This window comes from Erpetoichthys calabaricus, chromosome 17 (assembly GCF_900747795.2).
Source record: "Erpetoichthys calabaricus chromosome 17, fErpCal1.3, whole genome shotgun sequence".
Lineage (NCBI taxonomy): Eukaryota > Metazoa > Chordata > Cladistia > Polypteriformes > Polypteridae > Erpetoichthys > Erpetoichthys calabaricus.
This window is the reverse complement of record NC_041410.2, coordinates 4,285,558-4,357,646: the sequence shown is the minus strand read 5'-3', so window position 1 is coordinate 4,357,646 and position 72,089 is coordinate 4,285,558. Positions and strand designations below refer to the sequence as shown.

Genomic DNA, 72,089 nt, shown 5'->3' with positions numbered 1-72,089 from the left:
TTAATATAATTTTTTATTTTTTTTTAATAATTTAATTTTTTGCATTTATATAGCGCTTTTCTCACTACTCAAAGCGCTCAGCAATTGCAGGTTAAGGGCCTTGCTGAAGGGCCCAACAGAGCAGAGTCCCTTTTGGCATTTACGGGATTCGAACCGGCAACCTTCTGATTGCCAGTGCAGATCCCTAGCCTCAGAGCCACCACGCCGCCTTAAATATAATAATATATAATAATATATCGCCTTTTAAAGCAAAATGTCCCTAAATTAATGTTCATACATTTATTATTATTTAATATAGCGCCTTTTAAAGCAAAATGTCCCTAATGTTCATACATTTAATATTTTTTAATATAGCGCCTTTTAAAGCAAAATGTCCCTAAATTAATGTTCATACATTTAATATTATTTAATATAGCGCCTTGTAAAGCAAAATGCCCCTAAATTAATGTTCATGCATTTAATATTATTTAATATAGTGCCTTTCACGGTAACATTTCTCGAAATACACTGTGCATGCATTCAATTTGATTTATTTAATACAGCGCATTTCATGGTGACAGTTCCCAAAATAAACCGTGTACTGCATTTATTAGTTTATTTAATATAGCGCCTTTCATAGTAACCTGTCACTGTGCACTACATTTGAGTACTTATTTTATATAGCGCCTATTACAGCAAAATTTTGCTAAATATTTATTTAATATTGTGTATTTCACAGTATAAATTCCCTAGTTGCACTGTGCCTTACTGTTAATGTCATTTATTCAATATAGCGCCTTTCCATTGCAAGTCCCATTCCCAAGGTCCTTTACACATACAGAGTATGGAGGCCACCCCAACTGGGAGTAAAGGAGCCCCCAGGGTGAAGTTTCCACAAATCCTCGTGAAGAAAGCAGCGACCAGCAGTCCACTGTAAGAAAACAGCGGACGTCCATGTTGTCAGACCACATATGGTCATCTGGCACGAGATCAGGGTGGCAGACTGAACAGCCAGCCTTGCAGTGTCTTAGGCAACAAGCCACTAGAGTGAGACCCTCAGGAGACCTGACCCTTTGTAACTAAGCCTCAAAGGTGCAGTACCAACAGCAGCCACTAGATGTGCCCCAATAGCCCTAAGTCACAATTATCCCAAAAGTGACAAGAGTGTAAAGACCACAGCGCCACCCTGCCTTCAGAAGATCTTCAGACCCTTCATCTTGTCGTATGTTGTTAAGTTGTGGCCTTGTACTAAAATCTTTCCATTCATTCAAAGTCCACACCCAGAATGACAAAGTGGATACGGGGCATTTATTAATTATGAAATCTCATATTGAGACATTTGGACCCTTCACTCAGTACTTGTTGAAGCCCCTTTGGCAGCCATTCCATCCTGGAGTCTTCATGAGTCTGACATGACCAGCATCACACCCCTGGATTTGGGGATTTCCTGCTGCTCTCCTCCGCAGATCTTCTCCAGCTCTGCCAGGTTGCATGGAGGCCACCAGTGGACGGCTACGGTCAGGGTGTGTCCCGAGTGGTTGGATTGGGTTCAAGTCTGCGCTCTGCCTGGACCCCTTGAGGACGTTCCCAAAGTTGTCCTTAAGCCAACCGTGTGTTGTCTTTGCTCTGTGACCCCCGAGGTCCGGACCCCTCTGAGCGGGTTCTCTCACTAAGGGTATCCCTGAGCTTTGCTCCATGGAGCTCGTCTCTAAACCTGACTTACCTCCCAGTCCCTGAAGGGGCTTCACCATTGGAGCGGCGGCCGCTCTCCTCCAGTCGTCACGCTGATCTTGGCTTCTCACTTAAACTCCAGGTGGACTTCCCTGTGTCTCTTATTGAGGAGGGGCTTCTGTCAGGTCACTCTGTCATAAAGCCCAGATGGGTGGTTGTCCTTCTGGAAGCTTCTCCCATCTCCACCTTGGTTCTCTGGAGGTCAGTCAGAGTGAACATTGGGGTCCTGGTCACTTCACTCACTGTGACTCTTATTCCAAGATTGCTCAGTTTGGCCGTGTGGTCAGCTCTAGGAAGAGTTGTGGTTCTGTTTAAAAATTATGGAGGTCTCTGCGCTCTTGTGAACCTTCAGTGCTGCTGCCTTCCTCAGATGGTCTCCTCGACCCACTCCTGTCTCAAAGCCCTGCAGGGCGACTCCTTTAAACCAAAGGCTGGGGACTTTCTCTGGACATTGGAGCCCACCGGTGGTCTGGGCCTGGACTGGACTGATTAGGGAAGGCACACCAAACATCTCAATGACAATCCATAGGATGGGCTGCACCCGAGTCAATGTGAGGGGTCTGAACACTCGTGCCAATGTGAGGGCTCAATGGTTTTATTTTAAATAAAGTGGCAACTAGAATTGGCTTCGTCATTCTGGGGTGTCGAGCGTCACTTGATGAAGGACGATTTTGGCACAACAAATGGTGACAAAGTGACGGAGCCTGCGGCCTTTCTGAATGCACAACTAGGGACCTTCCAGAGGGAGGGATTGCGCGGGCAGGAACAGGAGACGTAGAAGTCTGTGGTGGGAGTCTTCCGGCTGTGGTTACGGGGGGGCCGGGAAGGCAGCCAGAGCAACAGCCCCTTCCATGGAGGCCCAGTGGGCAGCGGGATTTGTCTGTCATTTCTCTCTGCTATTTTGGGCTCCCACCCGGTGCTGCTGCAGCAGGCTTCTGGCACTCTAGGAGTTAAAGGGATTGATGGACGGGACAGTTTGAATCCTTGTAATCCGACCAGGTTTGTGTTTGTAAGGAATACACGCGGAGTCCAGGACTGGAAAACCTTTGGGGTGCATTCTAATACCCAAAAGTATATGTTTGTATAATAAAAACTTATAAACACTTAGCTGTGCTACCCCTCTAAGACGAGTCAAATCAAAATAATCAAAGCAGACCTCCGTGTTAACGTGTGCATCTGCTGGAATGGATGTAGTAAGAAAATGCATTGGATTTGTCATTCCAACAGATGGTGTATCACAGACATTTGCAGTAATAAAATGCATCACTACAATTGTTTGTGATGCGCCATCTGTTGGAATGACAAATCCAATGCATATGTCCCTGTTAACTGTTATTTGGTGGGGTATTTGCTAAAGCAGTGTTAATGTTTGTGATGCACCATCTGTTGGAATGACAGAGACAGCAGCTGGACAGCCACACAGATACAAACACACAGACTCATCCTTTTACTAAGATGAACACACTGTATATATTAATCTTAATTATAAAAATGTGTGTGTGTCTGGTTGCTATGTCTCTGTCATTCCAACAGATGGCGTATCACAAACATTTGCAGTAATAAAATGCATCACAACAATTGTTTGTGATGCACCATCTGTTGGAATGACAAAGACAGCAGCCGGACAGACACACAGATACAAACACACAGACTCATCCTTTTACTAAGATGAACATACTGTATATATTAATCTTAATTATAAAAATGTGTGTGTGTCTGATTGCTATGTCAGGCATTGTATTTGTCATTCCAACAGATGGCACATCACAAACATTCGTAGTAATAAATGCATTGCATTTGTCATTCCAACAGATGGCGCTTCACAAACATTTGTAGTAATAAATGCATTGCATTTGTCATTCCAACAGATGGCGCATCACAAACATTCGTAGTAATAAATGCATTGCATTTGTCATTCCAACAGATGGCGCATCACAAACATTCGTAGTAATAAATGCATTGCATTTGTCATTCCAACAGATGGCGCATCACAAACATTTGTAGTAATAAATGCATTGCATTTGTCATTTCAACAGATGGCGCATCACAAACATTTGTAGTAATAAATGCATTGCATTTGTCTTTCCAACAGATGGCGCATCACAAACATTCGTAGTAATAAAGGCATTGCATTTGTCATTCCAACAGATGGCGCATTACGATTCCAACAGATGGCGCATCACAAACATTCATAGTAATAAATGTATTACATTTGCAATTTTAACATATTGTGCATCAAACATTTGAAGCAATAAAATGCATTGCTGCAAATGTTTAAGATGGGCCATCTGTTGGAATGACAAATGCAATGTACAGGTCTTTGTTATATGCCATTTAGTATGGAATTCAGAAAGAGCAGCGTTAGTGTTTGTAATGTGCCACCTGTTGGAATGATGGAGACACAGCAACAAGACAGACACACAGACTTAGAAAAAGGTGGAGAAAAAATGGTAGAGGATCAAGGAGGAAACCCAAGAGTTTCATCAGCGCACAGAAAACGCCAGGATGATCCCCAAGCCTTTTAGAATAACGCCAGACCTGTTAAAGGTACAATTGCAAGGACAACACAGGGTCCAGTATGTCAATAAGAACATCAGACTAACAATAAGAACTGGCGGTGCGGGGGCTTTGTGGTGGGGATGCTTCAGTAGATTTGCCGTTATTGAAGGAGCCAGCAATATTACCAGAATTTTCTTGAGGAGGTCCGTTCGTCTGTCTGTCACCTGAAACGTCATTGGGTTAAACAGAAGGACTAAAAGCCAAAAGCAAGGTGACAACTGAGTGGCCTCGTCAAAGTCTTGACCTGAACCCGTAGGACAGGAGCCGACATGAGCAGCTGGCCAGTGTGTCCGCATGAAAGCGCAGAACAATGGAGTAAGCTGCCTTCACAGTCAAAGTAATGGAGGCTTTGAGTTCTGTGACAGGTATTGACAATATGGGGACAATGACATCTTCACGTGGACTGTTGGATTACTTGAATGAAAGATGACTTAAAGCCTGCACTGGCCGCTCTCAGTCCACATCTCCCTAACATTGCATTGCGCCTGAAGGTCTGAGGCCATTCATTGTGCAAAACAGGAGAACACAGAGGGGCTCAGAAAAAAAAGGGGGGGCACAGACTTTTTCACAGCACTGTGCATGCAATGCTCTGACCACCCACTTCATGGCACGGTAGGCTTCAGATAGCGATGGCCCCCAGGCAGTGTTGGTGAATATAGCGCCTTGACCAAATCTCGACCTCGGCGACCCGCATTGCGAGCTCCGACTCTTCTTAATGTTCTTAAATGACAGAATTAAACAACAACTCACTTCTCGTTGCAGGAAAGTGAACGTCTGCCACCCCTCATCCCGAGCCCCCTCAACTCCTCGAGAAGCGCGCCATACACCGAAGCGGAGGAGGTCATGCACGTGGTGGCAGCTGTGGTCTACTCCCTCGTTTTCCTGCTGGGCACCATTGGCAATGGGCTGATCATCTGGCTGACGGGCTTCAGGATGATTCGAACGGTGAACACCATTTGGTTCCTCAACTTGGCCATCGCCGACTTCATCTTCGCAGCCTTGCGGCCCTTCGCCGTGGTCAGGGAGGCCTTGAGCTCAGACTGGCCCTTTGGGTCCACCATGTGCAAGATGAACGACTTTGTGAAGTACCTCAACATGTATGCCAGCGTCTTCATCCTCACCACCATCAGCATTGACCGCTGCATGCTGGTGGTCCACCCTGTCTGGTCACGCAACCACCGCTCCATTCGGATGGCGTCACTAGTGGCCCTGTTCACGTGGGTCATCGCCTTCTTCTTCAGCATGCCTTACCTCTTTCTGAGGGACACCACGACTGACATCCACAACAAGACGAAGTGCACCCTGAGCTTCACGGGGGACGCGGAGGAGAAGAGACGAGTGCGACTGGCAACCTACATCACCCGCTTCACTTGCGGCTTCCTGCTGCCCTTTGGCATCATCACCACTTGCTACGTGATCATCTACCTGAGGATCAAAGACAAGAAGTGGTCTCGGTCCAACCGCCCCTTTATCATCATCGTGGTGACCATCGCGGCGTTCTTTGTCTGCTGGATGCCCTATCACATCTTCAACTTTTTGAAGACCAGCAGCCTGCCAAAGGCCTTCGTCAAAGTGGGCTACCGAATTTCCTCAGGGTTGGCCTACCTGAACAGCTGCCTGAACCCCATCTTCTACTTTTTCGTGGGCTACAGCTTCAGGAAGGTGGGAGAAGGGTCCCTCCTGACATCCATGAAGAGCGTTTTCATGGACGATCCCAACCAGGCCAAGCTGAGCATCACCTCCAGTGAGAGCATCCAACTCCCGCTGCGCAAGATGACCATCACAGTGGCCAACAACAATGACAGGCACCCATCCGGCTCGGCCGCCAATTAACAAAGTGTTCAGACAGACGGACTCCGTCGCTCCGGTCACGTCCGACATTTCACCAGTAAGGGTAGCGGGCACAGGGCAGCTGCAGGAGGTTCATCGTGAAACGAAGTGACCAAACCTGTGATTTGTGATCCTTGTAGCATCTCGTCAAACGAACTTTAAATAGGCGGGTGAGCTGGCACTGCGGCCAATGCTGCAGCTGTGCCCCCCCCAATATATGCCTGTGTGGACTTCTGCATGTGCTCACCCATTGGCCTGATGCCCACATTCAGAAGATTTGCCACTTAGGACCAAAGGAGCTCCAGTGTGCACTAAATAGGACTTGTTAGAGACTGCTTTGTGTGCCCAATGCTGCCCTTCATGGATCACCATGGATGGAAAAAGTGTGCCCTGTGATAGACTGGCATCGTGCCCCGGGGTCCCTGCCTTTCACCTAATGCACAAGTGACAGGCTTTGGCCCACCTCACCCCATAAACAGATGAATACGTTTGTGTTTGTGTGCCCTGTGCCAGCCTGGCATGCCACCCAGGGCTCAGTTTTGCTGGACTTCCCCTGTAGGCTTAGAAAAAAACGATGGAGGGAGGGATCTGAAGTAACAGGAGCTGGGCTGCAAGACATGAAAGACGCCATCGCTAAACCCACCGTGGGCACATCTGAGCGGAGAAGGAGCCGCGGACCCGACAGCTGCAAATGCGACCGATGAGGCGGACTCTCAGCATCGGGCACAACTGTGGAAACGAGAAGAAGAAATAAATTAGAAAGGTTCCTAAAAATACGGAGACCCCTTCACTCTGCACACTTTATGGTGGTAGATTTCATTTTATTGGACATTTCTGCCCCTCAATCCACACTTGATACCCCAAAATGTGTGAAGACGTTTTCAGAAAGGTCTGCAAGTTTATAAAATATCAAAAAGTGAAATCCCTCCTTTCTAGAAGTCCTCAAGACCCTTTGCTGTGGCTCAGGTGTCTCCCGTTTCCTTGAAGTCTCCTTGAGATGTTTCTAGAATTTGACTGAAGCCCACCTGTGGCCCACTGAACTGATCAGAAACACCAACGTGGACCCAAGCGTGGAAGGGCGGACAATTCACACGACACGGCAGGACAAAAACCAAACCGTTAAGTCCAAGGAGCTCTCGGTGGACCTCCACGGTCAAACGTTGGTGAGGTGCAGATCAGGGCAAAGGGGGTCAAACCATTCCTGAAGCTTTGAGTGGTCTCCTGGATGGTGAAATGCAAGACGTCTGGCCCCAGCAGAACTCCTGTGATGGCACTTTGGTGGGTCGTGTGACTCCTCATGGAGACGTTTCTTAACAAAGGACCACTTTATTCTGTGATGGCCTCTTTGCTCTTTGAAAAGGCTCGGAATTTGTGGACAACGCAGAAATCTTTTAAATTACGTCAAGCGTCCAGTAGGCTGTCCAGCGGGATACGCAAGAAAACCCAAACATGGCCGGAGTTCTGATGCCAAGTTCTTTGGAAACCAGGAACCCGTTGGCGTTTCACAGATTGGTTATCATCCACAGGGAACCAAACAACAAGAGTGGCCTCCAGCCAAAACTAACGGGGGCCTTGGTCAGGGAGGTGCCTGAGAACCCAGTGGTCACTGGCCTAGAAGTCCTCTGCTGAGATGGAGGAGCCTGTCAGAAGGCCAAACATCAGTCGGGCTGGTCGGAGGCCACAGGCGAGTAAAAGGCAACGTGACGGCCCACCGGGGGTCCAATGAGACGAAAACTGAACTCTGTGGGCAGAACTCCACACCCGATGGTTGGTGAAGACCATGGACTGCTCTTCATCTGCCTATTAGTATCCCTATGGTAAAGCACGGTGGTGTAGGGACAGGGAGACTGGTGAGAATGGATGCCAGCAAACCTGCTCCAGAGTCAGGCCACCTCAGGCTATGGTGACGGGTCACCTTTCAGCATGACAATGACCTGAAGCATACAGCGAGGACAACACCGAGTGGCTTTGGCACAAGACTCCGATTGTCCTCAAGTATCCAGCTAAAGTCCACTGAACCTGCGTGGTGAGACCTGAAGATGGCGGCTCACACGCCACGTGTCCCATCCACTTGAAAGGAGCTTGAGAGGGAAGGATGTGATAGACGGCCCAAATCCAGGAGTGCAAAGCTCGTAGGGACTTACCAAGGCTTGAAGTGGGATTCGCTGGCAAAGTCCTGAATGAAGGGGTTGAAAACCTCTGGGAGGGGAGGGGGGGGGGGGGGGGGGGGGGATTTGACGTTTTGACTTTAAATAAATTAGCAGACCCTTCTGAAAACACGTTGTCACTATGGATATCTGAAGATTGGCGAGTAAGAACGTAACGTGCACCCTGAAGCAGCCATGCTGTGTGAATGCTCTCCAGGCACAGCGAGTTCAGCTCAAATCGCGGCCCCTTTTTTTGTATCGTTTTTTCCACGCCGTTGTGATTCTCCAAACACGAGACATCAGACAGACACACACACAAGCGCCTCTGTGCCGTCCGTGTTCCTCATTCCCCGCAGCTTCATTCTGTCCTTCGTACGTATGGTGAGCACTAACTGGTTGTCACCTCTCGCGTACACACAGAGACCACCCTTACGAATGAAGACAAACGGGGCGCGGCACAGACGGGTCTCACCAAGTCCCTGGGATGTCAAACTACACGACTGGTTTGCCCAACACGTCCACATCATGTAAATGAAGTCCGTGACTGCCAATTGCTGGACAAACCGTGTCACGTGACAGGGGCTTAAATCTCTCGTTTGCTGGAACTGAAAGGGTCCAACTCCGCCATCTCGTATACTCGGAGCTCTGACCTTTCAGGCCTGAAGCAGACCAGTTGGGCTCCTCTGGACTTTGTCTTTGCTGACCACAACTACACTCGGCACACGGGGGGAGGCCTCCCTAGTGCTTTACACAGCTTCCCTTGACCTGCGCTCCACACGCCAGGGCGCTATATAACCTATCATCCCATCAGCCTTCAGAATGCCTTGATGTTGACGACTCCAACTTCAATCCCCTGAGGTTTACTTTCAAATTCCAAACCTCCCATTGTGCATTCAAGTCGAACATTGGCATACGGAATACTTCAGATTTACTTGCGTTAAACGTCACCCCAAAGTCCCTCTGTGATCATTCGGCCGATTCTGCGTCATCTCCACTACCTTCTCGTTTGGTATCATCTGCAGACTTGACCCGATTGGTATTTATTTCCTACCCCTAATCCAGTTTAAGGAGGGCTGATGGGCCAGACAGACGCGCTCCCTTTGTGTTAACTTGCCAATGCTGCCCTCTAGTGGTTTCTGCTGTACTTTCATACACGTGAACAATGAAAGCAGAGCTTCAGACACAAAGGCGAGTCCCGTCTCAGCGCACCCGTCATCAGGACACTGAACAGCTGGAAATGTGCGACGAAGTGAACTGTGAGCAGCAGGGTGCCTGTCTAGTGGAGGAGACACTGACGGATACGCCGCAAATTCAAACGGGACGATTGGAGAGCAACTCAGTTTTCAAAATTAAATGTTATTCTTCTCCGGAGTTTTCATTGGACAGAGCATTTGGATTTGGGGGTGGCAGCCCCCCCCCCCCCCGTGGTCACGCCTCTGATAAGCACCAAGATAAACCGACACGTACCGGCGAACGAACAACACAGAGCAACGCCACTGGGCAGACTGGCACAGAATACAGTAAGTGTGCCACACCGAGCAGCGAGATTCACAACTAAAGTGAGATTGGACGCCAGGTACAGATTTTTGGGTACCCCAAGACTGACATAACATTCTCTAATCTCACAATCTAATTCAGGGCTGCTGGGGCTGACGTCTTTCTCAGTGGCATCGGCTTTAGTCAAGGTGCCACCACAAAACTTTCCCTCACACACACACACACACACACGGGCCTAATTTAAATAGGTCAGTTACACCAACCTGCACATGGTGATGTGGGGCAAAAAGAAGAGTAACTGGGCAAATAAAAGGCACATCTCAGCAGAATGCACAGTATACATCATTTGAAATGGATCATCAATCACAAACAATGGCGTTCAGGTCTTTAGCGTGGCCATCACACCTGCGTCAATAACGGGAAGAAAAAGCAAAGTAGACGTGAGGAGGCCACTGGGATCTCACAACAGGGACACAAATATGGGAGCAAAGGCGCTACACACCAGCTCAGTCTCTGACTGCATACTTGAAGACTGATCTACGTAAGAGCTTATTTCAAACGGAGTGGGATATCAACCTGCTGCAGACGTCCGTGAACTCTAAAGTCTGAAAATCAAGTCCCAGAGTTCTGAAAAACAGAAGTCACGTGGAATCGAATACAGCAGAGAGTTACGTTCAAGACGTAAGGGGCTTACATTGAGGCAGTAGAGGAAATGCCTGAAAACAACGGACTTACTGATATCACACACACACACAGTATTAGATGTTCACTGTGGTTTAGAAACCTGGTCATTTGCAGCTTTGAGGACTTGTGGGTGAAGTGCTGCCCCAAAACTGAAACATCACAGTATCCGCATTTCAAGTGAGTTGGGCAGTTGCCAACATTCATGCCAGTCACCAAGCAAACCCGCAGCCCCCCCCCCCCCCCCTTCTTATATCGCACGTGCTCTTTGTGGGGGCCGGACCGGCCATCTCTGAATTGCAGTAATTAAAATTCTGTCACCAAAACGGGCGCAGCTGTTTCCTCTTCTATTTCTGATTAGCTAGGACTGCAGCTCCAAGTCAGGAGATGGGGCACACAGGTGAGGTGATGCCCAACTCCGCTGCTTCACTTCAATAAGCTCGTGCAAATCTGCAGCTTGCCTCGAGTTTGACAAACTCGCTCTGACGTCAAGTCCACTTTAAAGCAGCAATGCGCCGAATTCTGCAAGAACTAAGACGGGTCTGCCCCATCACCAAGGTCACATAACAGAATAGTAATTAGAGTTATGTAAAATTCACCCCAAAAATAAAAGATTTTTTAAATGTTACTTCACTGTTTAGTTTATAGTGATGACCTGAAAAGAACTATTTCAGATTTTCATGCAGAACGGAGCTAACGAAGTTTCTGACAGAATAGGCGTCAATGGTGACCATCGCTGGACAAAAGCAAACATCAAAAAGGTCCATGAAAAAATGTCACATTACTCGTGTCATATAATGCACATGTCAAGTTGTCCAGTCACAACGCCTCAAACACATGTAGTATTATTATTAAAATACTGTAAACTACTACTGAAAAACTGCAATGTGAACTAAAATGCAACGCACTGAAACACAACCAACAGACAGCACTGAGCTGACCGGCCGCCAGCCCCTCACTTCCTGGTCACGAGTCCAGACTGACAGGTGCGCACTCATTGGCTGACACTTCATGTCACGTGACCTCAACAGTGCAATCAGCAGGAACAGAATATCCACCTGCAGTTCGACGGACCACCACCAAGATATCCCGAAGTAACTCCAGTTGTGTCTCACCGCAATGCAAAGTTTACTCATGAGACCGTTTTCCAAAAGCGGATTATTTAACAACTAGACAATAAGCCCGTTACAATAACGGGCGCTAGAATAGTAGTGCATAAACATTAGTAGGAACAGTCTATATTAAATGGCAAAGGACCGTCTGTTTTCTGTTACAGTAATACTGGCTTGTATGTGGCTGTAATATGCGTCACTGTACTGTGTGCCTTTAATTTTCTCTCACAGTAATACGTCTCTCCAGCAGGTATTTTAATCTGTGCTGGCGTGCAGCTGATTATTGTATGTATGGCGTCTCCCCAGCAACGGATTTTATGTGCGCGAAAATAAATCTTTTAAAAGTCATCCTATTGTAATATCATGAAAATTCGTATATTTAGGAAAACACTTTACCGGGCCAACTTTGTTAATCGCAAATCTGACATCCTCAGAGTGAACACTTGCACAACAATAAACACTAATCCCACCTCTTTGGGGAAGCTGGTCTCCGCGTCTCAGTACCCGATTGGATTTTTCGTGCGTTAGGTTTTAGGTCTTACCTCATTTACCGAAATCTGATTGGATCGGCCGCGCGATATTTTATAGGTCCCGCCCTCTCTGTCTTGTGTGACGCGTCAGGCGGCCTTTGAAGCATCGCACCGTGCCGTGCGCACTTCACCAAAACACACACACACGGACATGTGGGCGCACACAGGGTTTTTATTAAAGAGGATATTTCAAACAGAAGTCAAATCAAACTTCATTTGACACACACACACCCATCCACAGAGTGCCACGTGTAGTGAAATGCTTAGCTGTTTCACTCCACGCTGTGCATTAAAGAAGATGAAAGGACGATAAACAGCAACACCCGCCTTTAATAACGTAAAGAAATGACGGGGAATGAAAGCAACAGCATGCATTACACTGGAACTGCTAAACATCATTTAATCTTCGTGTGTCACAGAACTTAAAAACTAAATTCCATCTCTACACACCTACACTGTGTGCACAATTATTAGGCAAATGAGTATTTTGACCATATCATAATGTTCATGCACATCTTCCATCTCCAAGCTGTATAAACTATTTGATTTAATTGATTATTTGATTGAATCATATCAGGTGATGGGTATTTGTGTAATGAGGGAGGGCGTGGCCTAAGGAGACCAACGCCCCCTATCAGGGTGTTCATAATTATTAGGCAGCTTCTTTTTCCTCAGGCACAATGGGCCAAAAAAGAGATTTAAGTGACTCTGAAAAGTCAAAACTTGTAAAAAGTCTTTCAGAGGGATGCAGCACTCTCCAAATTGTTAAGATATTGAGATGTGATCATAGAACCATCAAGCGTTTTTGTTGCAAATAGTCAACAGGGTCGCAAGAAACGTGTTGAGAAAAAATGACACAAATTAACTGCCACAGATTTGAGAAGAATCAAACGTGAAGCAACCAGGAACCCGTTATCTTCTAGTGGTGTCATAGCCCAGAACTACAACCTGCCTGTAGTGTCCAGAAGTACAAGGTGTTCAGTGCTCAGAGACACGGCCAAGGTAAGGAAAGCTGAAACCCCACCGCCACTGAACAAGACACACAAACTGAAAACGTCAAGACTGGGCCGAGGAGTATCTGAAGACAGATTTTTCAAAGGCTTTATGGACTGATGAAATGAGAGTGACACTTGGATGGACCCGTGACTGGATCAGTTCGAACTCAAGACGCCAACAAGGTGAAGGTGGGGTACTGGCATTGGCTGGTATTATTAAAGATGAGCTAGTTGGACCTTTTCGGGTTGAAGATGGACTCAAATTCAACTCCTGAAAACTGGCAGTAGCTTTGGAAGACACTTCCTTCAAGCAGTGGTACAGGAAAAAGTCCGCATCTTTTCAAGAGGTCCATGATTTTTATACAGGACAATGCTCCATCACATGCATCAAAGTACTCCACTGCGTGGCTAGCCAGTAAAGGCCTTAAAGATGACAGAATAATGACATGGCCCCCCTTCCTCACCTGACATAAACCCTATTGAGAACTTGAGGGCCCTTCGTAAACAGGAGATTTACAGGGAAGGAAAACCGTCCACCTGTGTGAAGAGAGTCTGGGGGGCTGTGGTCGCTGCTGCACAGATCAAGAAACTAACAGACTCCATGAATGGAAGGCTTATTGCTGTTACTGAAAAGAAGGGGCGCTATATTGGTCACTGGGGTTTTTTTTTTCATACCAGAAATGTTTATTTGGAAATTATGGTGTTGTTTGTTTATTATTCTCACTTTAACAGATGAAAATAAACAAGGGAGATCGGGAAAATGTAAGTTTTTGATTTAGTTGCCTAATAATTGTGCACACACGTGTATTCCCCTGATAATGTTCACACTCACATTTCCATTGTATAACATTCAGGTTTATTAACATTTTGGATTAACTGATGGCACTGTATTTATTTCATATTAAAATGAATCCCAAAAATACAACTTGCCTAATAATTGTGCACACAGTGAATACAATTATTAAATGAATCTTTACTGTAATATATTCTCAAAAAACAAATATTCTTTAATTGACAAAAAGAAGTATGTTTTAAAATTCTGTTTATTACTGTAGCTGATTATTTAAAAAAAAAAATATTAACATGCTGTCGAGAAACAACTCGAGGAACGTTCAAGTACAATGACACCTGTGGGTTGTTTATTTGGGTGCTGGCATGGTGGTCACTCAACGGACAAGCGGGTTTAAAATCACCGTCATGTTTTTGTATTTTTGTAGGGGAGAAAACAAAAACACCAAAAATAATAAAAAATATGGGAGACACACCTTAAAGAACACAATATTCAGTGCTTTAATTACATTATACAGAGTCTGCAGCAGCACTTCAGATAGTGGTAGAGTCGGAGGGACGGCGGTAAAGTGGGGGCTTCTGACTGCACATATAGGAGATTATGGAGAAACATGGAGAGATAGTCCACTGGTTTTTGTAAAGAACAAGGATTATGGGGAAATCTCGAGGGACATGCAAGAACAGTGATGAAAGTGGGCCTTAAAGGGGGGGGGGGGGATTGGGGGGTGCTGCTGAAAGAAGGAGAAGGTAAGAGTTGGGCAGCAAAACATTTTACAAAAATCAACAGGGTGCCATCAACATCAGGATGACGCAGGTCCTCAGGCTAAAGCCAGAACTGGGGAAGGGAAAGAAAGAAAACAGAAAAATGAGGTTACTGCTTATCTGTGAATACATTTATTTAATAAAAATTAAAATAAGATACAAATTTAAAAATAAAATTAAAGTAAGCTGCAACATCCTACATTCTGGTGAGATGTATTTTTTTCCAACTAGAAATTCTTTTAGTTACAGCCTTTAAGAAGGCAACATGGCCTCGGTCAGCTGCATCTCTATTTAAAAGAGAAAGTGCAAAGTGTAGTTTATAGATACTTGTTACCAGAATCCATGAATCTTCATCATCTACACTGCTTTAACAGTCGTATTCCAGGTTTAGCCAGCTCCTCTAAATCTTCTTCCTCCACTGATCTCATTTTCTTTGATGTGGAGCCAACAGTAAATGTCTGTCTGTCTGTTTTTGTGTTTTGTTCAATCAAATGCAACTTATGTGCAGCAAATTTATATGAAAGACACAATGCAATACGCTTAAGTCTTCATAACTTCAATATGGATACTGGATTTAATTTTCATAAAGCTTGATCACTAAGTTAATAAACATTATTTTGCAACTACATGATAAACAAATTTTACTGAAATCAAATCATAATTCTGCCAATTATCTGTCACAAGCAGCAGGCACTATGATAGTCGCCCTCTTGTCCATTGTGATGCCAAAACATACAAAACTACTCTCATTATTAGGTAAGGCAAACAGGCAGGGAAAAGCAACATACAAAATAAACTGAAAGAAATGAAAATTCTACTGCGTCTCTGGGCTCACGTCAACGGGCTAACAAATGAGGAAGCTCATCCTCATGCCCACTAAAGACCCTCTTTCAAGACTTGGTTTGAACGAGGTCTTGCAAAACTTGACTTATTTGTATGGAATGTTATTTGTTATTAAAATCAATAAAAATCCATCCATTATCCAACCGCTATATCATAACTACAGGGTCACGGGGGTCTGCTGGAGCCAATCCCAGTCAACACAGGGCGCAAAGCAGGAAACAAACCCCGGGCAGGGCGCCAATCCACCGCAAGGCACACACACACACACCAAGCACACACTAGGGCCAATTTAGAATTGCCAGTCCACCTAACCTGCATGTCTTTGGACTGTGGGAGGAAACCCACGCAGACACGGGGAGAACACGCAAACTCCACGCAGCAAACCCGGGTCTCCTAACTGCGAGGCAGCAGTGCTACCACCCACTGTGCCACCCCTAAAATAAATAAAATCAAAAATAAAAAAAAAAAGTAAATAAAAATAAAGACCCCCTCCTTTCACCTGCTCACTGAGTGCTCACCTCCTCCCTAAATGAGCCCAGGGTCTTATGGTGACTATAAAGCCAACTTTTCAGGGTGCCCAGTCCCAAGCGAGACCTTTCAGGACTGGGAGCAAAGAGTTGGAATTTATCAAAATAATCAACTTAAAAGATATTCTTGCAAATATTTTTAACAACAAAAATAAACAGTAGAAAGTTACACAGCCTTTACCAATAAATGGTTTGCTTAGGACTTTGTATTGGATAATATAATATTAAGAAACCAAAAAACTACAACCTATTTTAAATAGAATTACGCTCCACAATTTAAAATACACAAAGGCCTGCTGGTTTACTTACTAGTTAATGCCTCCTGGGCAAAATATTTCACATCCACATCCTGGTCTTGATTTAATGTTTCTAACACTGGTTTGACTTCATTTTGCAAAGTGCTAAGTTAGACAAAGAAACAAATCTGCTGTAAGGATCACGTTACTGATATACAAGTAAATTACATTCAGTAGTTAACGATTGACATTGGGTATTTTGAAAAATGTTTGGTAAATGTTTAAAAATACAAATAAATACATTAAGAATTCTTTTATGTTATAGTTAAAATATTTATTTTACCTCCAGTCAGACAGCTTGCACATATCTGTTCTATCAGTGACAGGCCTGAGAGCGCTCCTATTAATGAACTTTGCCCCATCCTGCCACAATGTTATCCTCCCAAAAAAGGCGTCCACACAAAACCTACTTATGATTTTGCTCCTGGACGCTCGATTAAAAAAAAAGGACAACCAAGTGCCAATATTCATCTTTAAAATCTACAAAATTAATTTATATAATGCTCAGGGGATTCTAACAGGTACAGCGGAATGGACAAAGACTTTCAATAATCTCAAATGTAATTGTTTTTAAGAATAACCTTTATAGCAAAATTACATTAAAATATAATACTCTCATCATCTGGGGAAGACTTAAAAATCTGGAGTGAAATGTTAGAATGTGCATTATTTATTTATTACCTGTTGTCCAGAATTGGTCCTATTTTCTGTAGAGACTTGGCAACATTAAAGCGGACATTGGGCACAGCATCTCCTGCCATGCGCACCACTGTGGGTAACATGTGCTTCGTAGTGATTTCTTGTCCACACACATCTGACAAAACCTTGAACAACAAAAAGAAACGATTAAAGTTTATTAAAGGGTAAGGTAACCTTTTGATCAGAAGTGGTTAAACATACAATATTCAAATATGACACGGAAACAAATGATAACATATTGATTTGTGTGCTACATTGAAAACACAAAAGATTAAAAAAAAGAACTTAAATGTTAGGAGAATCATAAAATGTGCTAGCAACGCATTATCAACAAAGAACAGTACAAAAAAAGTACTCAGGCAAAAGAGTAATTAAAACTTGTCTTGAAAAAGAAAATGAATCCAAACTCTCATTAGCTTCAATGGCATACAGTCAGAGAAATGAAGACAATTAGTTAAATGTGTGATAACACCAAAGGTTTGGCCCACCAGTGCCAATGTAAAATAATGAAAGCAGTGAATGACAGAAAATACAAAAGGTGCCAGTGATGCCATATCTACAGCTAAACATTCCGGAGTAAAAACCTCGTTCAGGCTTCTAAGAATGTGCTGCGAGAGGACATCAACATATCAGAAAGAGCAGAAAGGAGCGTGAATTAAAATACGAGGCTCAAAGTAAAACGTTTGTTAAGTTACTCTCCGTCGTTTAAGATCTGGAAGTACATGATAAGACACCGTATGTTGTAACAGCAGTTTTCAAAGTTAGTATTACAATCAGAGATTTGAATGCCAAAGGCTTTTTATACGCTAAAGGAGAAAAATAATTTAAGCATCTGTCATGCAGAAAAAGTGGAAAATTAATCAGTAGGTTATTTCCAAATTCCGTATCTTAACGTAGCAAAGATGAAGAGCACTGATACTGTGAGACAACCTTAAAGTCAGATTGAAAACTAATTTCAAATCCAAGTGCTGTCCATCCTGGTGTTGATAAATACACTGGTCTACAAAAAAATATTTTTTGTTTGCTACTGGGAACTTCCGACCAGCTCTAAGTTTTTTACACCGATTTCAAATGTGAAATCAGAATTAAGCCAGCACGTCAGGTTTTCGAGATAAACATCATTGACGTTTTGACACGTTTGAGTTATCAGTATAAATATATCAGCACAATATCTGGAGTTTGGACTCTGTCCCACCAAAATTGTTTTGATGTGTTTATTCTGAAAACAAATCAGAAGATGATACCAGCATATTCTCCACAAGCTCAGCATAATTCTCTGCTCTGCGACTGCTGAGATAATTCTGGACAACCCGCACAATTGTTTCCTTCTGAACTCATCGGCAAGCATCAGTTCATGGATTTCAAGACCAAAAAAAAAAAAAAACATCCTTCCTTAGTTTTGGCTTCACTTTTTTTGAGACCAAACTTATTTCTTAAATGTTGAAACGCATCCACGTTTCTGTCCATCGCCTTGACAAAATTTTCAAAGTAATGGTGAATCCAATGAACAAAATGTCCTGAAATGCAATGTTAATGTTAAGGAAACAGTAAAACCGATTACCTACTGCAGCATCAAGTCTGAGTTGTGTCGTTATGCTTAAGAGTCATATAAGACTTGGTAATCAGTAACAAATATTTTTTCCGCTAATTAAAAATTAATAATTTTTAAATAAAATTAATAATGGCAAGGTAAACAACTCATAGCTGTTAGTAGTGTGTGGAATTACCAGTATTTATCAAAATGGTTATCCATCTTTACTGTCCAGTCACCCTAGTTGTCCAAGACCTGGAACATCATAACTAAAAAATGGGATGTGCTGCTGGACGAAAAACAGTTTTCAGATTTGCAGTCAGCAAGTGAAATATGTTAAAGAACAGGTGAAAGAATCCCAGTAGCAAAATGCTTGTTGACCAGTGTGATATTAGAAAATCAAGTGGACAAGTAAATGTGCAGATTACAGCAATTTTCACTTTCTGACAAACTTGATTACCTTAAGCTTTAATTCCATTCCTTTACAAAGCTATTACAAATTATTCATTTTTATGTCAGTTCATAATGTCATTGCTTTATTTGTAAATCAACATTTACTCACATTGATGCAGAACAGAGTGGTCATTCTGTGTAAGTAATTTGGATCATTTGACATCGCCAGAACCTTAGGAATGATGGTAGCCTGAGCCCAGTCTTTTCCAAATTTCTCCACCAGCTTCTTTAAGTTGCTTGTGGCTGCTTCTCTGATAGCATAAACTACACGAAAAGGAGATCCAGATTTGCAATGTTAAAATCGGAAGAACCCACACAAACAATAGAAAACAATTTCATTTTTAACTGATGATTCAATATTTTTTGGTATACGTCATTATTATGAAATATTAAAGTCGTACCCACATCTCCTCTTGTAAATTATTAAAAACAAGATACTATGCAAAACAAATAAAATAAAACCTCTCGAATTTTGAATGCACTCCTTTTTACATCAAATTAGAGGCAACATGAATTCAGACAGACAGACAGATACTGACCGTGGTCCACCAACCAGGCCATGCAGAGGGAATTCAGCTTCTCATCAAAGAACTCGACTCCCTGTCAGAAAAAAGAAAATTCAAAAGGTTATCTATAATGATATTACCACAGTTACTCATAACCCTTCACAATTTGAGTATGCACTATACATTTTAATAGTGCAAAACATACTACTAGTGGAAGCATCACTTGTAATAACAAATTGTAATTATTCGCACCCCACACCCAAACCCATCCATCCCAATAAACAAAATGATTCAGTAGCCTCTCACTAATTCAACTAAAGCACTAGCAGTCTGAATCAGTGCCTGGACAGGCTCCATATTAGTGACTGTGAACATGCAGGAAGGAGCACACCAACGTGGAATGATGCCCTGGCCAAGGGCTGGCAGACACCCGCTCTTCTGGCCCACCACATCCTTATACTGGAGTAAGTAGTTGTGAATTTCCCCTTGGGATTAATAAAGTATCTATCTATCTAGTTTTGGAGAATGAATGAAGAAGTTAGTACTTAGAAGACAAAGTTCACAGCTAATGAAAGTCAAGTGCATGATTTGCACAAACTGGGAAAAACGACTTCAAATATAAACCTTAAAAAAATCATAATACTCACACAACTACAAAACCTAACTGATCAGCTACCTTAACTGAAAACAATAAATTATGCAAGTCAAACATAATCAATAAAGGTTTTTTCTCACCAGCTGGCCTGCTAGTAACGGCATGTACTCAATAATCGCCAGTCGGACTCTCCACTTTGTGTCCTCGGCCAGCTCGACAATGGCTGGCAGCAGTGACTGGGACAGCTGTCTGATTCCTATAACCTCGTTCACACAGTCCAGATTTGAGATGATGTTCAGGCGCACCTCTGGGCACTGTTGACAAGACAAAAAACAGACTAAAGATTAAAAAAATAAAGTGAAAATTAAACAACTACAGCGTATGGATAAACACATTTCCTGCTTCTTTGCATTTCACACAATTAATATTAGTAGGTTAATCTGTTGCACTCACATGTTATTATTAATTGAGGAGAATGGTGGTGTGTTGTATATTGGTCACAAACACAATCAAAAAAGTAACTGTACTCCACAAGTGACAATAACTTATTGTGGACTTTTTAATTTTTTGTGTTTTTTTTTTTTTAATTTATGTTTCGTTTAAAGTACATTTAAAGTTGAAATAGTCTCTCTTACACAGCCAGTGTCTCTCAGTTTGTATTTTCAAGGCTTCATTTGCTAAAGATGTCGAAAAAGTACGGAAAGGTGTACTGGAGCAGTTTTTACTCCACTGCTATTCACTTTTTCAATACTCAATTTAGCAGTGCCTGTGTACTTTAGATTATGGCACATTTGCTGCAATGAAATAAGATTACAGAGGTTTTTAATTTAATTACACAAAGACATTCTTAGAAAATTCTCTGTGTGCTGCTGGTCTTCAGCTTATTTACCTGTCCAAGCTAACTGCTGAAAGTTTAAAACTGCTGTAAATTGAGACTTCCAGCTATGGTCATCCATCCCATAATCATGACTTTGGCAGCAGCTTACAGTTTATAGCCTGTTAAGAGTGTGTAACAGCAGCACAGGCCCTTAGAGAAAACTAAGCCTGAAACTTAGAAGCATAGAATCCGAACTCAGAAAACGTTTTGTACAGTGTATAAATATAAAATAAAATGACCATTTATCTGGAGAATTTTCAGACGCAACAAGCTACAAACAAGACCAAAAACAAAATATTTTTATCAAAATGCTGCCAACAATATTTGATGGCTATTTTAATTAAACTGTGGAAAACCATCCGACTACTGTCCCACTTGTATCATGGTGTGGTCTCCATCTCACCTCATCCTTGAGTTGTGCAAGAAACAATGGCAGGAGGTGCTCAATTGTGTTGTCTTTACCCAAAATTGGAGAAAGACCCATAATGACAGAGGCCAAGGCAGATTTCACGTGTTGATTTGCATCAGAAACCAATTCCTGTTAAGAAAAAGGAAAAATGTCAGCAAGATCTTACAATGGTTTTTAAATCGACCTGTTTAATAAACCACTTTTGTTTAATTCTGAAAGTTATTTCCTGCTGTCTACTTCATTAAAACTCTAATTTATCAACTCTATCTGTTAACATATTCTGAAACCTACAATCACCGCACAATTCTAATCTTAGGAGAAACACCACAGATTCCTAGTGGGCTCATGAGAACGCATATCCAGAGAGTACACAGACGAGATTAATAATCAATGCTACTGTGGTACTGATGACTTAGAGTCAGGAGGGCCTTCATTTAACTTGTACAGTGAATCTGTGGAGCCTCCTCTGGAAAACCACATGCAGTCTGGGATTCCATATTATGATGAGGACTTTACAGTGCTGAAGAACATCCAGATAGCAGCTACTAGAAGGATTCACTATGAGAGACTGAGCGAGATTAAGATGTGACCTGACCAAAGGTGGATGCCAGCTGCTAGTCTAAAAATGACATCCTCAACAAGAACACATGGATACAGATTCAGCTAGCTAAGTGTACTTTTTGCACAATGTGTATTTGTTTTGTTTAAACAAATTAGTGATTTTCAAAATGTTATTTTTACACTTTGGATAAGTGCCATTCCTTTCCACACATACCTCAGTGCAAGACACATGACAGCCCGCATGGAGTTTGCTAAAAGACACCTGAAGGACTCTGAGATGGTGAGAAATAAGATTCTCTGGTCTGATGAGACCAAGATAGAACTTTTTGGCCTTAATTCTAAGTGGTATGTGTGGAGACAACCAGGCACTGCTCATCGCTTGTCCAATACAGTCCCTACAGTGAAGCATGGCGGTGGCAGCATCATGCTGTGGTGGTGTTTTTCAGCTGCAGGGACAGGACGACTGGTTGCAATCGAGGGAAAGATGAATGCGGCCAAGTACAGGGATATCCTGGACAAAAACCTTCTCCAGAGTGCTAAGGACCTCAGACTGGGCCGAAGGTTTACCTTCCAACAAGACAATGACCCTAAGCACACAGCTAAAATAATGAAGGAGTGGCTTCACAACAACTCTGTGACTGTTCTTGATGGCCCAGCCAGAGCCCTGACTTAAACCCAATTGAGCATCTCTGGAGAGACCTAAAAATGGCTGTCCACCAACGTTTACCATCCAACCTGACAGAACTGGAGAGGATCTGCAAGGAGGAATGGCAGAGGATCCCCAAATCCAGGTGTGAAAAACTTGTTGCATCTTTCCCAAGAAGACTCCTGGCTGTATTAGCTCAAAAGGGTGCTTCTACTAAATACTGAGCAAAGGGTCTGAATACTTAGGACCATGTGATATTTCAGTTTTTCTTTTTTAATAAATCTGCAACAATTTCAAAAATTCTTTTTTTTGTCTGTCAATATGGGGTGCTGTGTGTACATTAATGAGGGAAAAATTAATTTAAATGATTTTAGCAAATGGCTGCAATATGACAGAGTGAAAAATTGAAGGGGGTCTGAATACTTTCCGTACCCGATGGATGGATGGATAGATAGATAGATAGAGAGAGATATATCTATATATAAAAAAAAAGTTTAGGCTCTGGGTGGTAGATATATCATGAAGGACGTTACAATATTTGAATTGGAATAGACAAATAATTAAAAAAAATAAATAAGGCTTCTTCAGAATTGTATAAGGATCAAACAGTAATTAATCTTAAGCAGTACACAGTGAACTTATGCAAATCAATGAGTGCTGATGCTGATAAACAATTAATGTTTAAACTAACACTATGGATAAAACAGTTGTGTGTCTGTATTGTCAGAGAAGTCTCAGTTAAGTGTTCTCATCCAGTACCTTAATGCAAGGCAAAATCTGCGTCATGATGACATTCTCTCGACAATCGGAGGACAGGTTTTCACAAAATTCTGCCAGGAACAAAAAAAGATCTTGAGTGATTAATCAATCATCAATGAAGAAACTACCCTCTAAATGAATACTCATATCATATATACAACTAAAGAATCCTGGAGTATAACATGCACTACTTCTTCCAAAGTATATAACTGTAAATATGTCAAACAGTCCAAATGATTAGCTTTACATCTTTGAGATTTTTTTCATTCAAATCAACTGACAAAATCACAAAAAATAATCCTGTACTTCCACAACTGCAGCCCTGGCAGTTTAAATGAATCGCCGAGTGTCATGGTGGGGACTGAACTTGCCACCGTTACTTTACAGTGCAGGGCCTTGCCTCCTGGGCCACACTCCCTGCTTGTGTAATTAACGATTGATTTTGTAACAGCAGGTGAAGTAGTCTTATGAATGGTAAAGTGCATGTCACTGTTATATTTACCGATTAATAATTATGTCAGAAAGCTACCATGACTAATTAAATAAGGAGTCCTGATGTCACTCATTAACATATATGGCATTTCCGTAGTTTCACAGTATGCAGCCCAACGCATCAGGCCAAAAATATTTTTACATTTTTCAATATGATGAGGCACTGGACACATACAGTAAAAATATCACAAGCAAGCCACACATTGCTTCAGTTAAAATGTTCAAAGTAAACAAAAAGGCTTTTAGTTAATTCATGCAGAGAGACTGGCAGCATTCTCACCTTTAACCTTGTGTGAGGCAGCAGCACGCACTTCCGCTTCACAGTCTTTCATCAGATTTTGAAATGCAGGAACTAAGTCAGTCTTTGTGATTTCTGGGCCTACTGCCTTCTGAAGCTGTTGAAAATACATTTCAGATGTAAAAGGCACTCAATTACTCTAAATAACAACAAAAACACAATCATTAATAGTTTAGGACTAACTGTAGAGATGGACCAGTCAAAAATTGGATGTGTTAGTCTCTTTATTTCACTCAGTGCACACACCTTGTATAAGCCCGAGAAGTTTTTAGGAATGATTTTGGATGGCAGAGTTCAACAAATGAACATTTTATACAGCTTTGTATATTTTGGGTAACTCACTTCTAAATAGAAATCTCTATTTGGCACAGTATAGTATATATCTTGCATCTAAGTATTTAAACCTACAAACTAAATTACCCATGAATTACTCAGTTGCCGCTTGTAACAAATAACCAAATTGTTTTACAATCATTGCCATCTGTAACAAACAATCACTCACACTGTAAATTTGGGGTGTGCCTCCGACTTTAATCCAGTTCAACCAAACCTATCTGTAAGTATTAAGTGTACAAAAAAGGGTTTGAGAAGATTCCAGTTACAGTTCTGATTTTTTATTCGAACCTTACAAGTGCATTTTACAATATACTGTAGACATTTAAAGTACACTTGCACTTTAATCCAGGTTAAAATTTCAGGTAATCAGTAAAAATACAAAACAAAAGGCCATCCCATCTTTAGATAATTAAAACTTACTAACTCAGTGCACTTCCAGCACAAGCTATGAGCAAAAAGTCAACAGAAAATTTCAAAAGACAAAAGCAAGCCACTTTGTTCCAACCTGTTCTGATTGTCTACAGTACAGGAAACAGTTTGGAATGGCCATCCAAACCATATAAAGGGTCCTGAATTATCGACTTAATTTACTGACCTTTACCTATCAATGCTGTTCTCATTGAAAAGCTGCTACTGATACGGGTACAGTCTGTGTGCCCAAACAGCAATGCACCAGTAACAACTTCAACGGGACATCCGATTTGTGAAAATGCCCCTTGATTTCTGACTGTCAATGTTAGAGAGACAGCGATAATTAGAAGACACGGCTCACATTTCAAGGTGCACCTCCCAGCATGCACGACAGCACATATTATGGGATGTTCAAAAAGCGAAAGAGGTGCACGTGTACTACAGTAGTCATTTTCAAATAGAGAAACATTTGTTTGTAATAACTAAGAGTCAGTAGTGTCCTGAATTAATGAGAAGTGTGGGTTCATTTGCGTTTTACTTGTATGTTTGTTATACGTTAAGATGCAAAGTTGTTTCAAGTGTACTGTTTAGTGTTTATATGTTGGGAATGTGCCTTAGTGTTATTTACATGCAGCAATTATATTTAATAACAGTTTATGGTATTACATCAATGTACTTTACTATAAGTTTGATGATACCGTTTACTGATAAACTTTACTGATTTAGCATTCATACTGCCAATAAGCTAGTGCAATATTCGAGTAATACTGACATTTAATTTACCAATAAGCTTTATGTATTCTTTTTATTGTAGACCACAAACACATATATAGCTATTCAAATACAGGTGTAGATCTTCAAATAAATAAATCATCTGAGCTGCTGTGTGGAATTCTCTGCATCATTTACCAGAGTCCTGACCGACACTCCGGAGTGAACACATCACAGATACAGTTGTCCTTTGTTACAATCAAATTCTTCTTTCAAACATTTTGTTATCTAACGGCTGAGGAGGTGGTGGTGGTGGTGTTTCTTTTGCTCTCTTCAGAATGTTTAATCTAAGCAAGATGTTTTATAGTAAATGGAACAGAAAATGCAGAGAAAGGCGGCACCATTCAAGGTAAAAGGTCTCTACCATCAGTCGATTCAATCGATGGTTTAGAAGCTTGTTTTTTTCTACATAAAATTATATCCTTAAAATCAGTCAGGCACTTAGTTTTATGTTAAAAGTGGAAATGCTCATCAATGGTGAATATTAATTTCTTAAATGAGATGTGAAATGTCATGATTAAAACAAAAAAAAAACAAAAAACTAAATCTTCAACATAAATAAGACTAATGAAATGATGAGACACATTGAGGAACTCAAACAGAATCTGATAAATAAAATACTCCTGAATTTCTTTTGTTATAATAAAAGAAGTGACATAATAAATCTGGTGTAAGGCACAGTACTGATTTGTTTTCCTGCAGTAACGAAAGCTTCCTGCCATGATTATACACAACCAGAACATTCCATTGTCTTTTGTTTAAAACAGATAAGCAAACCGATAAAGGCAGTAACTACAACAAGTGGACTAGAAAAGGAGGCAGAAGATCAAGTGGTCAGTTAGATAAGCACAAAATGGTAAGAGTGAACTTCAACGTCTGTATCTACTCGTTTTGTATCCTACAGTATGTAAAGCTGCATTTTCTGCAAAAATAATGAATGCTCTCCTAGGCAGCTAAAATTGTCACTGGGAAGTAGCAGCCCCTGAATTTCAAATTACCTCTGTGAACTTGTCAGCCACCATGTAACGTACACGCCACGATTTATCCTCTGTGGCTTGGCGCAGCGTTGGCATAACTAAAGACTCCAAGTCTTCTTGAGGTAAAAGCTGAGCAATACTAACACAGGCCTCTACTGCTAATAACCTGACAGAATCCTAAAAGAAAGCAGAACATTATTATTAAGAAACAAGGAAATCTGAATAAAAAGAGAAATTACTAATAAAGACTTCTAATTATTTCCATCCATTCATCTTCTAACCTGAATTTTAAACAATTCACTTTTATATTTAAATAAACATTTCACTATACAAAACAAATAAGAAGACACAACTGCTAAAAGATTAAAAAAATCCTAACAAAAATGCAATTAGACACTTTAAACACCAAAGGTGAGAGATGGAGATTATGTTCCAGGAAGACGCCCGTTCCCTTTATTTGGCTTTAATGAGGATCTTTCTGGAGTGGCAATGTTTCCAGCCTTACTAAATATGAAGGAGTTCAGAGGATAGCTTCTTAAATTATTAAACTATACTTTCTTAAATTATAAGGCTGACACATTAGGGGTTTCTTGGGGTCGTGATTGTATCCAATGGGAAAGTGTCACGTGTGGTTTGTAAAGTGTCCAGCGATGGATAACTACAGGCAGTATAAGCAATCGACACTGCTCCGCTATGACTGTTGGCAGCAGTGGCGATTCTTCAAGGGGGACCCCCACTACGATTGGTGCCTGTGATTGTTCAAGCAAAAAATCAGGAGTGGTCTCCCCTCGACTTTCTCGTATACTCAGATATGGGGATGGATATTTGAGGAATAAACTGCGAGACAATGATTATATTTTAATATTATGTACATTAAAGAACTAATCAAATCACATTAATTATATATTGAACAATTATTATAAAAGTTGAATAAATCAGACTCTGCAGTTGCATGAATAAAAGGTAAAGTACCACTTATGGTTAACGGAAACAGCCCAAAAGTTGATAGAAATCTACATTTTGTACTGAATACTAGCATGCAAAATTTAGTTGACCGAAGTGAAAGTGTACTGATGTTATCGTGTTTACACACACACACACACAATTCCAAAAATGGTATTTTCAGACTCAGGGAGGTCTAAAACGTGGAGACTCATCAAAATTCCGACATCGAATTTTTGATACTTTGCCTATACGAGAAAGTAAAAAAAGTAATCTGATGGCTGTCATGGACAGGGTATTGAAGATAAGAAGGACAAGATTGGGTTACAAGTAATAAATAAATAAAAAGTTTAAAAGTGCAAATACACTTTTTAACTACAGTTTGGGAGGCTCATTTTTGTTTATCTTCCATCAAAGAAAAGCTTTGTAGCGGGGCTACATAATGATAGGTATTTTTTTTGTGTGTCTGTGCTGAGTTGCATTATGTTTTCACCGTCCTGTTTACTATCGTGTGTGTGTGTGTGTGTGTGTGTGTGTGTGTGTGTGTGTAAGTAAATGTCCCTGTAAGTCAAATGGTGAAAGACGATGAAGGGAGACCGCAATCCTGAGATGGAAATTTCCTGTTTACTCATCCAATTACATCCAGGTAAACAAGAGGAGCAGAAACAGAAGACAGAGAGAGGAGATCGAGAGAAGAAAGGAGCCACTATATGCATTCATTTTCCAACTCATCACTTCTGTCCATTGTGCAATTCCACTGCTTGCTTTTTAAGTATCTGTATCATCATCATCATCATCACGACAACCACTGCAGAGAAACCCCGGGGTTTGGATTCCTATCAGCCATAGCCGAGGACTTACGCGGTGAAGTTGTTTTGTATTTTCAGGAAGAAGCAAAATATCACCTCAGTCAATATTCAATTATCGCTGGACTTTATTAGCTTTGGACTCTTTTATCACATACATTTCAACTGCTGTTTATCATTAATCTGTGTTTCTGTTCGTTTATTGTTTAGGGGCAAGGGAGGGTTTTTGTAAATATTATTAAATATTTGTGTGTTCATATAAATAATATATATAATCATTCACTGGTGTCTTTGTGATAGTGGTGAATTGTGTACACATATATAGTACTGAGTATTTGTCGGCCCTCGTGTGTGTATATATAGATTTATTCAGTGTCGATAAGCTGCACTTGATTTTACATTTCTGACCTGTATTGCCTGTTATTTCGTTATTTGGGGGTAAAAGGACTGTAAGGAGTACGGCTTGTTATTAGCTTGAGAATCCTCAGATTAGGCTAATGTCTTGGTAGTGTAGTTGCCGGTCTGGGTAAAGGAGTCGGCCATTACAGCTTAATTTGCTGTATCCAGCATCCACCTGTAAATATGTAACTAGTTTGTTGATTACACAGTTTGTGATCTTAATGGCAATGCAGCTGAAGTGTGTGCTGCTTTTCTTTTTAGGAGCACGGAGTGTAAACTGACAAGGCAGATGCAGCAATTGCACCATCATCATGTTAGTTTAGCTTAAACAATATCCATCTTCAATGACACTCCTTTTTAATATTATGAACTAAAATTATTAATGGGGCAGTGCTTTTCTTCCAAGGCAGATTTACCAAAAGCACATTTTCTAACCATGCTTTTATTCTTCACAGAATTTTATTTCTGATATTTTGTCATTAACTTCATAACAGGTCATTTTATATTACATTTTCTACAGAAACCACTGTCAGCAATTCCCTTATTGAAAACAAATATTTAAATTTTGTTAATAGAATGAATAATAATGAATGGTTTGTATATATAACAAGTGTAATTTGTATATTTCGCAAAGTACTTTTATTACTGTTCAGTTTGTTATTATTTTATCTCTTCTTGCCTTTTTAACTCTTATGCCGAACACTGAGTCGACTACACTTTCAATTTTGTTTAAAAGTTACAATGACAATAAAGATCGCTCTATCTATCTAATATATACAAATTTTAATACTAAACTTTACTGTCCTGTGTAAACCATCAAAAGGGATTATCACTTGATGTCTTCTACAGACTAGTAGCAGTGGTCATACTAAGAACAGCCAATAATCTGAAATGCTGACGGAAGTAACTTAGACAGTAAGTGCCTATGCCTACCTAAGAAATCAATCTTTTAGATTAAATCACAAAATTAAAAGAAAAAAAAAAACAAAACATAAAATACACTCACCTGCTCATCGGAGGCCAGGTTAGTAAACATGGGGATTATCTCACTCTTTATGTACTCCAATTCCAACACCTTAGCAAACTCGCCTAACTTAGAAGCTGCTGCACGTCTAACCATTGGGGTATCATCTGAGCATAAATTACGAAAGTGTCTTTAAGGGAAAAAAAATACAAACAAATTTACAATATTTCTGTGTACACTCATTTTAAGAAGTGTTTAAAGGCATTTTTAAATTCTGGTTCAGAAGTTACATTTTTAAAAATAGTACATTCTGAAGCATAACTTTATGTTGTCAAACAAAACAATTAATATTCAGAAGTTATACAAACTTGATGACTACTACCAATACTTCTGAGCATTTGTTTAAAACATGAACTCATCGTAGTCATAAATCAGCAGGCCTAAAACTTTTCAATATTACAAAATGCCTACAAGTCTCAGCTTTGTAGGGAGACGCGTTACGACTTACTGTCTAATTTCTGCTTTGACTGTACTGGACACACGAGGGTAGCAGACACTGAAGAGTCCACAGGCAGAGGTTCTTGACGTGAACCAGTCCCCACTTGCGAGTCTTTTCACCAGTGGGACAAAGTGAGCCTCCAAATCTGCTGGGGAGTGTTCCTGAGAGATGGAGCGTAGCGACTCAACTGCCTTGTCTCGGACAACTGTTTCTTCAACTGTGGCCAAGCTCTCCAGTGGCGGCTGTTAGGAGATATCAAAATGTATAAATTGATTTTAAATTTTAAAATAACTGGAATATTAAATCATTAACCACTAGCATGATCTAATTTTCAGGGGATTCTTTTCTGAAATGTCTGAAGCTTAAGACTCTACTTCTCAATAGAAAAGTAAATAAAAAACACTGCTGTAGAAGAAATTAAATTATTCAGGATCCATACAAATGACAATTGGACTCACTAAACATGGGAAGACAACTACTTAGCACAAACTACACACAATGGAAAACACACAGTGCCTTAGAAAATAATAGTCTAGTTTTACAAATCCTACATTGAAGTTTTCCTCTGTCAAAGCCTTAAACTCAGTACAATGTCTTCTTTTAAAAAAATTATTTTAAGTTACTAAAAAAAGAGAACTTGGGCTGTCTGCATGAGTATTCAGTCCCCAAATATATACTTCGTACAGCCACCTTTAGGAGCAATAAAGTCTTTTGGGGCAAATACACACCAGCTCCACACACTTTGTACATTTTTCCACGTAGATTTGCATCAGCTTGTCCGAGTTTATTTAGACAACAATTTTGCACCACAAATTTTAGATGGGTCAGGATAGAAATCAGGGCTTTGACTGGGCCATTGCAAGACGTTATCTTTTTGTTCTTATTTCATCCTTATGTTAGGGGTCATCATTATGCTAAAGGATGAGCTTTCACCCAAGCTTCCCATAAAAAACACACCTAGAGTCAAACAGGTGTTCTTTGCAGCATTTGCTCGTGTTCAACTATTTATACTTTCCTTCCTTCTAACCATGTGTGCCCACTGCCTGCTAATAACAAGCAGACTTGCAGGAAAGCGGCTGCCTCCTCCATACGTCACTGAGGTGTATGGTGCTCTTCTGAGGCGAGGACAGCATTCCAACCACACCACACATACAGTGGTGTGAAAAACTATTTGCCCCCTTCCTGATTTCTTATTCTTTTGCATGTTTGTCACACAAAATGTTTCTGATCATCAAACACATTTAACCATTAGTCAAATATAACACAAGTAAAACACAAAATGCAGTTTGTAAATGGTGGTTTTTATTATTTAGGGAGAAAAAAAAATCCAAACCTACATGGCCCTGTGTGAAAAAGTAATTGCCCCCTGAAGCTAATAACTGGTTGGGCCACCCTTAGCAGCAATAACTGCAATCAAGCGTTTGCGATAACTTGCAATGAGTCTTTTACAGCGCTCTGGAGGAATTTTGGCCCACTCATCTTTGCAAAATTGTTGTAATTCAGCTTTATTTGAGGGTTTTCTACCATGAACCACCTTTTTAAGGTCATGCCATAGCATCTCAATTGGATTCAGGTCAGGACTTTGACTAGGCCACTCCAAAGTCTTCATTTTGTTTTTCTTCAGCCATTCAGAGGTGGATTTGCTGGTGTGTTTTGGGTCATTGTCCTGTTGCAGCACCCAAGATCGCTTCAGCTTGAGTTGACGAACAGATGGCCGGACATTCTCCTTGAGGATTTTTTGGTAGACAGTAGAATTCATGGTTCCATCTATCACAGCAAGCCTTCCAGGTCCTGAAGCAGCAAAACAACCCCAGACCATCACACTACCACCACCATATTTTACTGTTGGTATGATGTTCTACTTCTGAAATGCTGTGTTCCTTTTACGCCAGATGTAACGGGACATTTGCCTTCCAAAAAGTTCAACTTTTGACTCATCAGTCCACCAGGTATTTTCCCAAAAGTCTTGGCAATCATTGAGATGTTTCTTAGCAAAATTGAGACGAGCCCTAATGTTCTTTTTGCTTAACAGTGGTTTGCGTCTTGGACATCTGCCATGCAGGCCGTTTTTGCCCAGTCTCTTTCTTATGGTGGAGTCGTGAACACTGACCTTAATTGAGGCAAGTGAGGCCTGCAGTTCTTTAGACGTTGTCCTGGGGTCTTTTGTGACCTCTCGGATGAGTCGTCTCTGCGCTCTTGGGGTAATTTTGGTCGGCCGGCCACTCCTGGGAAGGTTCACCACTGTTCCATGTTTTTGCCATTTGTGGATAATGGCTCTCACTGTGGTTCGCTGGAGTCCCAAAGCTTTAGAAATGGCTTTATAACCTTTACCAGACTGATAGATCTCAATTACTTCTGTTCTCATTTGTTTCTGAATTTCTTTGGATCTTGGCATGATGTCTAGCTTTTGAGGTGCTTTTGGTCTACTTCTCTGTGTCAGGCAGCTCCTATTTAAGTGATTTCTTGATTGAAACAGGTGTGGCAGTAATCAGGCCTGGGGGTGGCTACGGAAATTGAACTCAGGTGTGATACACCACAGTTAGGTTATTTTTTAACAAGGGGGCAATTACTTTTTCACACAGGGCCATGTAGGTTTGGATTTTTTTTCTCCCTAAATAATAAACACCATCATTTAAAAACTGCATTTTGTGTTTACTTGTGTTATATTTGACTAATGGTTAAATGTGTTTGATGATCAGAAACATTTTGTGTGACAAACATGCAAAAGAATAAGAAATCAGGAAGGGGGCAAATAGTTTTTCACACCACTGTATCTCCTTCAACAAACTGCAGACATACATTCACCTTGGTTCTTAATGAATCATTATGTGTAAAGGTCTGCTGGTGCGCCACTATGCCAGTCTCCGCTACTCAACTCTACAGTTCCTTCCTCTGTGTGGCTTCTCTCTTAAGTCTTCTTGTTCACACAAAGTTTTAAGGGGCAGCATTTATAAGGGAGCTTGTATGTGGCGTAATAACCATAACTGAACCAGCAATGTGCACTGGAATGTCCAAACATTCAAATATTATTTGGTTTCCATTTTTTAAGGTATGCATGTGTGTTACCTCTAACTTCATTAGAATGATTTTTAGTCTTCACTTACATTATGTGTACTTTAGGCAATTGTTGTTCCCCTGTATAAATGCATAGCACCACAACACAGGGACTGAATACTTATGAAGACTGCATATTCTCTTTTTTTAAAGATTTTTTTTTTGTACCATAAAAAATGTCATATTAAAAAATATTTTTAAGTTGTTTCAAATAAATATATCTTGTTCTGTGCAGGATTTGTTATTTAATAAAATATAACAATTAGTCATGGGTTTGAAACCTTTTGTAAGGCATCACATATGAAAATGTATACCTCTAAAGGATAAATAATATGGACATGATTTTTGATCCTTCATGTTGTGTTAGTGTAACATACACTATTAAACATATTAAACATTTTTTAAGACCAGAGATAAAAATGCATAAACAAGTTTCTTCATGTTCTCAGAGAAAAACGCCCATCTTACTGCCATGACATGCGAACATGCGAAAACAAGCCATAGGTAATACTGCTAGTCAGGTAACCTTGGATACAAGTAGACCAAAAAAAAACCAAAAACACACACACTTACACCCAGGTGTGTGTATACTCACTCTCACTCATATAATATATATATATATATTATATACACTTACACACACACACACACATATCATATTTAACTAGAGATTCAAAAAATACCTACCAGCAGGCAGTGTACATATTCAGGACCACCGACAAGTGGAGTGAAAGTGCCAAGCTGTTCAGCAAGTGCCAACAATACTTCATCTTCATCATATATGGTGTCTGCATAAAGTCAAATCATTTAAGAGGATAAGCAAAACAGAACACACACTATTTATTTATACTATATTATTATAGATAGATAGATAGATTATATACACACACACAAGCAGAGAGAATACGTATTCATAACTGCCAAGAAACAGGACATTAAATCTGTACTTTTCTTACGGTCAAGCATTATAAAAACCCTTTATCCAAAACCACACTCTAACCATGATAAAAACTGAAATACAAACCTGGTTGAATATATTGGTAGACTTACATTTTATTGCACAATTCTTCCTGAAATTTACTGAAATTAAAGGATCTTTTGCTTTCACATGTGTGTGTTTTTCTGGTTTGCAACAAGGCCAATCAGACATCACCATTGTAAAAGTTTAATGTTTTTTTCTCTCCTTGCACTAATTTTGACTTTGTATTATTCCGGATATGCTATGCTGCAGTATTTTTGTTTTTTGCATGTGGTTTGCACATCACTTCCACAATCCATGTTTTTACAGTTTTTAATTGTCACTTTGGACAGATTTTCTTCACTGTGTGGATCATCTTTTTGTTTAACGGCTGCACTAACGCACATTCCAAGTTTTCTCCAGCAACTTAGATGCACCTTTTTGCTCCGGACCTTGTTATGTTTCACTTGTGAAACGGAGATTCCAGACTTGCTGTTATAAATTAGTAAGCAAACAAAAACTGCTTTGCGTTCTCATTAAACATAAAAGGAAATAACTGTCATATTCTGATTTTCCTTTAATTATAGTAACAGCTTTAAAATTGTCATTTTAAACAGCATTTTTAGTGTCAGAAAAGCATGCTTAGCTACCTCAACCAGCCTGTGTCTTTGAGGCTCGACACACAACTCCTAAAACAAAGGCAACACAAAAATTAAAGTTACGTGTTACTTTTTTTTTGCTGAATCCGTAAAAGGGGAGAAGAATCCCGTTTAGTTTAATTCTGTGTTGATATTCTTTGATCACCGGCGCCTCACACTTAATCTACCTTCCACAAGCGTGGTTTTTTTTTTTTTTTTTTTTTTTTTAAGATATAATCTATGTTTCTTGTCTTGCTATGAATTGGTGTTTTTTTTTTTTTTTACTTAGAGATTTTTGAAGTTGCTGCCATTGAAAGTGTTTGCCAAAAAAAAATATAAGAGAAGGGAATATTTAAAAATCACTACAATGCCACATTTAGTACTTTCAATAAGAATCTTTTTGTGTAATGAGAATAGACTCCCCATGCCAAGGCTTCACGTTTTCTGCACCAGCAGTGAGGCGCTTTATGTGTTCAAATACTCAGGGGTGACTTTGCCTGGGTTTCATGTTTCACACATGTGTTACAGACATGTGAAGTGTCCCAGTTCCACATTTCTCTTTGGTCGTGCCACTTCAGAAAATCATTTTTTTGCGGAGGAGCATCATCAGTGCATGAGACGCACCACAAGCGGAAAAACAAAAACAGTAAAATTAAAACACACAAAGGCATGTTAAATACAAAGATACATGTAGTACCACTTAAGACTTTTAACCTGCTTTTGAATATGTTTGAACATTTATGTATATTCAGTATGAATACTAAAGCCCTAATTTTGGTATAATTTGACAAGCAGTGGAAAGAATTCAATTCTTGCTTATTCCACACATTCCAAATGGACAGTACAAAATTACTGGAACCTTTGAGAAGTTATAAGAAACAATTGTTTTGCAGTGATCCTTCAACAGACTTATGTCTTTATTATTACAGTCTTTGATCTTGTAATCACTTGTTCTGCCAGTTTAAATGGAGAACAGAACTCACTCAGCTGTTCTGTGTCATCCTAAACATGGAAAAGAGAAGGAAAAGCAGAGAGCTGTCTGAGGATACAAGTCAGACAGTAACAGCCGAGCACGATCCACGTGAAAGTGAAAAAGACAAAGCGTGTGTTATTAACACGGCTACTTCTGCCATTATTATCAAGAAGTTTAAGGCCAATATGACTGTAGCTGACATCTCTGAAAGTGGCTGCAGGATGAAAATAAACCTAAGATTGAAGACTATATGAAAAGTGTAGAAAGAACAAAAGAAAATTTCAAAACAGGTCCAGGCTGCGCTTCAAGTTCAAAGTGAAAGAGGTCCAAGTCACATCATCTGTCAATGTCTAGATGAAAATGGGCTCCAAGACCTAAAAACACTCCACGTCCAAGACGGAAACTCAAACAAGCTCAGGAGTTTGCCACAATGCAGGTCTAAGCGCCACAGTCCTTCTGAAAGAAAGTGCTTTGGACAGATGAAACAAAACAAGAGTTTTCTGATAAAAACAAATAATTAAAAGAAAAGAAAAGAACACCATCCCACCAACACACACAGTAAGGGGTCAGTGATGCTTTGAAGTTGCTTTGCTGCGTCTATGAATCTGTGTAGAGTACAATCAAATCAGAAGACTGTCAGGGCATTTGGAGTAAACTATTACGGCCGAGTGTGAGCAGACCGTGTTTCAATTGAAGGTCACGAGTCCTCTAGCTGGATACAAGCCCAGAAAATACCTCAAAAAACACAGAAGAATGGAGGAGAAGAAAACTATTCTGAAGTGTTAGCTAGAAGTCCTGATCACAATTCCACTTAACAACTGTGGAAAGAGCTGAACGTCGTAGTTGGGAGAAAGCAGCCATCAAGACAAAGAGAACTAGAGAAGAGTCGAGCTGCAGAAGGTGCTTGATGACAGTCATTGTCTTCAGAGGTTCTGCTGTGAAATATTGGGTTACGGGTACAGATATTTTTCTCCTTGCCGTTTTCATTTGTTTAAAATTTTAAAAAGATTATGTTTGTTCAGAAATCAAAAGCAGAGTTTATGTTCTATTAAATGTGAGATAAAGAATTGGAGATACCAGATACTTTTAGTTAGTTTTTAAGTGCAAGGATACTGAGATTTTCAGCCATGTCTGAATATACAAAATGACCATAAGTCTGATATACAATCATCATTTGTAATATTGTAAAAAAAAAATGTGAATAATAATAAGTGATGACCTGTTAAAAATGGAAGCAATTCACTCCTTGTTCTTTCCACTCCCAGTGCCAAAGCGATTGTGGACAGTTTCTTGATGCTATTCAGACGTAGCTGAAACAAAACATAACTCAGATTAGTTTCAGAATCAGTTTTGAATGACAAATAAAAAATAATTTACCACACTAGGAACAAAAAGAGATGTTAAAAACCTCTGGTCAGTAGATTCGGGTTATTTTATAAGAGACAGTGGTGAACTAACAAAGGCTGAAATAATAAGGTAGGAAAGAATCCAATCAGGGCATCTGTTATGCTTAATGCTTTCACTGAAGTTTCTTTATAAAAAATAATAAATACAATTATATCCACCCAACAATGCATTAGTTTATATTGAATATTCATATTCTACAGGTGTGCTAAAGTAACACGCATTTAAATAGAAAAAAAAATAACGGCAAAACAGTTCTGCTGTGGAAGTTTTATGCCCTGCGGTGGGTTGGCACCCTGCCCAGGATTGTTTCCTGCCTTGTGCCCTGTGTTGGCTGGGATTGGCTCCAGCAGACCCCCGTGACCCTGTGTTCAGATTCAGCGGGTTGGAAAATGGAATGGATGGATGGAGTTTTATGCCACGCTTTATACATCACTGACTCAACAATATAAGACCCCCCCGCTGTCACAAACAAGCCAGCAAGTACTAAACTCCAGCGAGCCATTAATTACATGAGGAGCATCACCAACACACTAGAGTCAAAACTTTATGGAAAACAGCAGGAAACACGGGAGGAGTATAGCTGATGACTTTGCCAATGTTCAGTCTCCAGCTTCATGTCCCAAATAAATCTCCAAGAGCAGTCAAACCGAGATGGCGAGATTGACATTTTAATCAATGATTTAAACAGATCTTGCAATATGCTGAGTGGGACAGACCTGGTCAGCCTACCCTCAGCAATTATTTATCCAGCATTCCTGGGAAATTTCAAGATGCTCCAAAGTCGATCAACGTATGTAACGCCTCCAGCACCTCCTGGGCCCTCTCCCAGTGGCTGGTGTCATCTTGTACGCCTCTTGAATGAAGGAGCCCAAGGGATATTCAAACTACAGGCCCAAACCAACTCAGCTGGCTTCTCTCAACTCCAAGAAGCTTTGGTTCTTCTCTGAGACCCCAAACACACTCACTGTATCATGGAGACAGAGCACAAAACGAGTGGTGGGTCCGAGGCTAAGGATCTGTGCTGGTATCCAGAAGGTTGCCGGTTCAAATCCCCGTCACTGCCAAAGGAGATCCTACTCTGCTGGGCCCTTGACCTGTAATTGCTCCAGGGGTGCTGTACTATGGCTGACCCCAAGGTGTGTGCGAAAACTAACAAATTCCTAATACAAGAAATTGTGTAAGGCGAAATAAAGAACACAAAAAAAACTCCAATTTTGGCCACGTGTTAAGCCTTCCTTTCATTCCTTGTGTCATCACCATTATCTCATGACCATAAGTCAAGAGCAAGATGTTCAAAAATCCTGTCCTAAGAAAAAAAAATACATTTTCAACAGGCAAAGCTCTCTGTGAGCCTGTCTTCTGAAATCATAAAAGAAACAAGAGAGCAGTAACCACGTAAGGTTTTTGAACATGCAAACTGTTAGCAAAGAGGAAAAAAATAATAAAGAATGGGGTAATGTTATACACTATGGCCCCCGTGCCACACAATACTTGATTTTGCCTTGACTGGCACCCAGCTCAACTGAACTATCCACTTCCTAGATTTGCTTTCATCTAAAATGGGGGCATAGAGAGCCACAGCTCTAGGAAGGTGGGGTGTATGTTATCATTTGACAGGATACACACAAAAATGTACAAATACTTACTAAAGTGGTTTACACAGACAGGTAGTGGTGGTGACTGGGCTGCAGGCCTTGCTAGTTTAATAACCACCACTGGTCCTAAGCTGGTGAGCTCACCTTTATGTACCCTCATTTTTAAAACAAAATGTTAATTCTGCATCTCTAAAGTATCTGCTGTGGTGTAGTGGTTAAGGGCTTTGGACTTCAAACCCTGAGGTTGGGGGTTCAAATCCCACTACTGACACCACTGTGTGACCCTGAGTCAGTCACTTCACCTGCCTCTGCTCCAACTGGAAAAACCAAAAGAAACGGAACCAATTGTATCATAAATGTTGTTAAGTCGCCTTGGATAAAGGCTTCAGCCAAATAAGTACATTTAAAATAGAAATGGTTTGTTTTACAGGGCAGCACTAAGTCTTACATTTATGTTTATTGAAGCTGCTAGATTCTTCAGTTTCTAGAATTTGAAGAAGCTAGTAGCTTCAATAAATTTACTTAAATATTCCAACAGACGGCTCAGCAACACATTAATATTTCTATGGAAATGTATTGACTCTTTCCTTGAATTTCCAGGAAAATGTATTGCAAAACATGACAGCAGTGCTTAGAAACCATGCCACACAAGCTTCTAAGACGCATAATCGTGGCATTCTGATAAAGCTCTTTGACTTTAAACACAGTGTGCCACAAATTACCACCCGGAGAATGGCACTCAACTTTTTTGGAATATTCCCGCTGTTACTTTTCAACTTTGCATTTCAAGCTTTGCAGAAGTAGAACTACACATGTAACACCAATGTGCTGCTTACACACAAGAAAAGAAGAAATCCTGGCATGAAATGAACTGGATATGCTGGGAAGTCCCATGTTTTGAGGACAGTGCGCTACACAACAGAATTAGAGGATGGAAGACAGGAGCCCGTAAATCAGGGGTAACCAACTCCAGTCCTGCTGGGCCGCAGTGGCTGTAGGTGTTCATTCTCACCCTTTTCCTAATCAGTTTTTACTGCCAATTAACTCCTTTTCCTTTCATTTTATAGCCCTGTTTTTAAGGATTCAGTCCCCTGAATTGATAAGTTTTGTTCATTAAATAACAACCAAACAGAAATGAGACGTGAAACGAGCCAACAGACGACCAGCTGAATTGGAACATCAAACTCCAGCCAATTTCACTCCCCGTGACCCTGTGTTAGGATACAGCGGGTTGACTGACTGACGCTTTCTTAATGAGCGGCCAACTCTTGTTGTTAATTAAAGCAATCATTGAATATCATGAGTTGTCGCTGCTCTCATTCTGACACAGCAGACTGTTGATTTTATTTTTTTCTAAGACTGCCATCAAGACGTTTTGGTGACCTGAGCAGACCAACATGAGCGAGACCTTCACATTTCTTTATTTTCATGTGGCAGCTTGTTTTGTGACTCGTTATCGTCTGGCTGCTCATTAAGGAAAAAGAAACAACTAAGGAGTGTGAATCACGTCAATTAAAACGAAGGCAAATCAAGTTAATCAGAAGCAAAAACGACTCACTAATTAAGAAGATGGTTAGAATGAAAACCTGCAACGACTGCGGCCGCTCTCAGCTGGCTGCACCACGTTGAGGGTCGGGTGGTGATGATTTCGTTTCCATGCATTTTCAAAGCAAAGTTATGAATAAAATGTCAAAACATCTATGCAGCTCCTTTATAACCTAATCACACATCAAGTTTTTCTCCCCCCCCCATTTTTAATCTCTAATTCACACCATTTTATCACGGCCATGTGCTTTTCTCCCCATGCGGGGGACGCTCTCCAGTCAGAGCTGAACACGATCAGATACAGTGGTAGCGTTTGACGTTGGAGCACATCTACCTTCCGCCTGACCAGAGATTCCTTGCCAACTTTTTACATTTTTGGCAAAGAGATCACAGCTACATTCTCACCCCGATAGCAAAACCAAAAATATTGTATATCAAGAGGCCCTTGAATATAAAAGCTATCAATATAAATTCTTCTCAATACAAATTACATTTTTTAAAAATTGATTTTTAAAGTTTGTTCCGTTTCACTACTATGTGGGTTGAGCTGCGGGGGACAGCTATAGTTGTTAATAACTTACAATTGTAACTGTTCCCTGCTTATGTAAAGTTGTCTACTGCAAGTATTTTCGGACTCTGTGCTTCATTTACATTAGACTGGATAGAACTTTATTTGTCCCCAGAGGGAAATCTTCTGCCTTGGCAGCCTCCGGCACAATGGGGCACTATACAGGTGTACTGCTCTCACTATAATGGAGCCCCCAGTAGCGTTTGACACATTTGTCCTTTTGCTTAAGTTTAATAGTGTTTAATAATGCGCATGGCTGATCCTCCGGCTAGGACGTTTAATAGAAATCCATAAAAATAAAAAAAAATTCTTCTGGATCTCCTCTATGCATGTGTTGTCTTCTGCAGCACAAGACGACTCGCCAGCCCTCATGTCCTCAATCCAATGGACCCACACCTCATGAGACCACTGGCCAGAACCAGCAAGAGAAACATACATTTTTACACAGAAAAATATTTCTTCATCTTCTGTTGGAGAACAGAGAGCTTTTGTCAGTATTATTACTGTTCCTTGTTTAGCTGATGCCTTTATGCAAAGTGACTTAGAAGTTACAATGGTGTACACCACAGAGGTTTACACTAAGTAATTAACCAATTAAATTTAAATAATTAAACTAATTAACTGATGGGCTACATTTGGCACAGTGAGCTGCAGGTGGAAGCTGAACTGCTTTAAAGTTTTGACATTGTGATACCGATAACGTGTTAGTAGAGTGGTGGAGGTAACGAGTAACCAGGTCCTTAAGTAATAGAAGATGATTTATGCTTTATTCGATTTCACTTGACATTCACATCTTTAAAATGTTTACATTCCCTATATTTTAGCCAGTGACGGTGCTGGTGCACACATGACATCTAATCAATTCAGGATACCGTTAATGAAATTCTTTCGACTTCAGGGACATTACTAAGGTAATTAAATGAACGGTGGAGAGGCGCACATGCTGACACAATGAAAAATGCAAGTCAGCTCACTGATGCCATCACTGCCGACGACTGACACTGGGTAACTCATCTGCCAACAATAAACAGAATAGTAGGTTTAGAAAATCAATTAAATAATCTCCAGAATGTTAGATACCGACACACACATTAGTGATGGTGCCTTCTAAAAGCAAAAATACAAATAAATGGTGTTACCTTTGAAAACATTGGGAGTTTCATTGTATAGAAGGTAATAATAATAATAATTCTTTGCATTTTTAAAGCGCTTTTCTCACTACTCAAAGCGCTCAGCAATTGCAGGTTAAGGGCCTTCCTTGCTTAAGGGCCCAACAGAGCAGAGTCCCTATTGGCATTTACGGGATTCGAACCGGCAAAGTTCCAACTGCCAATGCATTCAGTGTTTTTAATGGCTCCTTATTTACTAATAAGATGTAAAAGACAAAGCAGCCAGCGATTCTCCAGCTCGCTTGTTTCCATTCACATCTATCTGTGTGTGTTCATCACTAACGGTTTAATAAAAACTTAATAGAAAAATGTGACAGACTGAAAGTGATACGTTTTAGGCTTCACCTCATTTGGATGATATCCATACAAAGGAAAAAATCTACGATATAAGAACCTTACATTGCAGACTAACCAGCCAAAAAATTAAATAAGGTCTGAGATTAGCAAGGATTGGTTTCTAATTAAGCAGCTGGGTTGGAATGAAAACCTGCAGCCACTGCGGCTCTCCAGGACCGACATTGCCTACCCCTGTGCTATCCCATCATGCAATTAATAAAAGGTGCAATGAGAATCTGCTCTACGTCACTTGAATCACAAATCGATGAATCAGGACACAAGAGTGACGGTCAGGGAGTTCAAATTCTGAAGTAATCCGCTACATGTGACCGGTGGCGGCCAGTCAAAGATGGGAGTCGGCACCCATAGTTTCTCTGTACGTACAGCCAGGGAAAGAAGTACGTGATCCCCTGCTGAATTTGTAAGTTTGCTCACTTATAGAGAAATGAACAGTCTCTCATTTTTATGGTAGTTTCATTTTAATGGAGAGCGACACACAAATAAAAAACACGTTACATAAAAGTTATAAATTGATTTGCATGTCATTGAGAGAAATAAGGATGTGATCCCCTACAACTAAGATCCCAGAACTCCCACAGAGTGACTGGGCACACAGATTACAATCAATCAATCACAGATCCTCCTGATCTCAGCTCGTGATGTGTAGAAAAGCCCACCAGTCCAATGTCTTCCATTCCAACCTCTCCACCACCATGGCCAGCACCACAGAGACGACAAAGGACATCAGGGACAAGGCAGGAATGGGCGACAAGACCATGAGCAAGAAGCTTGGTGAGAAGGTGACAGCTGTTGGTGCGCTTATTCAGAAATGGAAGAAATATAAAATGACCATCAATCGCCCTCGGTCTGGAGCGCCATGCAAGATCTCGCCTCATGAGGTGAGGATGATGATGAGAAAGGTGAGGGATCAGCCCAAAACTACACGGGAGAAGCTTCATAATGATCTGAAGGCAGTTGGGACCACCAGAGTCACCAAGAACACCATTGGTAACACACTACGCCATCATGGATTGAAATCTTGCAGCGCCCACAAGGTCCCCCTGTTGAATAAGGCACATGTACAGGTCTGGATGTTCACTGGCAAACTTCCATTCAAATGAAACTACCATAAAAACTAGAGAGACTCTAGTGAGCAAATGTACAAATTCAGCAGGGGATTGAATACTTATTTCCCCTGCTGTAAGCACACACTGAAAGTACAGGCACCTCAAACCTAAACTGGACAGGCCCATTAAAAGAACGGATGGACTGCTGGACACACAACTGCGGCCCTGTCCATTACAGTTGCCACATCTCAGTGTCATGATGCTGTAAATTTGATGACTGCAACACACAGCGGACTGGCCACATTTCTGTACCCTCACGGCATGTACAAATCGTGTATTTTTTTCTGAATTAAATTATACAGCAAGAGATAAATAGCAATAAAAAAAAAGGCTTTTTTTCTCCTGCGAAGTGCTGAGGGGTTTTCCTGCTTTATTAAGTTAAACCATGTGGGATTGTTAAATAGTTGTCAGGATTCCCAGAATTCTGCAATGAAATTCAAGCCCTTGCCCATTTTCTCTCTTTATGCAGTATTCATTATGCCAACAGTTCAGAAGCAGTGAGTTAACAATGTGATTTATCTAAGACAACAAATAGGTGCTAGGCCCCTAATCTAAAAGTTCAGTGAACCTTCCTCGATCACGGAGGTTGCATTTCAGAGCCCCCCGCAAAAGGTGAAAATCCGCAAAGTAAAAAACACATTTATATGGTTATTTTTATATTGTCATGCTTGGGTCACAGATTTGCACAGAAACACAGGAGGTTGTAGAGAGACAGGAATGTTATTCAAACACTGCAAACAAACATTTGTCTCTTTTTCAAAAGTTTAAACTGTGCTCCATGACAAGACGGAGATGACAGTTCTGTCTCACAATTAAAAGAATGCAAACATATCTTCCTCTTCAAAGGAGTGCGTCAGGAGCAGATAATGTCAGAGAGATAGAGAGAAAGAAAAGCAAACAATCAAAAATCAACAGGTGCTGTTCAGGCTTTTAAGTATGCAAAGCATCGTGCGGGAAGCATATCGCCTGACAAAGCAGCCGCAAGTAGGCCCAGAAAGAAAGGGAGCGATGTGAAGGTAGTCTTTCAGGAGTGTCCGTATCCTCTAGGGGTGCAAACAGCCCTCCTGCTCACAATATATTTGAGGAGTTTTATTTAATACGTAATACGTGCTCTGATTGGGTAGCTTCTCAGCCATCCGCCAATAGCGTCCCTTGTATGAAATCAACTGGGCAAACCAACTGAGGAATCATGTACCAGAAATAAAAAGACCCATTGTCTGCAGAAATCTGTGAACCAGCGAAAAATCCACTATATATATTTAGATATGCTTATATATAAAATCCGCAACAGAGTGAAGCTATGAAAGTCGAAGCGCGATATAGCAAGGGATTAACTGTACCTCTGAAAGACGACTCCAACAAGCATGTCCATTCTGCGAAAAGCACAACACTGGGTACACAGCAGAATGTCCACAATTTGACTGACCAAGACGACTGGAGGAGAAACAGGTGACCACTTTAACTGGATAAGCTAATGTCGTGTCATACATGCTGCACCTTTCTTCCCACAGAAGTCGTAAATACAGCCAGCCAGACCCCTTGTGAAACTTGCGGCTTTCTGTCTGTGACTTTGGCCTTGTCGTGGTACACACTCAATATACAATGGCCTGCCACTAGAAAGCCAAGAGTTCGGTAACATGCATTAGTATTTGTATTCATCGTAAATCAAACAGATTAAGAAGCTGGACGCTTGTTATTAGTGATATTGAGTCCAAAACAAAACATCTGCAACATTAAGACATCACAGTAACGTGAGGAAAAAGAAATTACGCAGATAAGAAAAACAAGCAGCTCTCTGACGAGAAGCGTCAGTCCTGAATGAACCTGACAGCACCACCCTCTGGCTGGCTGGCTGACCTTAACTGAGTATCAGTCTCGTTCACAATCGTCTTCAAAACTCAGATCTGTTTAATATAAAAAAACGGCCTAATTCCCGTCTACACACACCACGTACTCTACGCTGCCCTCCTTATTTACGGCACTCCTTGCAAACACTCAACTCTCTGGGACTCTCCTCCCGGGTTTGCCGGTTAGACCTTCACCTCCATCTTGCTGTACAAACCCCAGACTGAAGGTTCATCCCCTGGTTGTTTTACCGCAGTCCCCCCTTTGACTTGGAGCGCTGAGCTGCGCTGTAACTTCTCCTCACCTCTGCCAAGTCCTCCGTCTAACAGTTTTACTTGGAAGCTCATTTTTTGATACTGTACTTGATGATAACATGTGGAATGATTATTTGATTTGCTGTTTTTGACTTTTACTCTATGGAGTCGTTTGCATATTTCATTATGTTGTCAATGGTATAAAAGAAAATGTTAAGGCACAATGAAAACATGTTATTTAGTTTGCAAAAAATATGACTTGCATAATTACTAAACTAAAGGGACTGCATTTGACTTAGTTGAGCAGGAATTAAAAATGGATGGATGGAAATTATACCGATAAATAAACTCACACTTGAAACAAACAAAAGTCTAACATGTCTGTGTCTTTTTAAACAGCTAAATGTAAAAACACTGCGGTGCCAGATCACTGTAATGTTTGCACAAACACATCACTGTGAATACATAAAGGAACTACAGGGAGGTTCACTCAAACGAGACCCCAAATATTCTGTTGTATCTCCTGTTAGGATGAAGCAATCAGAACCGAATCCGCTCTCTACCTTGACGTTTGTGTCATCGATTACATTCCATGCGATGCTGAAGTGGTTTCCGTTTTCTGACAGACATAAGTTGACGCAGCACTCCATGATCCTGAACGTATCAGCAAGCATCTCAGGGGTAACAGCAGGAATTTCTCGTTGGATGTTTCTCTTCAGATCTTCCACAGTGTTGTTCCGAAAGACTTTTACTTTGAGCAGACCCCAAAGGAAGAAGTCTGGTGGTGTAAGATCCTATGTCTGTGGTGGCCAAAGCCCCTTTGAAATGACCCTGTTGCCAATGTTTCTGCCATGCTCCTGGCCGATGTGTGACACATTGCTGGAAGTCACCTCCCGTTAACTCACCATCATCCAGTTGGCTCAGACATCGCTTAAACGAATTGGTGACCACCATGAAGACGCGCCGCTCAATACTGTACACCACCACCCTGATGAGAAGACGAGTGACTGAGTGAAGGGGTACGGGCGGTTGGCACCCAGAAGTTGCAAACGGAGGTTAAAGGTCGTGACGGCTGTCCAGCGCCTACCTCATCGCTCCGATGTAGGGGCATCCCGGCTTGTTTGAAATTCCATATACTGAGGAGCACGTTGCACGTTGTTTCGTTCAGATTGCGTCATCCTAGCAAGAGTTATTACAGAATATTTGGGGTCTCTTTTACATGAATCTCCCTGAAGTTTAGAATTATTGCTGACAACAACATTGACTACACTTCAGGTTCAATGTCACCTACATCTCCCAACTTGTTTGAAGATACCAAAGAAAATTTAGAAAAGGCAAATTTCCCTCTGGGAACAAATCAAGTCCTCCTGTATCACTCTAAGCCGATGTCACAATAAGCGACTTATACTCGTGTGGTATGTCAGATTTGCTGATAATGGTTGCTGATCTCATTAAAAAAAACTAAAATCACAGCCCATGTCACATTCACCTCGCCTGTCGCACTCATGATGGCCCTTTGTTGTGTCGGCTAATAATGTGCTGCCTGACAGAGCTGGCAATGGTAGAAAGTTTAACAAGTAGAGCAAGTTCTGCCACCATCTTGGCTCCTTTTTCTTTACTACTTTGACATTCTGCCATGGTACCATAAAACACAAGACATCAGACCGACAAGCTTCTCGGCATAAGAGTGGAAGTGCGTCTGCTAAAAGTGAAGCCTTTTTACAAGGAGACACACAGGAATTAAGTGTCTGCACTGCCTCAGCAGAGCCTTACGTGTCGTGTGAGTGTTACACACAAACTCAACTGCTGTGAAGCGTCATATTTATCTGTGTATTCATGATTTGAACATTTTCAAAATATTTAGTTGTATTCAATATTCATTTTTATATGATGAACATTTCATTTTTCTCGTTTCCTAAGGCTGCATTGCCACCATTCAAAGCTGCTTACATCTTTCTACTTTGTGTGCTGTTTGAATACCCACAACGGCCCGCGTAGCCAGCAGGTGAAAGGCACTTTGGTTATTTTGGGTGGATTGTTATTACAGGCCCAAATGAAGTCCATGTATGCTGGTGCTTCAGTCTTCTATACTCTTCCTAACATTTCGGGATGTGCTCATATTTGTAATCTTTAAGTATGTGTATCTGTGCTTTTAACCCGAACGTTGTCTTTGGGTCAAATTTGATTCGGTTTGGACTTTGAAATCTATAAAAAAGTATCCTAAATGTCATCTGTTCAGGATAAAAATAAAACATTTCCTAAATCTGAATAGCCTTTTAGTAAAGTGACTTAAGTTTACAAAAGGCTAAAAAAACCTCCAAATGTTGTACTTTCTTAAGTAAAATTCTTGAGAAGGCAGTCATTATGTAGCTAAATGATCACCTCAATAAAGCTGCTATTCTTGGTAAGTTTCAGTCGGGTTTCTGAACAAATCACAGCACTGAAACTGCACTCGTTCAAGTAGTAAATGACTTGCGGGTAAATGCAGACAGAGGCCATGTATCTGTTCTCATCCTCTTAGATCTGAGTGCCACATTTTATACCATTGATCACAATAATCTTAGAAATAGCCTTAGTCAATGGGTGGGCCTCTCTGGCAGGGTCTTAAATTGGTTTGAGTCCTACCTGGCAGGCAGAAAAGTCTTTTTGAAGTATAATTACTACAACTAACAGACTCCTGATATTCTATATGGTGGTCCACTAGGCTCTATCCTGGGTCCGCTGCTCTTTTCAATTTACATGCTTCCGTTAAGTCAGATTATCTCGGGGCACAACGTGAGCTACCACAGCTATGCTGATGACACTCAGCTGTATTTATCAATAGCGCCTGATGACCCCGACTATCTTGATTCACTGACACAATGTCTTACTTGTGTTTCTAATTGGATGGAGTAGTAATTTTCTCAAACTAAATAAAGAGAAATCAGAAACTTTAGTGATTGGCAATAATGGATATAATGAGGTTATTAGAAATAAACTTGATGCATTAGGATTAAAAGTCAAGATGGAGGTAAAGAATTTAGGGGTAACTATTGACTCTGACCTTAATTTTAAATCACATATTAATAAGATTACTAGGACAGCATTTTTCCACTTAAGAAATACAGCAAAAGTTAGATCTCTTATAACAGTGCAAGATGCTGAGAAATTAATCCAAGCTTTTGTTTTCAGTCGGCGAGATTACTGTAACGCACTCCTCTCAGGACCACCCAAAAAAAGACATCAATCAATTGCAACGAGTGCAGAATGCAGCTGGTAGAATCTTAACTAGGAAAAGAAAATCCGAGCACATCACTACACTGGTTACCTGTGTCATTTAGAACTGACTTTAAAATCCTGCTTATACTTTACAAAGCCTTAAATAATCTGCTCCATCTTATATTTCTGAATGTCTTACACCTTACACTCCAAATCGTAACCTTAGATCTTCAAATGAGGGTCTGCTTAGAATTCCAAGAGCTAAACTTAAAAGAAGTGGTGAGGCGGACGGCCTTCTGCTGTTATGCACCTAAAATCTGGAATAGCTTGCCAATTGGAATTTGCCAGGCTGATACGGTGGAGCACACGGCTGAAAACACATTACTGTAACATGGCTTTCTCAGAGCTTCATCTTAGTTTAATCCTGATGCTCTGTATATTCAATTAATTATCATTATTATTCATGGTATTCATATTCAAAAGCCGTACTAACCCCTACTTTCTCTTTTGTTCTTTTATCCGTTTTTTCTGTGGCGGTGACCTGCGCCATCACCACCTGATCAAAGCTCCGTGATGTCCCTCCATTGATGGATTACAGGCCAGAAGTCCACATGACCTTCTTCATCAAGTCCTTCCATGAGAACCCTGAATACACTGAGGACTGATTGAGATCATTTATGTCAGGTAGAATGCCTAGGGGGGCTGGCTGGTCTCGTGGCCTGGGACCCCTGCAGATTTTTTTTTTTTCCTCCGGCCTTTTTTTGTTCTCTCTGTTCTCCTAGGCCATCGGACCTTACTTTAATTCTATGTTAATTACTGTTCCCTTATTCTAATTTTATTCATTTTGTCTCTTCATCATGTAAAGCCCTTTGAGCTCCATTATTTGTATGAAAATGTGCTATAGAAATAAATGTTGTACTTGTGCACAGCTGTTACACATATTGAGCACTGCCATAACCTTTGGGTCACCTATGACACACATTTTACTCTCCTCTTTAATTTAGGGGTCTTTGTTTATTCACAACCATAAAAGGATCCTAAAGGTCATCTATTTTAAAACTCTGAGTTAACCGTTCAACAGGTAATGATGGTCAATTATCATAAAATTGGTTTGGTGTGAAAAAATCAGACGTGTAGCACCTAAAAAGAGGTGTCAGAAAGAGGCGATGTCACGTTAGGTGACCTCAACAGCGATTTTCAATCATCACCTTCCATTTACATAATCCTGGCGAGTCTCGCCTAACGTGACATCCCCAGAGATTCAATCCAACTGGTCCACGACTCTTGTCTTTAGTCGTAGGGACAGCTCTGTGTGCACGAGGGCTGATAACCAATCCAGAAGTACAACACGTAGAAATGTCGCATATTTTAAACTTCACAAACAGAAGAAAGACTCATCCTTCTGATGTCTCTCATGTTTAACACACTAAAACAGAATGGAAAAATGAAAAATGGGCCGAGGTCACAGCTGAACACGCCATACGGGTTTACCCATTAACCCTTCAGACAGCGCCGGCTCCGTCAGGCAGCACGTTATTGGCTGTCGGTGAAGTAGACACAGGTAGTCATGTTCAGTCTTTTAAACTGACGTGGTCTAATGACGAGATCAGAGACTGCGTTTCACAGATCTGACAAGAAGAGGTCGTCTAATGTGACATCGGCTTAAGGCACAGTACTGAGTCAGCATTGGAAGACACTGGAGGGGTGAAGCTTTCGGCAGACTCGTCAGCTCTAATTCTGGGTTAATGCCAACAGTCAGTCTCGCCTGGGTACCAATTTAGATATTAATTACTTCCTAATATTTTTTTTTAGTATTTTGTTGATCATAATTGTAATCAAGTGCCAGAACCAAATGAGAAGTTAAGTTAGCAAAGACCCCATCAACACGGCTTTACTCTAAACATTTCTGACCGCTGCAAAACAACTTAGTTTCAAGAATAAATCTAACAAAAGTAAGATGCACTCTACTTTTGATGCATTTTTTAATTATGTTTATTAGAGTAATGAAATGGCTTTTCAGCCTTTTAACTGATTAGCTCAACACTTGAAGACGAAGACACGCTTCAGATTGCTACTCTGAGGTCTCCTTGTACTGAGCAAACCTCTCTGTGTACAGCGTGGGCTTTTTCTTCTCTCACTAATTGTACCACCTTGAAGGTACAGCGTAACTGAACTCATCTGTACATATTACTGGATTTTTTGTTTCACTCCATTATCCTCCGAAACCAATATAATGCTGACTTGCCACGCTCAGAACTAAACAAATTTGGAAAAGTAACAGAATATTCACTGACCTTCAGGGGGCCGGTGACAGATCTGATAGCACTGAGCCCAAGGCAGTGACGCACGTGTGGACGCCATGCTGCGCTGCCCATAAGAAGACACACTTATGAAGACGACGACATGGGGAGCACACAGTGAGTGATGAGGGCATGGAATTGAAACTCGAGTCGTCGGAGCTTTGAGGCCGCAGCCTTCAACACCATTCTGGCAAAATTGTGAAAAGTACTATAAAAAAAATCTTTTACTGCATACAACCATCCATCCATCCTTCTTCTAAACCAGAATAGGGTTGTGGTGCAGCTGGGGCCAATCCCAGCAAGCATCGGGTGCAAGGCAGGACACCAGGCCACTGCACCCACATCAGGGCCAATTTACAATTAATAATAATTTATTTTATTTATAGTCCCCTTTCAAGGACACCTTACAGAGCACATTAATAAAACAGTCACAATATAAAATGAATACAATATTACAGTACAATAAAACCAGAATAAATAAAATTGAATTTAAATTTAATCAGACAGAATAAGGCAGCTTAAAAAGATGTGACTTAAGGCAAAATTTAAAAAGGTAGGAAGAGAGTCGATATTACAAATATCTTATGGGAGAGACGAGGGGCCGCTCGACTGAAAGCTCTAAACCCCATGGAAGTCAAGCGAGCAGGAGGTCTAATTAGAGTGACAGAGGAAGAAGATCTAAGGATATGGGAAGGAATGGAGATGTGAAGAAGATGGGAAAGATAAGGAGGTGCCCGATTATTGTAAGTAATAAGCTGAATCTTCAAATCAATTTGATATTTAACTGGGAGCCAGTGAAGCTGCTGAAGGACAGCAGTGATGTGTTCAATGGAAGGGGCTCTGGTAATAATGTGAGTAGGCAGCATTCTGAACCAACTGAAGTTTGTAAAGAAGACCAGAAAGGATACAATTACAATAATCAATATGGGATGTGACCACAGCATGACCAAGAATAGCAGTGCTGGTCGCTGGACGTAAAAGGATGGAAATACGCAGACCGAGTAACATTATTAATAAGTGCCTCAAAGTTTAAGGTGCTAACACCAGAGCTCTTAACCCAGGAGGAAGAAGAGATTAGAGAATGACCAATAGTCAATGAAATATAGTCAATCACATTTGTCCAAAACAGATTTAGTTCCTACCAGAAGGACCTCTGTTTATTCACTATTTAAGTAAATCAGCAGACAGCCATGATTCAACTTCCTACAGACACTCGGACAGGGAAGAAGGTGGAAGAGTGGAATCAAGCAGACAGAGCGGGTGTCATCAGCAGAACAGTGAAAATGAATATCACATTTCCTAAAGAGATGACCAAGGGGGCAGAAGATAAAAAAATAAATTGCCAATTCATCTAACCTGCATGTTTTTGGACTGTGGGAGGAAGCTCACATGCACAGGGGAGAAAATGCAAACCCCACACAGGTGTACTTGAGACACAAATTTCCCAGGAAGCACTGCAGCGCATTGATAATGGGCTGTTTGTTGCCTGACTGATTCAGCATTCTGGGTTTAAAATCCACATGTGGAGCCTCCAAGGACATGCTGACTCGGTTCATCTGCACTTCCAAACTGGCCTTGTGAGTGTGAGCCATGCAGTGGGCGGTTGCCGTGTCCGGGGCTCTTTCTTGACTTGGGCACAGTGCTGTCAGGATAGGCTCCAGCGCAGATGGGCCCCTTAATTACATTAAGCAGGATACTGTCTCATTATATTGTGAGTTTCCTCCCAGAGCCCAATGACATGCAAGTTAGAAGGATTGGTGGTGTTAAACTGGCCCTAGTGCATGTGTACCCCGTGATGGACTGGCTCCTTGTCCAGGGGATATTCCTGCCTTGTAGCTAATGCTTGCTGGGTTAGGCTCCAGCTCCCCTGCAACCCTGCTCAGGATAAAGCCAAGTGTGAAAGATGGATGGCCAGACAGACAGACTTTTTCATTACTCTAAGGTGTAATCAACTTTCACAACAAAGTCTATGCAAATGTCCACAATGACCATCAATAAACCTATTTACAGCAAACACAAATATCCAATATTTTAAAAACACAGTATGAAAAAAGTTTAGGGAAGTCAATAAAGCAAACCAAAAAAGGTTAAATATATAAAATACTTTATAAGAGGAAAAAAAGTGAAGTTTTGAAAACCCTAAAAGATAAATTTACGTTTTACCTACAAAATGAAAACACATTTCTTTTGCCGAGGAGTTAATCGGCTATTCCTGCACAGCAAGTTCCCTCTTCTAGATATCGATCAAAACACACACCACACGTCCACACTGCGCGGTTTCCATATAAACATTGCGTTACTCCCTCTATTGATCCGTCGACATTACAACTTATGATTTTTACAATTTCCCAACAGGTTATGCACTTTCAAATTCCAGGGCCTCACAACATGGGTTTACAAAACTGTGCATCGTTTACGCAAAAAATACAGCAAGGGGGCCTGCCAGGAATCGGCCATTAGCGGGCGTTAATGACACTTCCGCACAGTCTTCACAGATCCAAGCGGAGCTTTAAAACAAAAATTAAAGGCCGGGAAACCACAAAACCTCGAGTTCAACAGCAATTAAATATCCTACAAGGTCCATAAGCAATCATGTGATAAACGGGTCAACGGTAAAGAAAACGATCAAAACACGAAAGAATCCCCCTTTGATCAAGAGTCCGTCACCCAAGCCCAGCCCAGCGGTCTCAATTGAGTGGCCAGATGCCGATTGGTCAGCACTGTAAGTCGGATTCCCTTTTGTCGGGCTGGTCACCGTGAGCGAGGACTGCGGGTAAGGAGAAGGCCGTCTCTGGTAAACACAGCCCGCTGCCTCACTCGGAGCCGTCGGCGTGTACGCCGCTTCATTCATACACATCGGCAGCAATCCTCCAACGCTTTTCATTTACTACACAGAAATCACTACATCAAACAATGTCAGTAATCACTGCAGGAGCCGCTCTGCATATCGCGGAAACGGTGTTATTTTACGTGCGGGCTGGAAACGTATCCCAGCGTTGAGCAGGATTACTCATTAAAGCCAACTCCCCTTTTTTACCTCATTCATACGATACTAGCCGTGCTGCTCTTAAACGTGTTCAATCACACAAATGAAAGAATGCCAGTGCAGCGCATAATGCGTATTTCAGCGAGGGTCAGAAAACATTAACGAACCTGCACGTCTTCGTTACGCAGCTCGTCAATGAGCACTGCGATGGGATATAGAGAATCGTCTCCGTCTGCCGCCGCCATCTTCAGCTGTAGCTCCGTGCTTTAGAGGAGGCACGGGGTTTCCGCGCCTGCCAGCAGGGGCATCCCGAGCTCGCGCATAGCTCGTCACCAAGGCGACGCCAGCCAGTCAGGGACAGCGCGAGTTGCGCAATGTCACCGACAGACGCCTACGAAACGCCGAGCAGTGGTGAGGTGAGGCTTGGGGGACAACATAAAAATAGGACAGGATCAGACCCCGAAACGTCACAAACACCGACGCGAGTACATCAGCTGTCTGCTCTAACGTTTATGCTTTGGCATTTTATTTATTTTTTGGATTCACCTGCCGGCTCCACTAGCATTTCAAATTGGTCATTACGTGAATCACTGCAAAGTAGTTGAGAAGATCTTTAATACCGATAGTTTTACTGACCTTCGTACTTCGCTTTCTTCTTAGGAGGACGTTCTTAATCTTCGGCAGTGAATTTCAAGTTTGATAAGTCCTCAGAAACTCAAATGTCGTTTGATTGACAGGTACATTGCCGGCAGTTGACAGGAATTACTTAACAGTTCAAAATATAATGTGACACACACTCGTTTACACAAAGAAGTAAAACACATTATTCAGATTACAGTCACAAATGCCTTGTCATAGTGCTTCCTAAAATATAGCAATGGACGTCCACCTAGCTCAGTGATTCTTAACTTGTTTGAGTCACGGACCCCTTTAAGAATCTGATGAAAGCTATCGACCCTCCTTCCCCAGAAGTATTCACATAAACATTGCCTACAATGAATATAATGTACTTTATCGAGATTTGATTGTCACATACATACATGATATACACAAAATATTAAACTTTAAAGTGAACAATCTAAAAAACCCTGAGTAATGGCCACTCATCATAATTATGAAATACAATCCTCTTGTGCAAATTAAAAGATCTACTACTACATCTACTGTAAATCAACAGTACCAGACTATATTTATTATACTGTAAATGATAATTTTTATCTGACCCTCACGTACCCTCTGAAACCCATCCATGGACCCCCTAGGGGTCCACAGACCTCAGGTTAAGAACCCCTGACCTAGGTGGTGTGCTACTTCATTAAAAAAAATGAAACTGCTTATTCATTTGTATGATTGATTGATGGCTATATATATATATATATATATATATATATATATATATATATATATATATATATATATATATACTGTATCAGTACATCCGGAAAGTATTCCCAGCGCATCACTTTCTCCACATTTTGTTATGTCACAGCCTTATTCCAAAATGGATTAAATTCATTTTTTCCCTCAGAATTCTACACACAACACCCCATAATGACAACAAAGTTTTCTTGAGGTTTTTGCAAATTTATTAAAAATAAAAAAACTGTACATAAGTATTCACAGCCTTTGCCATGAAGCTTTAAATTGAGCTCAGGTGCCTCCTGTTTCCCCTGATCATCCTTGAGATGTTTCTGCAGCTTCATTGGAGTCCACCTGTGGTAAATTCAGTTGACTGGACCTGATTTAAAAAGGCACACACCTGTCTATAGAAGGTCCCACAGTTGACAGTTCATATCAGAGCACAAACCAAACATGAAGTCAAAGGAATTGTCTGTAGACCACCGAGACAGGATTGTCTCGAGGTACAAATCTGTGGAAGGTTACAGAAAAATTTCTGCTGCTTTGAAGGTCCCAATGAGCACAGTGGCCTCCATCATCCGTAAGTGGAAGAAGTTTGAAACCACCAGGACTCTTCCTAGAGCTGGCCGGCCATCTAAACTGAGCGATCAGGGGAGAAGGGCCTTAGTCAGGGAGGTGACCAAGAACCTGATGGTCACTCTGTCAGAGCTCCGGAGGTCCTCTGTGGAGAGAGGAGAACCTTCCAGAAGGACAACCATCTCTGTAGCAATCCACCAATCAGGCCTGTATGGTAGAGTGGCCAGACGGAAGCCACTCCTTAGTAAAAGGCACATGGCAGCCCGCCTGGAGTTTGCCAAAAGGCACCTGAAGGACTCTCAGACCATCAGAAAGAAAATTCTCTGGTCTGATGAGACAAAGATTGAACTCTTTGGTGTGAATGTCAGGCGTCACGTTTGGAGGAAACCAGGCACTGTTCATCACCAGGCCAATACCATCACTACAGTGAAGCATGGTGGTGGCAGCATCATGCTGTGGGGATGTTTTTCAGCGGCAGGGACTGGGAGACTAGTCAGGATAAAGGGAAAGATGACTGCAGCAATGTACAGAGACATCCTGGATGAAAACCTGCTCCAGAGCGCTCTTGACCTCAGACCGGGGCGACGGTTCATCTTTCAGCAGGACAACGACCCTAAGCACACAGCCAAGATATCAAAGGAGTGGCTTCAGGACAACTCTGTGAATGTCCTTGAGTGGCCCAGCCAGAGCCCAGACTTGAATCCGATTGAACATCTCTGGAGAGATCTTAAAATGGCTGAGCACCGACGCTTCCCATCCAACCTGATGGAGCTTGAGAGGTGCTGCAAAGAGGAATGGGTGAAACTGGCCAAGGATAGGTGTGCCAAGCTTGTGGCATCATATTCAACAAGACTTGAGGCTGGAATTGGTAACAAAGGGGCATCGACAAAGTATTGAGCAAAGGTTGTGAATACTTACGGACATGGGATTTCTCAGTTTGTTTATTTTTAATAAATTTTCAAAAAACTCAAGTAAACTTTGTTGTCATTATGGGGTGTTGTGTGTAGAATTCTGAGGAAAAAAATGAATTTAATCCATTTTGGAATAAGGCTGTAACATAGCAAAATGTGGAAAAAGTGATGCGCTGGGAATACTTTCCGGATGCACTGTATATATAAATAAAATGTATATATTTATATTATACTAGGGGGCTTGCCCCCTGCTCGCTTTGTTCACCAACCCCACTTGCCTGCACTACACGCCAGCCACTTTACGTCTGTGCTGCTCGTGTTGTGAAGAGGGGGGCTGAACGCACCCTAAGGAGACGCGTCTGCTCCTCTGAAACCCCCTCTTAAACAGTAATACAATGGGAAACAAATAGTTTTTTTTTTTTTTTTTTTTTACCTCTTCTTTGCTCGATCAGCTACTGGATTGCTGCTGCTGTTGTGCCGTGTGATCAGCATCTCACGTGGCACTTCGAACACTTAAAAGCCTGTACTGCAGCTGTCCTACTCTTTGTCTTTTATTTCTGGCCCCGGGTGGGCGTGGTTAAATATCTTGGCACAAAGTCTTGTCTCGCGGGACACGAGTTCTTGATATTTTTTTAGTTTATAATTTAAAAATATATATGTACTAGACAAAGAGCCCATTTCGACAACGTAAGATGAAACGGGCACGAGTGGAATAGTAATAAGTATAAGCACCACAAACCTGATATAGGTGTATTGAATCATAATGCGTAATTAGGCCTCGAGCTGTAGTCGAAATCGCCTTTCAGGCCTCTAGAGCTTTAATCGAAGTCGCCTTTCTCTTTGAATTTTCGCGGCCGTAAATCCGCCGCCTGCCGCGATGACGGTCTCGTAAGGTTTTTCGGGCAGCTGTGCAGAAGGTGACTGCGCATCATGGGACAGAAGGACAATCCCGACCGCTTTTATATAGTGAGATAATTTTTAAAAACCATGCTTATTTTTTACTTTTTAGTACACTTTTTAATATAAGTCTCTCATACACCACTCGTAAAATAAAAGGTGGACACTTTTGCTAAAATTTTAAGAAGTGTTTTTTGATTGTTGATTGATGAAAAGCGCCCATGTTTTTATTTTATAAGTGATGTATGAGAGACGACTTATTTACTTTTCAGTACACTTTTTAACTTAACATAAGTGTGGTTTTTGAAAAATATTTTTATATATTTTTATATATATATATATATATATACTGTATAGATTATTTTCAACTTTTTAGTCTTGGGTTTGTTTTAGTATAATTTTGCAATCAATAATTTAACATTTCCTTTAATATTTCTATCCATTACTAGCGCCATCTGTTGGTGAAATCTTCTATTTTTCATATGAAAATTTCATTTCTTAATTAACATGGATTAATTAACCAATTAGTGAAACTGATTATTGATTCATGTATTGTCATCAGAATTGAGTAAGTGTGCAAAATTTCAAGTCATTTGGACAATAGGAAGTGGGTTAAATATCAATTACAAGATTTGTACCGGACAACAAACAGGTGAAGGTAAAAGAAGAGTGGTAATAATAAAAATAATAATAATAAAAAGGAATAAGAATATGAAAATCTAACAACATCACAGCACCACAAGTTTGATAAATTCTGGAAAGAATGATACCAAACATGTATATGTAGGTTTTAAAATAAGCCAAAATTAAAGCATGACAAAAAATGTGACATAATGTCACATAAGATCATTGCACTTTTAGGCTTAGGATTTTAAATTATATATATATATATATATATATATATATAGAGAGAGAGAGAGAGAGAGAGAGAGTAGATAAATATATACAGTATATACAGTATGCTTCATGAAACATCAACAAGTTTTTAAGTCTTCATCACTGAAGCTCCTTCATCTCCACAAAGTCACCATTTGGGGGAACATCATGAGAACAGGAGATTCTGCCCTGCATTTTTAGAATGTCCTGAAGCATCATGGCACATGAATGATCTCAACCAGCATCTGCTTTTGACAAAATTCCTATCCCTCATTTATCTGAGGGTTTCCTTTATTTTGGTAGGTCGTGTTAAACGTAGATGATCAGGAGTACGGCTTCTCACTGGCCATTGGGTTCAAATGTAAATCAAGAGGTTAGCAGCTCCATCTTGATCACTGCCTTCCTGTGGTGCCCCCTAAATCAGTTGCTTCACTTTTCACAACTGGTACTGGAGAAATGCAGAAAGGATTTGTGGTTTGGGAGTTAAAATCCTCAGATAGGCAAATAAAATAATTGAATCAACAAGAAATAAAATTAGCAATGTCAGAATAAATTTGAATGCTGCCATCAAGCAACAGAGCATATGGGGAGGGTGCAGGAGAGTGGGCGCCGGGAAGGAGAATGACTCACCGCCGCATTCATCTTTCAGGTTTCTTCTTAGCAAGTTGGTAGGTTTCAGGCTAACCAACGTCCATATTGATCTATCGAAAGCAGCGTAGATGGGCCGTCTGAGTCATTCAGTTTGAGAGCTCAGTAGGTGAGCAGCAGGCCAAGACGACGCCTACGAGACAAAGTGGCACATGATGGCGTTCAGGCCGTTAGGCTGCTGTGTGCTTGTATCCAGTGCCTACCAGCGGCAGTTTACCTCCGTTATTGTTATGCCAGGATGAAAAAGGGCAAACAAAAAGGGTAAAAATAATGGAAAAATGAATTGGATATGTATCATCTAATGAACCTGTGCCCTCCAACACATTTCAGTTGCCGCTACTGAATCGCGTCGGACACTTTCACAGGTGTGTTATTTGTACCATCTGAACAAGCTTTGGGGACAAGGCCTACATTTCAGATCTGTCTGAATCATTTGCCTCTTAGGGCCATATTCTCCTCCTCCTTAGCTATTCCCATTTTTATATGGGGGTCTCTAATTTTGACTAGAGGGTCCACTTTTGTAGAGTGGACCGACTCGACAAACTCAATCCACAGACAGAATGTAAAGAAGCAGCAGGACTCGTACAAATCAAGTGTGCATACGGCATACTTACTTCACGGCTGTGCTTTGGTGCTTTCACAGTCTTCTGAGAAACGAATCGAAGCTCAGAGCTACGCATGTTAAGTGTAAGAAGTCGGCCTTTCCTGGGTCTCCTTGACATCTGCAGGTCAGCGTGTTCCTTGTTCACTGTCAAGAAAAGACGCTGTCACCATTATTTACAGGGGTATAGAACACGTTTAGCAATATTAAGTACCCACATCTCCATCTTACCTCCAGTCCAATGGCACACACAGGTACAACATGCACAGTAGTGGACAGACTGTAAAATGGCTGGTCGCCATCCACACGCTGGCAGCTGAGGTACCCTGCGCGTTCCTTCCTTTGACGTCATCTCCAACTTATTTAGGTGTCTTCAAGTTTCTCCCTTTTAATGGCAGACTGCAGCATTCACACTTGAGTGTGGCTTGAAAGACGTAATAACAGCTGGTGTCTTCGATTCACCGTTGACCAACCGTGTCACTGTAGGCCACATCATAGAACTGTGAACTCTGTAACAGAAAACAAATTTGAAGGATTTTTGAGACATTGTTAACAGACAGTTGTTTACAGTGTGAACACTAAACGAGTCCAAATGATTAGTTGGGGTGCCAGCCATGCCACCCTGTTTAATGCAAGGCAATCCAAAAATGAAAGCACTCTGGAAGGGAACAGACACACAGTGGCACAATCAAAAACTGCCACGAGCAAGTAGTCTTTTTGGCTTTCCCAACTGAAGTACCACTAAAGAGCACGGTGGGCTCAGGTCCAAAACTGACTAGACCTTCCTTCTGGGAATGTCTGACTTTATACAGTGCCCAACCAGAGGTGGGGGGGTTGGTCAGTTGTCCTCATTGGGCATCTTCTTGGAGCTGAGGGAAAAGACATCATTAGTGACAGCGCCACCTCCTATCTCGGGGTGGCATCATATACCCAAGTTGTGCCCATAAGGTCACCCTCAGATACCCATGCATGACGAGGGAGTGTGTTTTCTACATCAAAGTCAAAAGTCAAAGCAAACTTTATTGTCATCTCAACCATATACAAGTACTGTATACAGACAGACGAAAGTGCGAAGCTCAGGGTCCACAGTGTAACAACATGAAGTGCAAATAAAAAATTAAAATTAGGATTTAAAATTAAAACACAAACAAAACATTGTGCAAAGACAAGACAAAGAAGTAGCAGCAATATTACATGCCAGTAACAGAAAAGAAATTCAGTAATTTCTATTGCAGATTAGTAAGTTTTTCATAATTTACTTTCATAAATACATTTTTTTCTTACATATAATAAGCCTCGAGTGTTTTTGTGTGTGTTTGTAAGTGGATCCAGTGATGGACTGGCACCCAGTGCTTTAACATACTATGACAAAACATGAAGACCTGTGCCAGAAAGTGGGACAAGAGCCAGGCGCCATGCAGATCCAGAAGAGAATGTGAGGCTGGAGCGGTCATATTGTACATGTAGATACTGCTGAAGAACCTTTGTGTGAAAAACTCGAACTGAGATCAAGATGTGTGACGTCTGAGAGGTTTCCTTTACGGTGGCTCAGAGCTTCGAAAATACTGCCATCTAGTGGTGCGCATAATCATAGCAGCCATGAACTCGGTGCCCTTGTTAACTGCATTGCTTCAATCGGACAGGCGCACACATTTTAATGTTATGTAATCATGTTGTCAGTTAAATGATACAATAAATGTACATGTTAGTATGCTCCACAGATTTCTTGCACAATATAATCTTTAAATGTCTTGTCCTAAAGAAGTAACTTGATGACTTGACAGCAACCCTTATGAATAGACACACGTTTCGTGCTCCATATCATGTTGTAACTTTTTCATATGTGGGGATTTTTGGTGTGGGGCGACATGAAAAATGAATGTCCCCACCCGTATTCCGGGAGCACTAGTACCAAGGGAGGCTGTGAATTACAACCGAGTTTGGGGAATGTGCTGCTGCAACAGGGCAAATATAAGGGGGTCTTAGCGATGGTGCCTACAGTATCAATGGAACGTTAAAACGAGTAGCCCACCGTCTGAGTGTCATATGAAAGCTTATTAGGGTACAGACAAAAAAAAAAAATAGGCACACAGTGGGAAAAAAAGCACGAAATGTCAACTTTAATCTTGAAATTTCCACTTTAATCACGTAGTTTATTTTGCCGTTAAAGTAGAACATCGTAAAGTTCATCTTAAAATCGTTTAATTTACTAGTTTCTCAAATCCCATTGTAACTAAAGTAGCACATTAAATGCTTTGTTCTGTATTTAATCTTCTGTGTGTCTGAATCACTACGTGCTTCTTAAACGGGCTTTCTCTTCCTCCAACAGGACACAGAATCCATTACATTGGTGATATTACAACTCTCTGAATAATTCAAATACTGACATGTATACGTGATATCACTTTCATGATGATAGGAGTTAAAGCATGTTATTAAACATGGGAACACGGTGGCGCAGTGATTGTTCATATCTCACGCAAGAGGCTTGCTGCGCCATGCGCGACCTTCAATGAAATACTTTATCACAGCAGTACTGTCTCTTTCAAATGTGCTAACCTCTAATTCCTGTCCTTACTTTTCTTTCTCCAAATACCCAATCGCCACACAATCAGTGAATTTCCCCTTGGAATTAATAAAGTATCTATCTATCTATCTATCAGCTCTATAATAGACGTTAAGCCATCTGTAAGCTGAGAACGCAGATTCTTCAAAACTTTTAAGGAACATTGAAATATCCTTGTAGTTCATGTTTAATTATTCTGTCCGTCTATCCTTCCAGTATCGCGTCAGCACAAGAATACAATGCAATGCAGGAACAATCCCTGAACTAGCTAGCGCTGCGGCACCGTGTCCTCACATGTTTAATTATTAACAATACAGATTATTTAAATGAAGTTAAAGTTTTATCTGTATAATATACTCAACATATTTTGCTGCATTTCATCTTAAAAATGATAACGTCATCATATGTAAATACGCGCTTTATACAGTGGCGCAGGTTGTGCAATATTATAACTGTATCCCAAGTTTACAGTGAGGTGATTGTACTTATAAGTCCAAACAGTTCTACAAAGAGCACTTGATGGACTGATTGAGTGTGTTTAGAGTTCTTGGGATGAAACGGTTTCTGAAATGCGAGGTCCGTACAGGAAAGTCTCTGAAGCGTTTTGCTGTGGCTCAGGCAGCGTCTGCTTCATGCTGTGTACCGATAATTCTCTTTCTGATGAGCTGCTGCTGTGATTCCCCACTCAGATACAGTGATATACAGTGGTGTGAAAAACTATTTGCCCCCTTCCTGATTTCTTATTCTTTTGCATGTTTGTCACACAAAATGTTTCTGATCATCAAACACATTTAACCATTAGTCAAATATAACACAAGTAAACACAAAATGCAGTTTTTAAATGATGGTTTTTATTATTTAGGGAGAAAAAAAATCCAAACCTACATGGCCCTGTGTGAAAAAGTAATTGCCCCCCTGTTAAAAAATAACCTAACTGTGGTGTATCACACCTGAGTTCAATTTCCGTAGCCACCCCCAGGCCTGATTACTGCCACACCTGTTTCAATCAAGAAATCACTTAAATAGGAGCTGCCTGACACAGAGAAGTAGACCAAAAGCACCTCAAAAGCTAGACATCATGCCAAGATCCAAAGAAATTCAGGAACAAATGAGAACAGAAGTAATTGAGATCTATCAGTCTGGTAAAGGTTATAAAGCCATTTCTAAAGCTTTGGGACTCCAGCGAACCACAGTGAGAGCCATTATCCACAAATGGCAAAAACGTGGAACAGTGGTGAACCTTCCCAGGAGTGGCCGGCCGACCAAAATTACCCCAAGAGCGCAGAGACGACTCATCCGAGAGGTCACAAAAGACCCCAGGACAACGTCTAAAGAACTGCAGGCCTCACTTGCCTCAATTAAGGTCAGTGTTCACGACTCCACCATAAGAAAGAGACTGGGCAAAAACGGCCTGCATGGCAGATTTCCAAGACGCAAACCACTGTTAAGCAAAAAGAACATTAGGGCTCGTCTCAATTTTGCTAAGAAACATCTCAATGATTGCCAAGACTTTGGGGGAAATACCTTGTGGACTGATGATTCAAAAGTTGAACTTTTTGGAAGGCAAATGTCCCGTTACATCTGGCGTAAAAGGAACACAGCATTTCAGAAAAAGAACATCATACCAACAGTAAAATATGGTGGTGGTAGTGTGATGGTCTGGGGTTGTTTTGCTGCTTCAGGACCTGGAAGGCTTGCTGTGATAGATGGAACCATGAATTCTACTGTCTACCAAAAAATCCTCAAGGAGAATGTCCGGCCATCTGTTCGTCAACTCAAGCTGAAGCGATCTTGGGTGCTGCAACAGGACAATGACCCAAAACACACCAGCAAATCCACCTCTGAATGGCTGAAGAAAAACAAAATGAAGACTTTGGAGTGGCCTAGTCAAAGTCCTGACCTGAATCCAATTGAGATGCTATGGCATGACCTTAAAAAGGCGGTTCATGCTAGAAAACCCTCAAATAAAGCTGAATTACAACAATTTTGCAAAGATGAGTGGGCCAAAATTCCTCCAGAGCGCTGTAAAAGACTCATTGCAAGTTATCGCAAACGCTTGATTGCAGTTATTGCTGCTAAGGGTGGCCCAACCAGTTATTAGGTTCAGGGGGCAATTACTTTTTCACACAGGGCCATGTAGGTTTGGATTTTTTTTCTCCCTAAATAATAAAAACCACCATTTACAAACTGCATTTTGTGTTTACTTGTGTTATATTTGACTAATGGTTAAATGTGTTTGATGATCAGAAACATTTTGTGTGACAAACATGCAAAAGAATAAGAAATCAGGAAGGGGGCAAATAGTTTTTCACACCACTGTAAATACTCCGAGTGGTACAGTGAGAGTAATATGGAAAAAGATGATCTGCTGTGGCAACCCTTAACGGGAGCAGCTGAAAGAAGAAGAAGAAGAAGAAGGTGCAGTGAGCGTTACAACACTAAAGCAGTTCTGGTATTTGGAATACTATGGCTATTCCCTGGACCATTATACTGCTGCAGGTTAATTACAATCAGATGCGTTACACTAATAAACAACATGCAGTTCATTTCAGTGTATTTATAAAGCCACGTCAGGAATGTGGAGCTAAGAAAGAAAGGGTGACCACACAGGAACAGTAGCACTGCTTTGACGCTGGGTGCCGTCAGTCTGCAAAACCGAGGGGAGAAATTGCGTACGCCAGGGCATGAGGTACCATGGAAATGTGCGTGGCTTTACGCCAAGTTTAGATTTTATACATCGCGATTTGAGCGTGGAAACGGGAGTACGCAACATTTCTGTGCATACGCACCGTTTATACATGAGGCCCCTGGTCTGATGAATCCTGTTTTCTGTTGCATCAAGTGTACAGCTGGGGACATGTGTGTCCTTTACCTTGGGAAGAGATGGCACCAGGATGGACTGTGGGTAGAAGGGAGTGGGATGCATTGGGCAACCTTCTGCAGGGAAGCCGGGCATTGAGATGGACGTTAATTTGAGACACACCACCTACCTAAACAAAGTTGTAAAGTGGGAACCCCCCTTCATGGCAGTGGTATTGCCTAATGGAAGTGGCATCTTTCCAGCAGGATAAAGAGGTCTGCCACACCGCACAAGCTGTTCGGGAATGGTTTGAGGAACATGAAGAAGGGTCTGAATGTCCCCAGATCTCAGGCCAGGCTGTGGGATGTGTTGGGACAACAAGTTTTATCCACCAACTTACAGAATTTGGAGGATTTTCTCTAAGCACCTGGTGCCTCATAACACCGGACACCTTCAGACGCACAGCAGGCAGGTGGTCAGAAGGTTTTGGCTCATCATCTTGTAATTAGCACCATCTTGGATGTGTGTAATTCAGGAGATTATAAAACGAGGATTTGTGCCATCACACGACCTGGCAGGCGAGGATTTGATAAACACGACTGTTTGGTCACCGTGACTCACTGCCTGAAAAGCCCATTACAAACACTCCAGGATTCATAAACACTGCAATCAAGGCGACAATTCAAGGCTTTCGCTTCTGCTTCTCTCCTGCGGTTTTCCCGACTCGGTGGGCTGCGCGGTGCAAAGTGTCCAGCAGTCAAAGAACAAAAGGCAGGAAAGTCACAAGTGACCCAAACTCAAACAGACGGTGACATCGCAGGGTCAGGGGAAACGTCACCAGCTTGGATTTCCTTCTGAGGAAGTTGGGACAACATGATTGGGGGGGGTGGGGGAGACATCAACTACAATAAGTGACTACAGCGTGAGGCGGGCAGCCGGGCACCACAGCTAGAAAAGGTTTGTTATTTGGCTTTGTTGTGTTTACCACGAAAATGGGACCCACAGCTTAAGTGTTTGTTATTGATTTATTTTTAAAATTAATTGGAAAAAGATTAGTAAAGAATCAGCAAAATGAATTTCAGTTGGGCTGCATTATATGGGACCACATGTATCTGTTATTTCACCATACAGTGCCTTTCATATCCATCTCTGATACAGTACATCACCTACCTGTCATACAGTGCCAGTCCAAAAATAAATCTCCTGATATATAGTGCCTTGCATGTCTATCTCTCTGCCATGTATCTCTCTGCCATGTGGTGCCATTCATATCTGTGGTATCTACTGCTGTATGATATAACCAGCTGTGCTACCCGCTCACGGCGGGCTGAAATCAAAGTAATCCACGTAGACCTCAGCAGGGCACCATCTACTGGAAAGTATTCGGAAATGCATATGCTAATCAAATGCAATGCACCATTCCAACAGATGGTGCATCACAGACATCTGTAGTAAGGTTTGTGACGTGCCATCTGTTGGAATGATGAAGACACACACACAGACAGACACTTATCCTTTTATTAAAGTGGATGATACGCTTATCTAGCTGTCTAGGGCCTTTAATATCTACAGTGTGTAACCGTCTGTCGTATTGCACTTGTCATACAGTACGTCTGTTCATCAACGCATTATATAGCACCTTTCATATCTAATTATCTGTCTATCGTACTAGGTCTTTTGTATCTCTCTCTAATATAGTAAGAATACTCATCTGTTATACAAGGCAAGTCAAAATTATGTTAACACTAATGGTACTGCTATGTATATATATGGAGAATTTATGTGTCACATACGGTACGTGTGTTGAACTCGATGGCGAACAGTTTGAGACATTCCTGTAAATCATCCTGCACATATGAAGTATGTTTTGTGAATAAATTGTTTCCACCATTCAAATGTTAACATCATTTTGACTCACCTGGTATGTTTTTCATATCTATTTGTCTGTTTAGTGATGTTTAACATAGTGCCTTTCATATCTATCCATTGATTTATTATAGTGTTTTTCAAATATGTCAGAGCCTATCATATGTATTTATCAATCACATGGCGTCCTTTTTATCCCTAATACAATGATTTAACAATCTTTATATATACTGTAATACGCTACCGTGGCTGTCCGTTTGTCTGTCCAGGATTTTAAATCACCTGAAGCTCGCAAACCGTTTCACCGATTGACTTGAAATTCGGTACACATGTACTACGTGACGTCTACTATCTGCTTTCGGGGTGATGATTGACCTCCAAGGTTATTCCTCGGCAGCGGGCAGCAAGGCGGCCATGTGGTGCATGTGTACGGGCGCCGTTCTCATTCCTCTATCTCTTCATATCTTAAATCATTCTTGAGGCAGATTGAAGACTTAAGTGAAAAATTAAAGAAAAAGTACTAAGTAATTGCAACACAAACTCTGACTTAATCAGTTTTAATGTGAAAAGAGGACAACAAAACAAGAGAAGAAGCAGCCCGCTAGGGAGGAGAAAAGAAGAGCAGCTCAGGAAGGAACAAGCGCATCGACCTCTGAGCCAACGAATGGGAAACGTACAGAGAAAGAGGAGAAATACTAGGAATGTCAAGTCAAGTGGAGTCACTGCAGGTTATCGTGCCGTTAGTGGTCTATTATAGTGCCTTTCACATCTATCTTAACAACTGATTCATCATGCAGTGCCTTTGATAGCTATAGGGTGGTCCATATCTAACTATGCAATTATTACATTGCATTAAAAGTTGCATAGTTAGATCTGTGTGTACAGTGTCTGTGATGGTGTGCTTTTCTGTCTCTCTCTTTATTTGTTATATTGGACCTTTCATCATCTTTTTAAAATATGTCTTTTGTATTTATCTACAGTATATATCTATGATATTGTGTCATTCAAACTATTATATAATGCCTTTTATACAGACACATATTCAAGTGGCTGCATAATATAACCAGATAGACAATTGATGAATAAGAAGATGGCTGAAGAAAACAGATATAAACAGGCACTGCATAATGATGAACAGGAAAAGTCAAATATAGGTTTAGGTATTTTATACCGCCTTTCATATCGATCTCTATCAAATAGTGTTTTTCTCTCCATGAGATAAATAGACACAAAAGGCACTATATAAATCAAATAGATATGAAAAGCACCTTATGACAATCAGATAGAAATGTAAGGCACTATATGATGATTAAGACAATATATAATCGAAAGATATGGACAGCAGTTTATAACAGAGAGAAAAGCAAACACTGTGGAAAACAGACAGATGTGAAAGGCACTATATGATAAACAGATGTGGAAGGCACTATATGATAGATAGACAGATGTGAAAGGCACTATATGATAGATAGATAGACAGAAAGGCATTAAATAATAGATAGACAGAAGATGTGAAAGGCACTATATGATAGATAGACAGATGTGAAAGGCACTATATGATAGATAGATAGACAGATAAAGGCATTAAATAATAGATAGATAGACAGAAGATGTGAAAGGCACTATATGATAGATAGACAGATGTGAAAGGCACTATATAATAGATAGATAGATATACAGAGAAAGGCATTAAATGATAGATAGATAGACAGATGTGAAAGGCACTATATGATAGATAGACAGATGTGAAAGGCACTATATAATAGATAATTTGACAGGCACTATATCAGAGAGAGATGGCTATAATGAAAGACACTGTCAAATTTGAGTCTCCTCTTGGGGACAAATAAAGTATCTATCAATTATATAACACCTTTCCAATCTATCATATAGTGCCTTTCACATCTATCTATTAGATAAAGGCATTAAATAATTATCTATTATATAGTGCCTTTCACATTATCTATTTATCCATCCCTTCAGTCATATAGCCCCTTCACATGGGTTACGTCACTTCACCAGGGTGCCAGCAGCACTCCCCCCCCCCCCCCCCCCCCCCACCTTGAGTCACCGTTAAAAGCCCGCTTCACAATTATGGCCAAGAGCCGCCACTTCATTTGCTTTATTGCTTTATTGGTCGTCGTTGAATTAGGTTAATGCAGCATATTTTACTGGTCACTGCTTCCTGCAATCTACGATTTTTCTAAGCCATTTCACTTGATGGCCCCCACAATCTCTATTTTCCATTTTAGTGCCCCGGGCTCATCCGTGCCCACTCTGCTCTGTGATCGGCCGTCCTGGACAGCTTTCTTCTCCCTTTGCCACATCGGCGAGTGGAGCCGCTCGTTTACTCGAACTCTCAAACTGCATGTTGATGAGGAATAAGAAGAAAATGCTGATGGGTGTTGAGTGGCTAAGGAGATGAAGGCGGCGGACCCTGATGCCCCCTGAGGAGTGCCAAGTGAGTACCCAGCTGATGGGCGGCGAGTTATTCAGGCGTAGTGAGGCGAGGGGTCCACATTAATTTCAGCTTTGCGAGTAAAGCGCACTCCAAAAATGTAATTAAATACCAAACTGGTGATGAACTTTAAAACACCATCTTCACAAGCATATTATGGGATGGCTTTCAAATGGTTGCACTCAATGTTGCTGTTGTTTGGTTTGACTTGAGCACAGAAGTCCACAGGCCATCACAACAAACCTTCTTTAAATAGAAGGGAATATGGAGACTAAAACAAATGAGTTTTTATTCCATTATATTGTAGTCTGGAGTGGGGCACTACAGGAAAGACACTGTGAATGGAAAGTATTCATGCATTTATTCATCAGACCCACTTAGTCCAAAGAGGAAGAAGCCAGCCTCAGTAAGATTAGGGGAAAGGCAGGACGCCAAGCAAATGTAAGGCACCCCGACATCCAGTCACATTAACGTCATTCATCAACACACAGCAGACGTGAGGGGCAGGAGACACACACACAGGAGGTGTGAGCACCAGGGTGGGAATCTCTTAGCACTAACTGCTGCCCCACCAGGCCCTTAAACGACTCACTTGGGGTCACACGGTGGGTCAGTCGCAGGTACAGAACTGGAAATCTCATGCCAACCAGGCCAGCGGCAGTGCTGCCATCACACACTGTTTACTTGGGCTCATATAGTGGATGTTAATAAAAAAAAGTATCAGGCATAAAGAAAGCAAACAAACAGCACACCTGAGTTACTGTGGCAAACGAATACTGGACATGCTAGTCAACCGGACGCACGCGGGTATACATCTGGGGGGCTGGAATACTGCAGAAGAACCCTATAAAGACACCGGGGGAACACACAGACCCCACACAGAAATGCTGGTAAAGAGAGACAGCAGTGCTAATCACTGCACCACCATGCCGCCTGCAAATTCAAAATCTACTTGGATAAACAATCCAAAAAAAAAGAAAGGAGACCCGCGGGGGGCTTTGGCTTCTTCTTCCCCCACTGCCTGCTGACGGTCACCTCACAGGTTTTCTGAGAGTTTAGGTTGTGTTTTCTCAAATAGATCTAAAGATATAAAGGTGTCATAGATAGATGTGAAAGGTGCTATAAAATAAACACAAAGATATGAAAGGTACTCTATAATAAATAGGTAGATAGATATGAAAGGCACTATATTATAAATAAATAAATATGAAAGGCACTATAAAATATACAGATACAGTAGATTTGAAAAGCACTATATAATAAACACAGATAGATATGAAAGGTACTCTATAATAAGTAATATAATAAATAGGTAGATATGAAAGGCACTATATTATAAATAAGTAGATAAATATGAAAAGCACTATAAAATAAACACAGATATAAAAGGTACTCTATAATAATATAATAAATAGGTAGATAGATATGAAAGGCACTATATTATAAATAAATAAGTAGATAAATATGAAAGGCACTATAAAATATACAGATACAGTAGATGTGAAAAGCACTATAAAATAAACACATAGATATGAAAGGTACTCTATAACAATATAATAAATAGGTAGATAAATATGAAAGGCACTAGATGATAGATCAATGTGAATGGCGCTACATTATAAAAATAGATGTGAAAGGCACTATATAACAAAGTTAATTTCATACCTCTCTACCTATCATAGAGATAGATGTGAAAGGCACTATAAAATAAACAAGTAGATATAAAAGACACTACATAATAAATAAATAAATAAATAGGTAGGAAAGGCACTATATAATAGATGTGAAAAGCACTACATGATAGAGAGAGGTGAATGGAACTATATAATAAATAGGTACTGTATATAAATGTGAAAGGACTGTATGATATATAGATATGAAAGGCACTATACTATATTAGACGTACACCCAATAAAGAAATAAAGCAAACCCCGTGGCCATGTCCTGCAGTAATTGTGAAGGGAGCCTTAAATGGAGACTCAAGACAAAGAGCTTTGGCGTGATCCTGTTTTAAGTTACGTAATGTGATAAAGAAAGGTGTAAAAGGCGCTATATAAGAGCTATGACTACAGGTATAATAGAAAGATAGGAAGAATGCTGTACAAAAGTAGTAGGTGGACTGATGTGAAAAGTATTACATGAGATATACAACTGCAAAAATAGACAAATATATTGCATGAAAGGTGCTATATAACAAGGAAATAAGCAGACAGGTAGATGTGCAAGGTGCTATATAATAAAAAGGCAGCTACATAAACAGAAGGACATAAAGAATGTTACTGTATATAATAGACAGGTGGGTGTGAAAGGTACAATACAGCAAATAGACTGAGAAATGTGAAAGGTGCTACATAATAAATAAAGTAAAT

At 40.9% G+C, this 72,089-nt stretch overlaps 2 protein-coding genes across 2 annotated transcripts; one reads left to right on the top strand and one right to left on the bottom strand.

Moving 5' to 3' along the window:
* The first annotated feature begins 5,021 nt into the window (after positions 1-5,021).
* On the top strand, positions 5,022-6,204 carry LOC114668095 (chemerin-like receptor 1). The gene has a single exon (XM_028823722.2). It carries the CDS (start codon positions 5,113-5,115, stop codon positions 6,100-6,102), a length of 990 nt encoding a protein of 329 aa, XP_028679555.2. The 5' UTR covers positions 5,022-5,112; the 3' UTR covers positions 6,103-6,204.
* Positions 6,205-14,086: 7,882 nt separating this feature from the next.
* LOC114667213 (serine/threonine-protein phosphatase 2A 65 kDa regulatory subunit A alpha isoform) lies at positions 14,087-54,481 on the bottom strand. The gene is made up of 15 exons (XM_028822416.2): positions 54,330-54,481; positions 37,052-37,142; positions 33,951-34,051; positions 30,219-30,451; positions 29,753-29,900; positions 26,621-26,776; positions 24,087-24,201; positions 23,315-23,385; positions 21,343-21,477; positions 20,203-20,376; positions 19,501-19,561; positions 19,071-19,225; positions 16,960-17,102; positions 16,292-16,383; positions 14,087-14,685 (listed from the first exon to the last, which is right to left on the bottom strand). The coding sequence occupies exons 1-15, from the start codon at positions 54,405-54,407 to the stop codon at positions 14,669-14,671; spliced, it is 1,770 nt and encodes a 589-aa protein (XP_028678249.1). The 5' UTR covers positions 54,408-54,481; the 3' UTR covers positions 14,087-14,668.
* Between the last annotated feature and the right edge of the window lie 17,608 nt (positions 54,482-72,089).

Coding starts and splice junctions, on each gene's coding strand:
- LOC114668095 (XM_028823722.2), top strand. CDS start 5,113: ATGCACGTGGTGGCAGCTGTGGTCTACTCCCTCGTTTTCCTGCTGGGC.
- LOC114667213 (XM_028822416.2), bottom strand. CDS start 54,407: ATGGCGGCGGCAGACGGAGACGATTCTCTATATCCCATCGCAGTGCTC. Junction 24,202..26,620: donor TGGCTGACAAGTTCACAGAG/GTAATTTGAAAT, acceptor TATTTTCAACAG/CTTCAGAAGGCAGTAGGCCC. Junction 19,226..19,500: donor GGCCTGGTTGGTGGACCACG/GTCAGTATCTGT, acceptor CTTTTCGTGTAG/TTTATGCTATCAGAGAAGCA.